General features: G+C 39.1%; 1 protein-coding gene across 2 annotated transcripts; it reads left to right on the top strand.

The window, feature by feature from the left end:
* Positions 1-34390: 34390 nt before the first annotated feature.
* LOC124121292 (cAMP-dependent protein kinase type II regulatory subunit-like) lies at positions 34391-70001 on the top strand. 2 transcript variants are annotated; one of them, XM_046484276.2, is made up of 14 exons: positions 34391-35225; positions 39612-39650; positions 40444-40496; positions 44406-44489; positions 50893-50934; positions 52308-52372; positions 54196-54349; positions 55620-55721; positions 57535-57609; positions 59351-59416; positions 63400-63432; positions 64365-64425; positions 66018-66086; positions 66968-70001. In XM_046484276.2, the coding sequence occupies exons 1-14, from the start codon at positions 34973-34975 to the stop codon at positions 67096-67098; spliced, it is 1227 nt and encodes a 408-aa protein (XP_046340232.1). In that variant the 5' UTR covers positions 34391-34972; the 3' UTR covers positions 67099-70001. The 2 variants fall into 2 exon arrangements, with proteins under 2 accessions (XP_046340232.1, XP_046340239.1); XM_046484283.2 differs by lacking the exon at positions 63400-63432 and having other exon boundaries at positions 34393-35225.
* The last annotated feature ends 2088 nt before the right edge of the window (positions 70002-72089 follow it).

Raw genomic sequence — 72089 nt, 5'->3', positions numbered from 1 at the left:
AGAAGATCCGGGTTAGAATAGGTCTTCAGCAACCAATGTTCGCCGTAAAAGGCGACTAATGGAATCGGGTGGTCAGGCTCGCTGGCTTGGTTGATGCACGTCATCGTATTCCAAATGCGTAGATCGATGTTCATGATTTCAATCACTGGATTGTCTGGTCCTGATTCGAGTTTGTACAGACCGCCGTCATATAGCTGGAATATTGCCTAGTAAGGCGTTAAAAAACAAACAAACAAACGTTAACAGACCAAACTGAAACCGGTTGCAAATCTGGTTGCGCATAATTATTGATATATGGCCAAATATTTCTATGCATACGCGTTAACAACATGTTCCTGCTGTTGTGGACCGCCTCCGTGGTCTAGTGGTAGAGCGTCCGCCCGGGGTCCGATCTCCGGCCGCGTCATACCAAAAGACGTTAAAAGATGGCACTCGTTGTTACCCTGTCTGGCGCTCGGCATGAAGGGGCTAAAACAAGGACTGGTCGGCTCGGAGTCAGTATACTGTGTCTGAGTGGGATATTCATGTGAAATTGCGGCATGGTATCTCAGTGAGCTAGCACTATAAATCGGCATCAGTCCAGACTTATACAAGCAGCCACACAAACACACACACGTACATGCACGTCGCTATATTCAATAATCTTTGACGCGACGTTAAACCCAATTTTCACCCCACCTCCTTCTCTTGTGTGTACAGACACGACAGTTCCAACGCTGAAGATCCTTTTTTTAGAATTTCTTGAACATATGGTAATTTTAAGCGCATCGTTGTTAGTACGCAGGACAACTGTAAGAAAACTTAAAAAGTCAATTGGCGCCGCGCTTTGAATCTCAGACCAACACTCGGTCACTCGCCCCGACGGTGTCCGGCTGTGGAATCAAAATTGTTGGGTTTCCTTGATCTATCAGCTGAATTTGTGTCTTCTCCGTACCATTTTGGAAGAGGGAAATCAGAATGCTCGCCAATGACGTTTATGTTATATGTACGACCCTTTACTGAAGATATGAAAATCGACTTCTGGATTGTTGTTGTAGAAATGAATGACGTCTCGTGATTTTTTATGAATGAAAAAAGTAGTTCCGGTGTGACAGGCCATGGTTATCTTATCAAAACGAATAAAACGAGGTCAATCTTGTACGACACATATGTGACGTACGGATTTAGAATATAATTTCCCTCTGCATCTTCACCACGTGGGTAATTATATAGCGTTCCCTCGCTATGTCCTATAGCGTTCTCCCGCAATACGATAGCATTCCCTGGTTAAACTATGGCGTTCACTCGACATAGTATGGCGTTTTTCACGCAATAACTTTTGCGTTCCCTCGCTATAATTCGCGTTCCTTTGCTGAACTGTAGCGTTCGCTCGGTGTATAGTTTCGTGTGTGGACCAAGTACAAGCTGTGTACCAAGATGTATCGGATACGATTATGCAACCTGTATCTGCACGCGAACAAGACGGACAGTAAGTGTTATATTGGTGATAATATCATATTGGTAGTGAGTGATGTCAATAAATATTGTTTTTACCATGACAGATAGGATCCCATTAAATTCAGTACTTTTACTTCGAATACGATACTTCTCTATGTGGAGATCTGACAACCCCTGAGATTGACAACAGATTAGTTCTAAATGTCAACTTCCTTGCGTTATTATTTTTATTGTACGTAAAGGCGTTCATGTATACAGTAATCGGCACATAGCTAAGGCATGTCTCTCTCTCTCTCTCTCTCTCTCTCTCTCTCTCTCTCTCTCTCTCTCTCTTGTTTAAAGGCGCGCTTAGCACAATGCAAGCTTTGTGACGGCGGACTGTTTATAACTAATCACACCAGTGATGGATATTATGAGCATTATTACACGCAGTGGAGGTACGGTTGCAAAACTATCAACCAAGCCCGACCCTCCAATCCATCTCTCGCCTCTTACGAGATGTACAGGTTGTTGGGGAGCAATTCTAATCCGGGTATATAAAGGTTCCCCTGATATAACTATCAAACTAAACACCCTGCATATTATCGATCCCAATTGCGTGGATCGATGCTTATGATGTCACTCACTGGATTGTCTGGTCCAGACTCGATTATTTACAGACCGCCGTCATAAAGCTGGAATATTGCAGAGTGCGGCGTTAAACAACAAACAAACAAACAAACAACCGTCCGCTCTCAGGGCAGACGCTGTATCACGGAGCCGGACATGTGCATACACCAGTGGCGGACGTCGAGAATATCAGCTTCAACTTCGACCGAATATGAAAGAAACCGGTTTGTTTATTATATCACTTTTGTTACAGCTCATTATCCCATACATCCCTTTAAAAAAACAGAAATGTCTCCTACCATATTGCCGAGAGCCCAAATCATAAGAAATATACCCTCAGGACTACTCCAACGTGACGTTACTGAGCGTTCCAGCCACAGTCACGCCAATATGTAATTAGGAACTTAGATTGTTCCACGAAATATTGATTACTTAAGTCGTTTGTACTGACAAGGTGACGTCACGATCCCTCTAATGATAATTCGGTGTTACTAAGTATGATACAATGTGCCTACCCTGTCAGTACCGACAAAGGGGTTTTGTCCGTATTACATGCCAGGAAGAGCTATTCTGCTGATTTCGATTATCATTCTGCTGCATGGCATGTAAGACTAAGTGGTGTTTTATGCAAAGGTCATTTGATCTCTGAACGATCAATACAAAGGAGAGATAATTCGCCTCGGTGCGTGATGAGGATGCATTTTAGAGGTGTGTGTGTGTTTGAAACAAGGGTTTATGTATTCTAAGTATTTTAACATAATGTTGATTTTTTTTATGAAACTTGGCTTGAGAAAAAGCGTTGACGATCTGGATTATCGATTGGTATAGTGATACCTCGTTAATCCGGACTGTACGTCTATCGCACAGAATAACAAATGTGCTGGACGGAGTAATGTCACTTAATTTACACCCATAAAACATAAGGGATCATGAATATAGATGTTAGGATTGGTCGTCAGAAGAAAGATCAGCTTTGAAAAAGGACTGCCTGAGAACGGTTTCGGCACAAAAACCTAACGCCTCAACACACCCGAAACATTGCACGTGGATCATGCAATTCCTCCGTGCACGTTGGCAGCTATAGGGTGTCATTCTTGACTTGACACTTCAGTGAAAGGTATAGGCTGGTTCCCTGGCTTGGCTAATCTTGGGCTACACTGAGCAAGCGCAGCTTACCCAGGAAACCAGGCTGTGAAAGGTTCTCAGAACTCTCCTAGCCATTAGTAGTAGTGTTTATTTTCATTGTCCACAGCTCTCTACTCTTGCTTTAAGTGCAGTATTCTTGATGAGATTGGGATTGCGTCGTCTAGATCTACAGTATCATGAGCGCCTAAGGGCTATTGGCATGCTTCAGACAGGTAGAACACAGCGATAGGTAGCCAATACGTTCAATGCGTCTCAACCTGAGATTTGCAGACGTTGGAACAAGTTTCTGCAGACACGGGTTGTCTTTCAAAACGATAACGCTTGTGCCCACCTAGTTTGTCATACCGACCCAGAAACAAAAAATACCCAATACAGCCCATGCAAGTCTATAATATTTGGCAAGTCTACATTAGTGTAGTACCTGAAAATGAAGAAAGTCTCTGGGATCCTTTTTTAATATCGTATAACTATACAGTCATGTAATTTAACAACTGTTTTTTTTCCGTAAAATATGGCCATTTCGGAGACAAGATGTTAGTCTAGTGCCCACCGTGCACATATCGTAACTGACTACCTCCAGCAAAGAGTCACCAGATTGCAAGGACCGGCCATGAGTCCTGGCTGGCCCTTGCCCCAAAGAATACGCTGACGTCAAAGGCCACCAGCTTCCGTAACGTTAACCGAACTTGACCAGTCGATGTGAGAGGGTGGACAATAATCCCTCAAATTGTCACGGGGAGATTGATTCGGACCATGCCAAGCCGTATAAACGAATGTTTGACCAATCTTGGGGGCATGACCCATTTTTGATCAAGTCATCTCAAACGTCCGTTTTTATTTTGGCACACATCCCTGTCGTCTTTCTTGATTGTTTACACCCTTTCATATACACCACCAACATGTTCTGTTGTTTTCAATCTCATTAAAATCAGAACCTAGTTCTCGCTATCGCATTACGGCCGGTCACATCAGAACGACTTTTCATCCGACCAATCAGAGCGTCGCTTACCAGATCGTGAAAGTGACAGTCGGAATGTGTTTTTTAATCATGCAACCTCCAAAACGGGGTATTCCTAACGACTGTTACGGCCCGTACGACTAATTCCGTCAAACGTATCGTCTATCTCTCGCTTCCGTGGGATAAATATTTGAACGGAGGAGGCGTTGCACAGTACGTGGTAAGCACTGCAATACAATCTAACCATATATTAGACATTCCGGAATGTTCGTTTGTTCAGTTTTCAAAATATTAATCGAGAACTGTGTCAAATTATTTTTCATGCGTAGTCTGAAATGAAAGTCGCCAGATTGAAACGAGTACCGTAAAACTCGAGAAAGCTGCTTTCTAATTAGCTGATGTCGACTTCTTGTTAGTCATTTCAGTGATCGGTCAAAGTTAGCAAAAGGTCGTTCTGACGTGACCCGTAATGGGATGTCCTCAGATCTTTGCTTAGCGGCAGCGAGATCCCAATTGCGTGGATCGATGCTCATGGTATTAATCACTGAATTGTCTGGTCCAGACTCGATTATTTACAGACTGCCATATAGCTTGAGTATTGCTGAGTGCTGCGTTAAACAACAAACCAACTCACCAACCAACCTAAAAGGCGACTATGTCGTAAGAGGCGACTAAAGGGATCGGGTTGTCAGGCTCGCTGACTTGATTGGTGCATGTCATCGATCCCAATTGCTTGGATCGATGGCCATGATGTCAATCACTGGATTGTCTGGTCCGGACTCGATTATTTACAGACCGCCGTCATATAGCCGGAATATTGCTGAGTGCGACGTTAAACAACAAACAAACAAACAAATCTTATCCATCGATTACCATTACTCGATACCTCTTTGTATTTCAGTAATCATCCGCTATTTTCAAATATTCCCTACTTTTGGGGCTAGAATATGATTATTGGGGTGTGGATAAAGTACTGGAATGACTGTCTCTTCCGCTAACCACCCGTACTAGTACTGTCACTAGTTCATTTCGTTGTTATTCGACCAAGCCAGAACACCTATAGACTCGAGGCGTGAATAAATCTTATAAGGCCCTGTTGAGCCTAGCCTTAATCACCAGCTGATCTTGCATGGCCACATACAACCTGACCCTAATCTCATATGTATTAGCTACTGTTGCAGTACTATCGGATCCCCCGTATCTGTCAGAGAATCTACATCAATGGCAAATCTTGCTTCCATTAGACAAAGTTAGTTACCGATGAGTAATCACATGTTTTGATCAGTTTCCGTAAACGATTTATGTACAATTGACAAGACTTATTGATAAGGATTTGATTTCATGCAGCAAATCTAAGGATGTGTGCGATCTGATACTGAAAGTACGAAACGAATGTGTGAAACCTCTGTCAATCTCTCCCTTTCTTTATCTCCCTTCCCTCTCTCTCTTTCTCTTCTTCCCTCTCTTTCTCTCTCCCTCTTTCTCTATCTCCCTTCCCTCTCTCTCTTCTTCCCTCTCTCCCTCCTTTCTCTATCCCCCTCTTTCTCCCTTTCTCGCTCTCCCTCTCCACTCTCTCTCCTACTCTCTTTCTCCCCCTCTTCCTCTCTCCCTCTCTTTTCTCTTTCACCCCTCTATCTCCTTTTCTCGCTCTACCTCTCCATTCTCTCCCACTCTCTCTTTCTAACCATCTTGTCTGGCTGCATGGCTTGAAACAAAGTTCGATCAATGGAACCCATAGAAGGAAATCACTGCTTGACAAGCCAGTCCCGCATGACAAGTTCAGCGATCGTCCAAGTAGGTTTGCCGTGCGTCCTGCGTCAGGCAGCTGTTGGGTTGAATAGACTAAGAGTGACAAAGATCTTGTAGATGTAAATCGCTATTGCAGCAGCAGGCCGTGCGTCACAACTATTCACACAACGCCAGCCTTGACGGAAAGTCACTTGTCGCGCATATCTCAACCCTTGCACGTCAATATACACGTATGGCAGGAATGTCGCGTTGTACTGCACGTGGTATCGAGTGCGCGTTATTTACGTGACATTTCAGTAAGCAGAGACGCCAACACTGCTTCTTCCACTGATTGTTATTGCCCGCCGGAACGCGTTGATGGGAACTGTAGGTTATAAGACATATTGCATATGCTGATATATATTACATCCATATATTCTCTTGTTTTCATTACAAATTAGATTATTCTTTCAATGATTGTGTTTGATACTGGGCGGATTATTTCATTTAATATTCTCTGAGTAAGTAAATGAGTGTGTGAATGAGGGGTAGAGTGAGTGAGTGAGTGAGTGAGTGAGTGGGTGGGTGGGTGAGTGGGTGAGTGAGTGAGTGAGTGAGTGAGTGAGTGAGTGAGTGAGTGAGTGAGTGAGTGAGTGAGTGAGTGAGTGAGTGAGTGAGTAAGGGAGTGGGTATCGTTTTACGCCTATTTTAAATATAACCCAGCCATATAACAACGAGGCTTCAGACCCGGCTTGTTGTGGTTTGTAGCCGCAGTCAGCACATTCAAGCTATGTCAAAGCGACTCGTGAAGATCCGGGTAAGAATAGGTCTTCAGCAACCCATGCTTCCGGTAAAAGGCGATGGTGATTGTCGTATGATGCGACTAACGGGATCGGATTTCCACGGGTCGCTGACTTGGTTGATGCATGCATCGTATCCCAATTGCGTAGATCGATGCTCATGATGTCAATCACAGGATTGTCTGGTCCAAACTCGGTTATTTACAGACCAAAGTCAGCTGGAATACTTCTGAGTGCGGCATTTAACAACAAACAAACAAACTCTATCAAAGCGACTTGTAAATAATCGAGCCAATGATTGATTATGAACGCCGATTCACTCCAATGCATAATGGCACGCCAAGTCACCGAGTCTGGCCACCTGATCAATTCGATTCTTACGACAAGCGGGGCGGTCGGGTTAAAGCGTTCGCTCGTCACGCCGAAGACCCGGGTTCGATTCCTGACATGGGTACGATGTGTGAAGCCTATTTCTGGTGTCCACCGCCGTGATATTGCTTGAATATTGCTAAAAGCGGCGTAAAACCATACTCACCCACTCACTCTTACGACAAGCAATGACTCCTTGGAACCTATTTTACCCCGGAATCCCCGCGTTGTCACCTTGCTGGGAATAACAGATTGGACCCTACATGTGTATCATAAAATTAATATCAGTGTCCCTTGTAACACCTTGTGAGCGTGTTAATAACAACATCACAAATACAGTATGGGAGATGAGACTATACATGATATAGACTTTGTCAGGCAGTTGTTTTAAGAACTTCTTTTTTTTAAACGTTTTTATTGTTCCCAGAGTTGTAGATTAATACAGTATTCCGTCAAAGACATATTTCGGATTGCATAGAATGGCGCAATACACTCTTTAAAAAATTAAAGGGTTGGAAACAAACATTGTCCTATTTCAAACCAAAACGGTTGCAACACACAATCAGACTCAAACATATCATGTATCAACAGCGATCTATGAATCAAATGCTGAGAATAAAGGTGACCATTTTTTGTTAAAGTTACTTTTGTCATCCTTTTTTACAGCAATACATTTCTCGATTGAAACTGTTTTAAGAACTTGATGTACGGATCTGTCAAGCAAAAACCATTATATTCTGGGAAAGGTCCTTTTTTAAAACTTATTCCTGCCGAGGCTCTTTACTTGTTGTAGTAATGGCAAAAACCTTCAGTTTTGATTAAGTTATTAAACAAAGTAAAACTGTTTCCGTTATTTTTGTATTTTATTCGATCAATTCTTCTTTTCGGGAATCACACGAAAAACGAGTTTAACATTTTGGTTTAACCATCGGCCCTAAAATAGTGGCGTAGGTATTTAGAAAATCCTTCTTAAGCGTTAAGCGTTATATGTACGTTTGGTACAGATGTGTTTGGCTTGTTTCACGCTAGGTATGGGCTCCAAATGTGCGAACACTGGCCCTGGTGACGCATAGACAATGACATACAGGTCAGCAAGGTCATAGGTGACACATCCTAAAAATTATGTTTCAACATTATATCTGTTTCCCAATACCGCCTAACCACACCCATGTCATCTTGAAACCATCATATTTCAGTAACGCCACACTCATGACATCTGTCATTGAGTCGTCCTATAAAGAGAGAGTTGGGTTTTACGCCGCTTTTAGCACATGTTAAGTACTATCCTGGCGACTGCACCCATGTAGGAAATCGAACCCGGGCCTTCGGAGTTACGAGCGAACGCTTTAACCACTAGCCTACCCATCGCTCCAGATAACCCTCTTAAGGTGACCAAATTCATGGTGACATCAGCGTATATGTCATTTCCTTGAATGATGATTCACCAACAAAACAAACCACAGCCGCTCATGAATTCTCTACCACCCTACATAGAATGTATGCCCAGAATTTGCTCCTGTTCGCGCCCCCGTCATGTTATATGTACGTCAATGCATTAGCATATACCTCGCGTGAACACTGAGCGTGTCCAGATCAGTCTATACACCACACGTACACCGCCTCACCATCGGATATATATCATACAATGTCGAAAAAGGCAAAATCATTAAATTATATTAATGTATAGATTTCTTGATATTTTGGGCGTCATTGAATAGAGATTTTCCCAAAATAGTCATAACTGCGCAGCATGTCGAAGCCCTACATTCCATTTTCTTTTTCGTTTTCTAAATTGTTGAAACAGATACTGAATCCAAACTATGTAATGACTATATTTTAATCATATATGTGGGGCATAGGCTAATACTGGGGCGGTGGGGGTAGGGCATGGATTGGGTGTGTGGCGGTAGGGGTGGGGCATAGGCTGGGTTTGTGGCGGTGATGATATTGTGGTGGGGATGGCGGTAGTGTTTACGGTGATGGTGATGGTGATGGGAGCTGAAGATGTAGAGGGGGTTAAAGTGTGGGGTGATGTGATGTGCCATGAAACCCTGTTGTTACGGACATCTAGATTATCACACAGGGGTATGATGTTATTCTCTTTGTAAATGAGTGAGTGAGTTGGGTTTAACGCCGCTTTTAACAGTATTCCAGTTATATCACGGCGTGTCAGCTTAATGTGGGAGGAACGCCCGAAGTGATGCAGGTCTCAGCCGTTTACCACTTCGGTGAAACCCACGAGCACGGGTATGGTGCTGACAAACCTAGAAACATAATCGGGTCGAACCGGGACTCGAACCCACAATCATAGGTTTCTGGCGTGCCCAAGGGACGCAACTCTGCACAGCGAGTCGCGGCGCCTTAGACGACTGGGCCACCCGTACTCCCTCTTTGTATATAATATATATAACAGCCATCGTATAGGAAGCCGAATGACGTTTCTTTGTGTTTTACAGAAGCAGACACACTTATTTAGACCTGTCAATCCCTCAGGGCGTTTAACACTTTTGTTCACACGAATACGCTCACAAACTCTCTACTTTTAAGAATCAAACACTTCTGTTCGTCACGATAAAGTATTTTTGACAGCGTAGTTCACGCCTTGATTACTTGAAAGAACCTTTTTCCCACTTTCCACAAATATAATCTGAAATACTTTATTACATAGTCATACATCAATATCTTGGCATCAGTCGCCTCGGAGTTATTTAGTGTGGCATTTCTCAGTTGGTTGCGTGACGTCATTGTCCAAAGAAAAGGCCGCAGAACGTCATTCATTCTTTGATGTGTCATGGCGGAATCAAGACGTACGGCGCTTTCACTGGCAATTAGTCATAGTTTGATGTCTGTACTCAGATGTATGTTCTCGAGAATCATAAAGTGCAGTACTCGCCGCGATTCCCGTCTCAAATACCCGTTGTCTGGGCAATAACGCTGTGTATTAACTGACAATGGGGCGCCGTAAGAATGCGGTCAAAGATTGGAAACAACTCAAAGTAGTACCGGTAAGCTAGACCCGTGCCTATCCGAAAGTGTTATCCTACAAACAAAGGGTACTTAACATACACGTAGTCTCACTGAGTGAATGTTCTTTAACGCCGCAGTCAGCAATATTCCTATATATCACGGCGGTCTGTAAATGATCCAGTTTGGACCACACAGTGAACGCACCATCTCGGTACGATGACACGCAAATCAGGCAACTGAGCAAGACTGACCACCTGATCCTCGGCTCCCACAAGAAGCATGGGATACAAGTGTGTGTGTGTGTGTGTGTGTGTGTGTGTGTGGTGAGCGGGCGGGGTGTGTGTGAGTGTGTTTGTGTGGTGAGGGGGCGGGGTGTGAGTGTGTTTGTGTGGTGAGCGGGCGGGGTGAGTGTGTGTGTGTGTGTGTGTGTGTGTGTGTGTGTGTGTGTGTGTGTGAGTGAGTGAGTGAGTGAGTGAGTAAGGTTTTACGCCGCTTTTAGCAATATTTCAGCAATATCACGGCGGGGGACACCAGAAATGGGCTTCACACATTGTACCCATGTCTGGAATTGAACCCGGGTCTTCGGGAACCCGGGAACGCTTTAACCACTGGGCTCTGTGAGTGTGTGTGTGTGGTGAGGGGGCGGGGTGAGTGTGTTTAAGTGTGTGTGTGTGTGGTGAGGGGGCGGGGTGAGTGTGTGTGTGTGTGGTGAGGGGGCGGTGTGTGTGTGTGTGTGTGTGTGTGGTGAGGGGGCGGTGTGTGTGTGTGTGTGTGTGTGTGTGTGGTGAGGGGGCGGGGTGTGTGTGTGTGTGTGTGGTGAGCGGGCGGGGTGTGTGTGAGTGTGTGTGTGTGGTGAGGGGGCGGGGTGTGTGTGTGGTGAGGGGGCGGGGTGTGTGTGTGTGTGTGTGTTTGTGTGGTGAGCGGGCGGGGTGTGTGTGAGTGTGTGTGTGTGGTGAGGGGGCGGGGTGTGTGTGGGTGTGTGTGTGTGGTGAGGGGGCGGGGTGTGTGTGGGTGTGTGTGTGTGGTGAGGGGGCGGGGTGTGTTGTGGGTGTGTGTGGTGAGGGGGCGGGGTGTGCGTGTGTGTGTGTGGTGAGGGGGCGGGGTGAGTGTGTGTGTGTGTGGTGAGGGGGCGGGGTGTGTGTGAGTGTGTGTGTGTGTGGTGAGGGGGCGGGGTGAGTGTGTTTGTGTGGTGAGCGGGCGGGGTGTGTGTGAGTGTGTGTGTGTGGTGAGGGGGCGGGGTGTGTGGGTGTGTGTGTGTGGTGAGAGGGCGGGGTGTGTTGTGTGTGTGTGGTGAGGGGGCGGGGTGTGCGTGTGTGTGTGTGCGGTGAGGGGGCGGGGTGAGTGTGTGTGTGTGTGGTGAGGGGGCGGGGTGAGTGTGTGTGTGTGTGGTGAGCGGGCGGGGTGTGTGTGTGTGTGTGTGGTGAGGGGGCGGGGTGAGTGTGTGTGTGTGTGGTGAGGGGGCGGGGTGAGTGTGTGGTGAGCGGGCGGGGTGTGCGTGTGTATGTGTGGTGAGGGGGCGGGATGAGTGTGTGTGTGTGTGGTGAGGGGACGGTGTGTGTGTGTGTGTGTGTGTGGTGAGCGGGCGGTGTGTGTGTGAGTGTGTGTGTGTGTGTGTGTGGTGAGGGGGCGAGGTGAGTGTGTATGAGTGTGTGTGTGTGTGGTGAGGGGGCGGGGTGTGTGTGAGTGTGTTGTGAGTGTGTGTGTGGTGAGGGGGCGGGATGTGTGTGTGGTGAGGGGGCGGGGTGTGTGTGAGTGTGTTGTGTGTGTGTGTGTGTGGTGAGGGGGCGGGGTGTGTGTGAGTGTGTTGTGAGTGTGTGTGTGGTGAGGGGGCGGGGTGTGTGTGTGGTGAGGGGGCGGGGTGTGTGTGAGTGTGTTGTGAGTGTGTGTGTGGTGAGGGGGCGGGGTGTGTGTGTGGTGAGGGGGCGGGGTGTGTGTGAGTGTGTTGTGTGTGCGTCGGGGAGAGGAAAGGAGGAGGGAGGGGTGATTCGATGGGATCTTTTCTTCCTTCCTCCGCGGAATCATCACGAAGTCTTGCTGTGTGAAAAAAAGGTAGACGGATTTACCAAATTCTCAATCTGATATGAATCACAGGAATCCATGGAGGAAAATAGACATATAGCAGATGGCGTTAGGGTATAATGAAGCGGTTGCCAGTACATGTACACATTTTGCTGGCACTCCTGACATTTATAACCATACAATTGCCGATTGCATTGAATTTTACATGCATATATAGAGAAAGAGGGGTGTTTATTTGATAGTAACAAGGCATGCAATCAGAACTTTCAATTCCGGTGATTAGACAGGCGGGCAAGGATGCAGGAGTCACAAAGAGCCTGCCACAAATATCGATTTCCATCTGTGAGTCTTTTATATATCATAAACAAGACGACAAATCACTTTTTTCTCATTTCTTTGCTATTGCAAAATATCTTTTCGCTGAAGTGTTTGCTGTTGTAGAACCTTACCCTTGATTTTTTGTTTTATTCATAAACAAATCTTGTAGTTCGGATTTTGAAAGTAACGTTCTTCTTGTAGAAATAACAAAGCGCCGTTATTCTGAAACCCCTTCACCGCGCGCCTTCTACTTGGTCAATGACAAGAGGTTTACAAACAACGATCACCCCTACCACACAGAAATGCACAGATCTGCTCAATCCTGCCAACACGTCCACAGATGGCTGTTCTCCTTGGTTTGAGGTTCTACAATAAATGGTCTTGAAAACGAATTACTAGGTAAAACTGGTCTTTAGAGCCAGGTGCAGGCAACACCGTTGCCAACGTTACTGTAAAAAATGTCGGGCCCCTACAAGGCCGTATCAGACGTTGGCACAACTAGTTTTGTTTGTTGTTTGTTTTTTTGTTTCAGTTCGCCCTTGTTCCCCACACTCTGTTCGTGATCTACAAAGTTTTTCCTACACGGCATTAAATGGATGAGTGGAAACGGTGGCTAGACTGCATGAACATATATGGCGATTTACATACATTTACAAAATAAATCCCCGCTTGTGAAAATATTAAACAAAAACATAATGATCCTATATCATTGAATGCATTGCCGAATGCAATGCTGAATACAGTGAGGGGTCGTCGGGTAGCCTAGTGGTTAAAGCGTTCGCTCATCACGCCGAAGACCCGGGTTCGATTCCCGACATGGGTACAATGTGTGAAGCCCATTTGTGGTGTCCCTCGCCGTTATATTGCTGGAATATTGCTAAGACCGGCGTAAAATCATACTCACTCACTCACTGAATACAGTGCTGAATGAGCTGCTGAATGCATCCTTGATATCCTAGGCCAGTTCCACAGATGCGGCTACGACTGACCACTCGGACATTTAAACACACAACTTACGATGATAATACTAAGGTAAGCTGGGTCGCGGTAAAAGGAGTCTACCTATAGTTAATACAATAACAATAACAATGTCTAATAAGAGAGATTATTTTCAATGTATTGTTTTGTTCTGTATTCCTTATGTTATTAATGAAAGCACAAAATATGAAGTTGCCTTTTGATTGTATGTTATCAACGTTTTGACCCGCTTTGAACGCTTTATCATATTTTAGAATAGAATTGCAACAAATAAGGATACCCCCAAATTAACCAACATTTTATACAAATTTATCACTCTTAATGGACCCGATATTGCTGATACCTACGTGGATTTGGTTTCTTAATTATTTTTTTTTGATTCAGGACGTACTAAATTGTTTGATTTTTTAGAATTATTCATTTATAGAAAGTTCAAAGGGTTTGTACTACAAATAAACTTGACCTTTTGAAAAGTAACTCTTCTCTGCATGTACATGATTGGTCAAATATATACAAAGTAAAACAATATTCTAATCCCAATAAATAAAGAATTTAAAGAACCTTTCTAAATTTGTTAATGCAATATTGCCACTAAAACATAATTTCATGTCCTGTTATCTTGCTTGTATTATTTATTGAATGTATATATGTATGCTCATGGGTTTTTCGAGTAAGGAATTGAACATTGAATGACATGTGTAACTTGAAGTTGATGAATTCATGAATTCATACATAAATATAAGAATAAATTCATTGAATACTACAAGAATTCTGTTTTGTCTTTTCCCCATTTTCACTACTCAAAATGAGACGACACCCCCACACAGAAGAATTACACCGTTTATTTCCTACAGCACAGTTTGCTTATTATTCAGCATAGATGTAATACTCAATCAACTGTGAACCAAACCAACAAAATGAAATAACATCATATAAACCAAACTAACAAAATGAAATAACATCATATAAACCAAACCAACAAAATGAAATAACATCATATAAACCAAACCAACAAAATGAAATAACATTATATAAAGTAAAACCAAACCAACAAAATGAAATAACATCATATAAACCAAACCAACAAAATGAAATAACATCATATAAACCAAACCAACAAAGTGAAAAAAATCATATAAACCAAACTAACAAAATGAAATAACATCATATAAACCAAACCAACAAAATGAAATAACATCATATAAACCAAACCAACAAAATGAAATAACATCATATAAACCAAACCAACAAAATGAAATAACATTATATAAAGTAAAACCAAACCAACAAAATGAAATAACATCATATAAACCAAACCAACAAAATGAAATAACATCATATAAACCAAACTAACAAAATGAAATAACACCATGTAAACCAAACCAACAAAATGAAATAATATCATATAAACCAAACTAACAAAATGAAATAACATCATATAAACCAAACCAACAAAATAAAATAACATTATATAAAGTAAAACCAAACCAACAAAATGAAATAACATCATATAAACCAAACTAACAAAATGAAATAACACCATGTAAACCAAACCAACAAAATGAAATAACATCATATAAACCAAACTAACAAAATGAAATAACATCATATAAACCAAACCAACAAAATGAAATAACATTATATAAAGTAAAACCAAACCAACAAAATGAAATAACATCATATAAACCAAACCAACAAAATGAAATAACATCATATAAACCAAACCAACAAAATGAAATAACACCATGTAAACCAAACCAACAAAATGAAATAACATTATATAAAGTAAAACCAAACCAACAAAATGAAATAACATCATATAAACCAAACCAACAAAATGAAATAACATCATATAAACCAAACCAACAAAATGAAATAACATTATATAAAGTAAAACCAAACCAACAAAATGAAATAACATCATATAAACCAAACCAACAAAATGAAATAACACCATGTAAACCAAACCAACAAAATGAAATAACATCATATAAACCAAACTAACAAAATGAAATAACATCATATAAACCAAACCAACAAAATGAAATAACATCATATAAACCAAACCAACAAAATGAAATAACATTATATAAAGTAAAACCAAACCAACAAAATGAAATAACATCATATAAACCAAACCAACAAAATGAAATAACATCATATAAACCAAACCAACAAAATGAAATAACATTATATAAAGTAAAACCAAACCAACAAAATGAAATAACATCATATAAACCAAACCAACAAAATGAAATAACATCATATAAACCAAACCAACAAAATGAAATAACATTATATAAAGTAAAACCAAACCAACAAAATGAAATAACATCATATAAACCAAACCAACAAAATGAAATAACACCATGTAAACCAAACCAACAAAATGAAATAACATCATATAAACCAAACTAACAAAATGAAATAACATCATATAAACCAAACCAACAAAATGAAATAACATCATATAAACCAAACCAACAAAATGAAATAACATTATATAAACCAAACCAACAAAATGAAATAACATTATATAAAGTAAAACCAAACCAACAAAATGAAATAACATCATATAAACCAAACCAACAAAATGAAATAACATCATATAAACCAAACCAACAAAATGAAATAACATCATATAAACCAAACCAACAAAATGAAATAACACCATGTAAACCAAACCAAACAACGTGAAATAACATCATATAAACCAAACCAACAAAATGAAACACCATCATATAAACATATGTACATTAATATGTATGAGATTATTTGTGACTTCCAGTATATGTGTTTTAATATTCTACTCTACCAAATATTATGGAATGGGTGAGTTGTGTATTTAGCCCCGCTTTGACCTTTGTTTTAGGTATATCCGGCGTGTCAGCTTACTGTGGGTAGAAAACCCACAGTGGTTCAGGTCTCAGACGTGTACTACTTTAGTGAAACCCACAAGCACGGGTATGGTGCTGACACCTTTAAACATAATCTGGGCAAATCTGAGATTCTGCATCTTCCCGAGGAAAGAGAGTTAACTGACTCTAAAAGTCCAGTTTCCACCCTTGCCGAACTTGGCTGGAATTCCTGGGCTCGATCGTAGCGCCACCAGTGGCTATTACGAGTTATGTCCTTTCTATGCCTCTCCTATTGACCAATCAGATTCAACCTCTCGTATCACTTGCATTTGCTTCAAACAAAACGGTGGCGCCCAGTCAAGACGATCTGATCGATAATCAAGATCTAAATTGTGATAAAACGAGTCTTACATCGCGAAGTGCATCAAATCACCTTGATTAAAAACATGAAAAGATTCAGAAAATATATGTTGACAACGAGTTAGCGGTGCACATGCTTTGCAAATCCTGCAGTCGACCGAAATCTGCATGACACTTTACGAACCGGATTTCGATTTCGGTGCGCGATTTTGATTGGACTAGGCAGAGACTCGTTAGTCCAGCCAAAATGTAACTCCATAATACCAGCCTAGTTCGGCAAGAGTGGAAACTGAACTTTTATAGTCAGTTAACTCACTTGCCTCGGGAAGATGGAGATTCTGATGATTAAAGGTTTCCTTCCTCCTCAAACCAACAGGCCGTGATATAATTCATATACTGTCCAGGTGGTGTAACTGACACTCTCTCACTCCATGTCTAGACACTAGGGCCAGTGACACTGACATAGTACTCTGTGTATTTAAGGTAACCATTACTGCTAGATTATATATATGACAAACTTGGAGTCAACAGACACGGAGAATGGTGTTTCAGACGTGTGTAGGGCTGGCAATTTGCCGTAGCTCCTGTTTAAGATCTTGACAAACTACCTGCTGCTTCGGGGACGTATGAGTGAGTGAGTGAGTTGGGTTTAACGCCGCTTTTAACAGTATTCCAGTTATATCACGGCGTGTCAGCTTAATGTGGGAGGAAAGCCCGAAGTGATGCAGGTCTCCGACGTTTACCAGTTTGGTGAAACCGACGAGCACGGGTATGGTGCTTACAAACCTAGAAACATAATCGGGGCGAACCGGGATTCGAACCCACAATCATAGGTTTCTGGCGTGCCCAAGGGACGCACAGCGAATCGCGGCGCCTTAGACGACTGGGCCCCGGGGACGTATGAGTGAGTGAGTGAGTGAGTTTAACACATTTCAGCATCACAACGTGCCAGCTGAATCTTAGACATTTGCCTGCTTGGTGAGACCAAGTTGCATACATGAGTGTGGTGCTGACAAACCTAGAACATAATCAGGGCGAATTATTATGAGTTCATTTTTCAGTTACACTTCGTGTGCTATTCATACTAGATAAGGCTACATCATGCTTATACGTATTCCTGAAACCCGCACGTACGTTAGTAGTGTCGATGTGGTCGTCGTTTTAATGCATATGGATTTATGACAATGTAAAAAAATCGTTTATTCCATTCTGAATCAATACCTCTACATATATAAATATCGACTATATGCAGACTGCTAGGATATGTTATTTAAATCAGTAAAAAAACGGTTAACTGTATTGTATTTTGTTTCAACCGTGTGTGTAGTACAGTCTAGGTGTTCGATCATCGTTACCCTGGAACTAAATCATTTGATCCCCCACACAGTTAACAAGCACGTTTGTCTCTCGGGCCTATATTAGGTCGAAGAGGAATTGGTCGTTTTTGACGTCATTGACCCCAGGGTGTTTCTATATATAATGTTGCATGTTTGTCGTAAAACTGAATAACTTTTGCATTCGTCACCACTCGGATCATTCCGTAGTGTACGTTCGCACTGTTCCGGCTTGCCACGACTTTGCACGAATGAAGATCGATAGGGAGACGATATACCTTTTCGCAGGTTGCGGAAAGGGCGGGAGGTCAAAGATTATTTTTACTGTGGAATGATCTGAAAAAAAGACTGAGCTGGTTATATATACGGAATTGTTCAGTTTCAGACCGGCTGCAACGAATGTTGTTAAAGCAGTTAGTTTAAGGATGTCTCGTTATACATGGTAGTTGTTACTAAGTTGTATTATAATATTATTTACATGCCATCGTCATATATTGGAATATTGCTGAGTGAGGCGTTAAACAAAAGGCATTGTTGGTGTCCTTGTATTGTCCGCCATTGTGGCAAATAGGCGACTAACGGGATCGGGTGGTGAGCCTCGCTGACTTGGGTGATCACGTCATCGAATCCCAATTGTATAAATCAGTGTTCATGATGTCAGTCACTGGATTGTCTAGTCCAGACTCGATTCTTTACAGACTGCCGTCATAGATCTGTAATATTGCTTGATGCGACTTTAAACATCAAACAAATAGACATGAAACTGAAAAATGAACATCATAGCAAAGCTTTACACGCCAAACGTGTCAAAGATTGAGGAGAAGTTGCAATAATTAACGGGACTTCCCTTAAGTATTGCTTGAAATGATTGTACAACCATATACTGACTGAACTACACATAATCGTTACACACAAGGTGGAAAGGTTTATACAAAGCATCCTTGTGTATTGCTACATAGATGACGACTCGTGAAGATCCGGGGCAGGATAGGTCTTCAGCTTGCCGTAAAAGGCGACTATGCTTGTCGTAAGGGGCGACTAACGGGATCGGGTGGTCAGGCTCGCTGACTTGGTTGATGTATGTCATCGTATCCCAATTGCGTGGATCGATGCTCATGATGTCAATCACTGGATCGTCTGGTCCAGACTCAATTATTTACAGACGGCCGTCATATAGCTGGAATATTGCTGACTGCGGCGTTAAACAACAACAATAAAAACAACAACCAAAACAAGCAAGCAAGCTTCGTGGATGTCAACGATGGTCAACGATGTTCAGCGATGTTCTGCTGTCTGGTCCTCTACTATTGCAAAATATCGATTGTTCGAAATCAATTAATCGTTACACCTCTAATCGGTGGGCAGGGTGTCAATCCCCATTCACCTCGTGTGTGTAATAGATACATAACATGTTTTGAGGTTAAGGGGGAAAATCCCCTTTGGTGAAAAGTGTATGTCTGGTAGGGTAACAGAAACATATTCTCTCTCTACCAATATACTCTGTCAGTGACAAGACATTGAAACAAACATTGTTATGTCTACACAGACATGCGCTCTACTGACTGCTGGCAACCCCTCGGCTGTTAACGTCTCTCTAGGTTATGAGGTGTGTATCATAAATGTGCGTGAAAACGAATTACCAGGTAAAACTGGCCAGGTGTAGACTTCCAGGCTCTCTGTGCCTGAAACACCGTTGCCAACGTTACTGGTAAACCATGTGCAATCCCCCCCCCCCCCCCCCCCCCCAACGGGTGTTTACAATGGGAGGTTTGGCTGTTTTTGTGTCAGTAGTGGTATAGATGTAATATTTCCTGATTGGCTTTAAAATGAATCAACACTGCTTCTGTCTGGCTTCTTTGGAATGGGTTAAATAAGATGAAAAGTTAGACCTTCTCACGTTCCCTGAACCATATTGTTTTCCTTTCCGCCCAGTCCTTACTGTAATGTTACAACCTTAAATGGAGCAAGTCTAGAATCTCCCATCACACTGGGGCTCCACTTCAATTTAAATGGAGTTGCTTGTTTCTATTAAAATTATATATTTTCAGAGACTAAGCGTTAGTCTAAAGAAAAGGGTGTTTGTACAGTGTTAAACAAAACCCTCTTGTCAATGCTTACATAAAACTCGATTGGTTGTATGCCATAAAGAATACAACGCCCACGTCTGTCATCACTCATAATTAAGATTGTACGTACTATTTAACGCTTGAGAGGGATATTCGTATTATTCCATGATAAACCAACTGTTCAGTAAGGGTAATTACGTTTATGAAATATGCATTAGAAAAGAACGATGGGCTACTTGTATTTCAAATTCCTGACATTATCAAAATCAATATGTTGATTTTTTATTTAGGTTGAACATGTTACAATTCCCTTAAATTTTTATTAGTGAATTTGTTTACACGATTGGAATCGTATGAACTTTGATGGCAATATCCGACTGGACCTACACGGGCCTGCGTATACCCTGCAGCGTGGCAGTTAAAAGCTGCTTCATTACGTCGATGGAGAACCAGTTCGGTTTGATAAAAGTCCTTTGGATATGCCGCCCAGACAATATGCTAAAACCAACACGCCCCATTTGAACCCAGGTGAGAATAGGTCAGGACGATTATTACGTCAGTACTATCATAAAGGTCAGGCCCAATACGACATTGTTAAGACAGTACTATCATAAATGTCCGGCCGAATGTAGGGTTGTTACGTCTGGGCTATCATAGTAGAATATCGCCCTTGGTATAAGCCCACTGAAATGGATAGTGTGACTGTCATTGTGCTCGAAAGGAAAGGATCGGTGTTCATGGTTTGCTTGGTTCAGACTCGACTATTTACAGACACCTGTGATAGAGATGGAATATGGCTGAATGCGATTTTAAACAACATTCTCTCACACACTCACTCCAAGTCGCAGACACCATTAACATTATCTGTTTTCACAGAAGGAGTGCAGCAAGCTCCTCACAGCGATATCCCGTTCGTGAAGGTGTCGCGCTGGGAAGGAGCTCGGGAATGTAGAGGGAGCGCTGTAAGGAGTATTGGTTAGCTTAGTGGTGAAAGGTTCTCTCAACGCTGAAGACTCAAGTTTGATTTCCATGGGTACTCTTTCCCTCGCTGAAATATGTCTAAGAGCGGCGTAAAACCTAACTCACACACTATGTAAGCGGTACAATGTATGGAAATATTTTCAACCATTGTTGCCAGTCGAATAAACCCCTGGTATTGAAACTGTAGAACCGGTTTTATGCTGCGATTACGCCAAAGCCCAGGCGCTGACTGCTTTCTATACACCGCTCACAATAACCAGATTTAGGAAGTAATGACAGCGCGAACCAACTTGAAGGGCTCCGTTACGGCATGTCGTAAAATATGACGATAATATCCCGTCGTATAATAAGCTTCAATAGATCCTATGTCAAGCGTGAAAATTGGCATTTGTAAACATGTAATAGCGCTGGGCATGTGTCTTTGTACCGTCGTCTCCCAGTTTGATCGTCAATTTATCAAGCAGGCGGTAAGGAATATGCATTTTTGCCAAGTACTAGTCTGTCTTACAGACCCTGATACAAATATATATCAAATACAGCCCATGCAAGTCTATAATGTTTGGCAAGTCTAGATCACTGCAGTATCTGAAAATGAAGAGAGTCACTGGGCTCCTTTTTATTTTATTTTTATTAAGATAACTGAACAACTGTTTTTTTATGTACGATATGTTCATTTCAGAGACTAGATGTTAGTCTAGCCAAGTACATGCCAATTGGAAAATGGATGTCTGTGATTATTCAAATGTGCTGCCAATGAAAACTCATGAACAGATGCTGCTTGCTGTGATGAGGATAATGGCTACGAGGTGGGGTGGGTGGGTGGGTGTTTGAGTGTCTCACCAACGTCTCATTCAAATCTTCTTCTAAGGGGACACCCCGACATTTGTACAGCCTATATGTGTTCCGGTGTAGGGAAGGAATCTTATACAAAGGATTATACAAACTTGCCGAGCGCACTCCCATTCACCTCTGAACATATAGTAACTCAACATACTACTTACATACAATGAATCGTACACTTCAACTAAGAGCCTTTGTTGCTCGTGTTGTATCCTGCTAGCCCTGTGAAGATCTGGGGTAGAATAGGACTTCAGCAACCCATGCTTGCCGTAAAACACGACTATGCTTGTCGTAAGAGGTGACTAACGGGATCGGGTGGTCAAACTCGCTGACTTGGTTGATGCATGTCATCGTATCCAAATTGCGTGGATCGATGCTCATGATGTCAGTCACCGGTCCAGACCCGATTATTGACAGACGGCCGTCATATAGCTGGACAAACAACAAATAAACAAAAAAATGTATCCTGCTCACATACCCAAATGCCTCACAAGGTTTCCAAGTAGATAATTTAATATGTTGCGCCAGGAGACGCAGAATTCGTGCCAGGATGGTACACTGCGTCTTCTGCTTTTGCTAAGCAATAAGCTGACAAAACGTCATTTATCTGAAAAACTGTTCACACCGGCATCAAACTCATTTACTCTCCTCACAAAGTACAGGCATTGTACAACCGCCGTTTTAAGGCTGCCCATATTTTATTCCGTTTCCCATTTCCCGTCCGCACTAAAAGTTCAATCCGACGTGAAGTAATACAAAGAGCTAAACTTTTCTTATCTCACCTTTCCCCACCGTTATGGAAATAAAAGATAACCATATCCCACCATTTCAAACTCATAAACAACCCCAGGTAAGCTTGATCTTTCTTCAGCTTTATTTATTAAAAAATAGTTTCCGAAGCAAAGCGACTCGATCTCATAAATTGATTAATAATTTCTAAACTTTAAAATGTCATAAAATAAGTTACACAATGAGTAAAGAATAGCTTTATTAAAATCCTCTCTTGCTGGTTACGGTTTGAGATGAGAAACACATAAACTATGTACGGATGGCCGTAACAAGCATGGATTAAGGCCATCCCTTCCCGACTCGACACCATACCCGTGCTCGTGGGTGTCACCGAAGTGGTAAACGTCTCAGACCTGCATCACTTCGGGCTTTCCTCCCACATTAAGCTGACACGCCGCGATATGACTGGAATACTGTTAAAAGCGGCGTTAAACCCAACTCACTTATTCACTCCCAAATCGGAATCCCAGCGGTCGTAAAAAAGGTCCATCACGAAGCTTCACCTCACCTTCTGTAATGAAAACGTATCTACAAGACTGCAACAAGTCAGGGCTGGCCCGGGATTCACTGTGCATTGTCATACGACCTTGTTGGCTATGCTGAATGGTATAGACCTACCATATAACTGGACCCCTAGCTTCTTAAACATGGATAGACGTGTACATAATTATAGGACGCGCTAGGATTGGGCCATAAATTGTTCACATCAAACTGTCTACATTCACGTTAACTATAAGTGGTACATCTTGTACAGGACAATAGGAGCAATGGTCCATACAGACTTCTGAAGAACCCACTTCGAGCACCCCACCCATTTTTGTGTGGGATTGAGTCGGTATATTTGAAGGACAAAAAATATCACAGGTACTTGTTCTAAAGAGAGTATGACTGAAAATCTTTTTTAGAAGTTTTCTTTTAGTTCTTCTTTATCAAAACTCCGCAGTAATCCATTGTTGTTAGAAGGATTTAGAGAAAGAGAGCCTCTCATAACTTGAAGATTTGGGTTAAATTTAGTTTGCCTCAACGCATGCTTGTCGTAAGAGCGATCGGGGATCGGGGAGTTAGGCTCGTTGACGTGGTTGATGCATATCATCGTATCCCAATTGCGCAGATCGATGTTCATGATGCCAGTCACTGGATTGTCTAGTTCAGACTCGATTATATACAGACAGCCATCATATTGCTTGAATATTGCTTAGTGCAAACAAACATACAAACACAACATGAACTCAAAACAACAGATTTTATGATGACGATAACCGAGAATCACTGGGATATATTATATATATTACATTTAGTATGTGTTACTACTCAGTATTGAGGGTGGTCAAATTGTGTTATGTCCCTTACCATGGTATAATTTAGATGAGTATAGAAATTGCATTGTACTCGGGGACACATACTCTTAGACGTATCTGTATAAATTCTATGGCCACTCTTAAGTGGTATTCGCTGTGAAAGGGTATATTATACCGAGTAAGTCGGCCTAAGTTTGGGTTGAAAAGAAGAAGAAAGGTGTTGTGAATAGGCGTTTCAGATGTGGTTATTCAACCGTGGCGGTAATATATCCTTGAATTCTAACTTTATGACACATCAAGGTTGTATACAATGCAACCTCGTTTACTCGAAGTCCTATACTCACCCATTCTCTCATCCATTTGTATACACTATAACCTCGTTTACTCGAAGCCCTATACTCACTCACTCTCTCATCCACTTGTAAACACTACAACCTCGTTTACTCGAAGTCCTATACTCACTCTCTCATTCACTTGTACCTAATGCAACCTCTTTTACTCGAAGTCATATACTCACCAATTCTCTCATCCATTTGTATACACTATTACCTCGTTTACTCGAAGTCCTATACTCACTCGCTCTCTCATCCACTTGTCAAACACTACAACCTCGTTTACTCGAAGTCCTATACTCAATCTCTCATCCACTTGTAAACACTACAAACTCGTTTACTCGAAGTCCTATACTCACTCGATCTCTCATTCACTTGTATACACTACAACCTCGTTTAGTCGAAGTCCTATACTCACCCATTCTCTAATCCATTTGTATACACAATAACCTCGTTTACTCGAAGTCCTATACTCACTCGCTCTCTCATACACTTGTAAACACTACAACCTCGTTTACTCGAAGTCCTATACTCAATCTCTCATTCACTTGTATACACTACAACCTCGTTTAATCGAAATCCTATACTTACTCACTCTCTCATTCACTTGTTTACAATGCAACCTCGTTTACTCGAAGTCCTATACTCACCCATTCTCTCATCCATTTGTATACACTATTACCTCGTTTACTCGAAGTCCTATACTCACTCGCTCTCTCATCCACTTGTAAACACTACAACCTCGTTTACTCGAAGTCCTATACTCACTCGCTCTCTCATTCACTTGTATACACTACAACCTCGTTTAATCGAAATCCTATACTTACTCACTCTCTCATCCATTGTATACAATGCAACCTCGTTTACTCGAAGTCATATACTCACCCATTCTCTCATCCATTTGTATACACTATTACCTCGTTTACTCGAAGTCCTATACTCACCCACTTTCTCATCCATCTGTACACAATATAAACTCGTTTACTCGAAGTCCTATACTCAATTTCTCATTCACTTGTATACACTACAACCTCGTTTAATCGAAATCCTATACTTACTCACTCTCTCATTCACTTGTATACAATGCAACCTCGTTTACTCGAAGTCCTTTACTCAATCTCAGATTCACTTGTATACACTACAACCTCGTTTAATCGAAATCCTATACTTACTCACTCTCTCATTCACTTGTATATAATGCAACCTCGTTTACTCGAAGTCCTATACTCACCCATTCTCTCATCCATATGTATACACTATTACCTCGTTTACTAGAAGTCCTATTCTCACCCATTCTCTCATCCATTTGTATACACTATTACCTCGTTTACTCGAAGTCCTATACTCACTCGCTCTCTCATCCACTTGTAAACACTACAACCTCGTTTACTTGAAGTCCTATACTCACCCACTTTCTCATCCATCTGTACACAATATAAACTCGTTTAGTCAAAGTCCTATACTCACCCACTCTCTTATTCATTTGTATACAATACAACATCGTTTAGTCGAAGAACCATAGAAAATGTATCGAGTGATCCGCAGTTCGTGACAAGCAGAGTACCAAGACTATTACCATAGTGCCGTTAACGATGTTTCTGGGGCCATGAACTTCGATTTCAAAAAGCTCGAGTTACGAAGGGAGCCTGTGTGAGGTGAAATGAAATTAGGTTTAATGTCGCGTTCCAAATCATTGCATTATATATTGCATGGGCGTGTGCGTGTGTGTGGTTGCTTGTACTAGTCCGGACTTATGCCGGTTTTTGTAGTGCTAGCCCACTGAGATACAATTCCACAGTTTAACATGAACACCCCACTCATAAACAGTATACTGACAAGTCCTTGTTTTATCCCCTTAATGTCGAGCACAAGGCAATATACGATGCGGCCAGGAGATCGAACCGCCGACCTGCCGCTGTCCAGGCAGAAGCTCTATCCACTTGACAACTGAGGCAGTCTGAGTTAAGAAGTGTCGTTATCCATAATTAATACAATATCATTACATGATGATAAATAACGTCACTCGGGGATTCCACGAAGGAGTTACCCATTCACTCCCACATTTCTTCCTAATGAATATACTTACACCAAAAAAAGTATAATGATGTGCTTCCAACCTTTGATTGGACAGCGCTTTCAGTGAGTGAATTGGGTGTAACGACGCTCTCAGTGAGTGAATTGGGTGTAACGACGCTCTCAGTGAGTGAATTGGGTGTAACGACGCTCTTAGTGAGCGAATTGAGTGTAACGACGCTCTCAGTGAGTGAATTGGGTGTAACGACGCTCTTAGTGAGCGAATTGGGTGTAACGACGCTCTCAGTGAGTGAATTGGGTGTAACGACGCTCTTAGTGAGCGAATTGGGTGTAAAGACGCTCTTAGTGAACGAATTGAGTGTAACGACGCTCTTACTGAGCGAATTGGGTGTAACGACGGTCTTAGTGAGTGAATAGGGTGTAACGACGCTCTTAGTGAGCGAATTGGGTGTAACGACGCTCTCGGTGAGTGAATTGGGTTTAACGGCGCTCTCAGTGGGTGAATTGGGTGTAACGACGCTCTTAGTGAGCGAATTGAGTGTAACGACGCTCTCAGTGAGTGAATTGGGTGTAACGACGCTCTTAGTGAGCGAATTGAGTGTAACGACGCTCTTAGAGAGCGAATTGGGTGTAACGACGCTCTTAGTGAGCGAATTGGGTTTAACGACGCTCTCAGTGAGTGAATTGGGTGTAACGACGCTCTTAGTGAGTGAATTGGGTGTAACGACGCTCTTAGTGAGCGAATTGGGTGTAACGACGCTCTTAGTGAGCGAATTCGGTGTAACGACGCTCTCAGTGAGTGAAATGGGTGTAACGACGCTCTTAGTGAGCGAATTCGGTGTAACGACGCTCTCAGTGAGCGAACTGGGTGTAACGACGCTCTCAGTGAGTGAAATGGGTTTAACGGCGCTCTCAGTGAGTGAATTGGCTTCAACGACGCTCTCGGTGAGTGAATTCGGTGTAACGGCGCTCTCAGTGAGTGAATTGGGTGTAACGACGCTCTTAGTGAGCGAATTGAGTGTAACGACGCTCTCAGTGAGTGAATTGGGTGTAACGACGCTCTCAGTGAGCGAATTGAGTGTAACGACGCTCTCAGTGAGTGAATTGGGTGTAACGACGCTCTTAGTGAGTGAATTGGGTTTAACGACGCTCTTAGTGAGTGAATTGGGTGTAACGACGCTCTTAGTGAGCGAATTGAGTGTAACGACGCTCTTAGTGAGTGAATTGGGTGTAACGACGCTCTTAGTGAGCGAATTAGGTTTAACGACGCTCTTAGTGAGTGAATTGGGTGTAACGACGCTCTCAGTGAGCGAATTGGGTGTAACGACGCTCTCAGTGAGTGAAATGGGTGTAACGACGCTCTTAGTGAGTGAATTGGGTGTAACGACGCTCTTAGTGAGCGAATTGGGTGTAACGACGCTCTTAGTGAGCGAATTCGGTGTAACGACGCTCTCAGTGAGCGAATTGGTAGTCACGACGCTCTCAGTGAGCGAATTGGGTGTAACGACGCTCTGAGTGAGCGAACTGGGTGTAACGACGCTCTTAGTGAGCGAACTGGGTGTAACGACGCTCTCAGTGAGTGAAATGGGTTTAACGGCGCTCTCAGTGAGTGAATTGGGTTTAACGGCGCTCTCAGTGAGTGAATTGGGTGTAACGACGCTCTTAGTGAGCGAATTGAGTGTAACGACGCTCTTAGTGGGCGAATTGGGTGTAACGACGCTCTTAGTGAGCGAATTAGGTTTAACGACGCTCTTAGTGAGTGAATTGGGTGTAACGACGCTCTTAGTGAGTGAAATGGGTGTAACGACGCTCTTAATGAGCGAATTGGGTGTAACGACGCTCTTAGTGAGCGAATTGGGTGTAACGACGCTCTTAGTGAGCGAATTGGGTGTAACGACGCTCTCAGTGAGTAAAATGGGTGTAACGACGCTCTTAGTGAGCGAATTGGGTGTAACGACGCTCTCAGTGAGCGAATTGGGTGTAACGACGCTCTGAGTGAGCGAATTGGGTGTAACGACGCTCTTAGTGAGCGAACTGGGTGTAACGACGCTCTCAGTGAGTGAAATGGGTTTAACGGCGCTCTCAGTGAGTGAATTCGCTTCAACGACGCTCTTAGTGATTGAACTGGGTTTAACGACGCTCTCAGTGAGTGAATCAAGTGTAACGACGCTCTCAGTGAGTGAATTGGCTTTAACGACGCTCTCAGTGAGTGAATTGGCTTTAACGACGCTTTCAGTGAGTGAATTGGGTTTAACTATGCACTCAGTGAGTGAATTTGGTTTAACGACGCACTCAGTGAGTGAACTGGTTTAACGACGCTCTCAGTGAGTGAATTGGGTTTAACGACGCTCTCAGGGAGTGACTTGGGTTTAACAACGCTCTCAGGGAGTGAATTGGCTGTAACGACGCTCTCAGTAACTGGGTTTAACGACGCTCTCAGTGAGTAAATTGGGTGTAACGATGCTCTTAGTGAGTGAAATGGGTTTAACAGCGCTCTCAGTGAGTGAATTGGGTTTAACGACGTTCTCAGTGAGTGAATTGGGTGTAACGACGATCTCAGTGAATAACTGGGTTCAACGACGCTCTCAGTGATTGAATTGTGTTTAACAACGATCTCAGTGAGTGAATTTGGTTTGACGCACGCAGTGGGTAAATTGGGTTTAACGACGCTATCAGTGATTGAATTGGGTGTAATGACGCTCTCAGTGAGTGAATTGGGTTTAACGGCGCTCTCAGTGAGTGAATTAGGTGTAATGACGCTCTCAGTGAGTAACTGGGTTTAACGACGCTCTCAGTGAGTGAATTGGGTTTAACGACGCACTCAGTGAGTGAATTAGGTGTAACGACGCTCTCAGTAACTGGGTTTAACGACACTCTCGGTGAGGGAATTGGGTTTAACGACGCTCTCAGTGAGTGAATTGGGTTAAACGACGTTCTCAGTGAGTGAATTGGGTGTAACGACGCTCTAAGTGAGCGAATTGGGTGTTACAACGCTCTTAGTGAGCGAATTGGGTGTAACGACGCTCTCAGTGAGTGAATTGGGTGTAACGACGCTCTTAGTGAGTGAAATGGGTTTAACAGCGCTCTCAGTGAGTGAATTGGGTTTAACGACGTTCTCAGTGAGTGAATTGGGGGTAACGACGATCTCAGTGAATAACTGGGTTCAACGACGCTCTCAGTGATTGAATTGTGTTTAACGACGATCTCAGTGAGTGAATTTGGTTTGACGCACTCAGTGGGTAAATTGGGTTTAACGACGCTCTCAGGGAGTGAATTGGGTTTAACGACGCTTTCGGTAGTATTTCAGTCATATCGGATCGGACTGTGATAGTAAAACCCCGAGTGACGCAGGTCTTGGACTTTTACCCCGACGATGAAACCAATGAGCATGGAACGGTACTGTCAGATGAGTCGATGCTACCAGCACAGGGACCACCATGGACCCCTCCGCGAAGGTCGAACTGCTCGAATGCAAAAATGTGCCCATGTAGAAGGATCTTGTTTTATATTATAGCTGTCAGAAGATAAGTAAGGTGTGGTCAGCAGAGACCCCAGACTTCTATTTGCACTTGACACAAGGCAGTATCATAGAGCTAGAAACAAAAAAATTGAACAGGAGAACAGCGTTTGCATCTGTTCACAAACATTTTGCATTCTCTTGAAAAAACTACAATCTACTTAAAATTAACCTGCTGTCAAGCGTATTGTGACATGCACCGGCTATAAACAGGATAGATGTATGAGATGTATGAGATGGAGAAGAATTTTGCAATTAAAACACTTACAATTCCTGAACTATTCTTGGTGTTGGTTGTTCTTTCATTATATGATATCATTTTCACCGATATGTTGCCTTAGAAAGTACTCTAAATGGAGACCCGTCATACTCTGGCGTTGACGTTTTTTTCAATGAATACATGGTTCGAATACATTCAAACTTGACTGCCAAGATATTCAGACCAAAACCGCTGAACAAATTTAATTAATCAATGGTCCTCTCAAACATTAACTTACATATACAAGTAGTATGGCACACGGTTCAATGGTCTGATGACCACTTCCAGTCTTGGTTATTCAGGTATGGCGATTAGAGCCCTTGTGTCCCAGCCAAATTAGGTTACCTTCCTATTATAGGGAAACTAGGTTTCATAGTCTCGAGTCCATTGTAGTATGGATCTGGACCAGTGGTGGGGTAAATATAGGTCATCTCTGTGAAATCAGGGCAAGCATTTAGGCTGAGCAGTAGCCAGACGAGTAGTGTCATTTGAATGACCCAAGTCCAACTTGCTACGATTGCCAATTGCGCGAAGACTCTCCCTTTAAGCCCATAATCCTATAAGGACAACTCTGACCCACCCGGGCACGTACACATAACATGAGAGCGCGAGAAACCTGACGACTGGAGAGTGAGTGAGTGAGTTGGGTTTAACGCCGCTTTTAACAGTATTCCAGTTATATCACGGCGTGTCAGCTTGATGTGGGAGGAAATCCCGAAGTGATGCAGGTCTCAGACGTTTACCACTTCGGTGAAACCCACGAGCACGGGTATGGTGCTGACAAACCTAGAAACAAAATTGGGGCGAACCGGGATTCGAACCAACAATCGTAGGTTTCTGGCGTGCTCAAGGGACGCAACTCTGCACAGCGAATCGCGGCGCCTTAGACGACTGGGCCATCCGTGCCCCCGATGACTGGAGAGGAACTATAGGCAAGTCTGAGTCAAGTCATTCACAACCGACTTGGCCCACTACCTCTACTTTCACTGCGTATGCCCAAAAATGGGAGGTAACTCTAGTTACACACAGACAATGTTAAACACAAGGCACAAACGTCTAAACCTGCAGTGGGCACTAGAACAGGGCCATGATGGCAGCCAGGCATGTTTTTTCATATTGCAAACACTGCCTGCAACCCGTGCTTGTAGTACGAGGAGACTTAATGGATCGGATGGTCAGGCTCGGTAACTTGGTTGATAGCTTGTCATCGTACCCCAATGGTGTGGATTGTTGCTCATAACATCAGTCACTGGTTTGTCTGGTACACTCTCGATTTATTGCAGGCCGCCGTCATATATGGAATATTGTCGAGTGCGGCGTTAAACAACAAACATAATACTCCCCCTTTGAAAACTTTACGACCTTTTGGAGCAGCGTCATGCAGCGCATTCAACTTCACAGCGGTTGGTCGATCACAAGGGGCGGTTGACGTCAATCCACGCGTAGCTAATCAACTATGCCCATGTAAAGGGTGTTGTTAGGTAACGATTTACCGATAACCCTGTAGAAGAATACACCGGCGCCGTGCACTTGCAACGGGGCCAATCGACAATAGTCATGGAATTGGTATAGTATACTTGACTGCCTGCCTGCGTCTAACATCCGATTCCAATCTCCCAAATTGAAGAATAGCTGGCCTTGTCTGACCACGCATCAGCAACAGTGGCACATAGCTTCTCATGGGCCTTTGTATATGTGTAAGACTTTAATCTGGTCGATGATCTGAAATACAATTACGCATACACTCTTTTCAATATAGTGACGTACGAAAACAACACATGCTGTTGCAGGTCTCTGGTTTCGTGCCTAACGGAGCTTTGTCTATAGCATGACTGTGTGCCATATCCGTAGAGCCATGCACGGGATATCGGGATATCTACATTTAAGGATATATTTTCCTGCATGTAACAATCTTAAATTTCTTCTTATACCATGTTTATTTATGTACACAGTAGGCACCGGTGTATGTTGAGGAGAATGTCGAGATTGTAATTTTTGTTGTCTGCACATAGTAATGAGGGTTAAGTGTCGCTTTGCTGCATGTTTATTTGTTTGTTTGTTGATAAACGCCGCATCCTGCTTTATGACGGCAGTCTGTAAATATTCGAGACTGAGCCAGACAATCCAGTGGTTACAATTATGAGCATCGATCAACGCAATTGGGAAACGATGACATGCATCAACCAAGTCAGCGAGCCTGACCACCCGATCCTTGGTTTTGCTGCATGTAATATAATAGTAAGGAAGAGTGAGTGAGTGAGTATGGAAATGGGCTGTACACATTGTACTGGGAATCGAACCCGGGTCTTCTGCGTGACGAGCGACCGGCCAATTTAAGGAAGAACTAAAGGGAGTTTATACATGCAGAATCAATTGGATAATATTCTAATTGAATTAATAATTTAAAAGAATCGCCGAATGACAGCATCGCTTGAATTATCTGGGAGGCGTAACTCATATGTATGGCAGTCATGCAATATATTAACATGTTCACCACTGATGCATGGACAGCTGCAATAACACACGTGACGCGGTGGTTGTAATGCTTTTAAGTGGATTCTGCGCAGGGTTCTATCAGGGAGATCGCCCAAACAAGTACAGTAGAGGCCGCAACCTTTCTTAATTGTTTTTTGTTTTGTTTCTTTGTTGTTCACCCCGCACACAGCGGCTGTATTCTGTACATAATCGAGTGTGGACTATCCAGACAAGACTGTGATTGACATCATGTGGGGGCACAGTTCCACGCTGTCGAGGTGGGCGACATGGAATCAAGCAAGTCACCGAGCCTGCTACGTGCATATGCTACTCAAAATAGTTAAGGACCAACCGATGATTTAATATTACTTTAGTTAATATGTTATGCCATGACAGATTAACTACAGTAATATGAAAGAATCACGTGGTCCTTAACTTATTTTGAGTAGTATATATACTACTCCACTTTTGATTGGGATAGTTTTATCTTACGCTACACACACAAAAGTGATTCTCATAATATGTCAAACCGGTATAATTAAATGTATCTGACATGTCTGATAATCCCTATAAAAAGTTAAGTAGTATATATTCGATCCAGTTGGTCGCCTCTTACAACAAGCAGGGTTTATATAACCCTGAATCCACACGGAGAACGTTTATTGATAATATATATTGGGTAAGTTGGCATATACATATGAATACATATATATATATGAAGCTGCCAGCCATAAAAAATATGCATGTCTAATTGTTTTAGTGACGTATACTATATAATATTGAAAGCGTTGAAAACTAAGCTGCACCAATGACACCAGCAAACGCTGACTTGTGAGAGGGAAAATAATACTGTATACGTTAATATATAACTATTTCATCAGAATCTGCACCTCCCCATATCAGTTATGTTAAAGTATTATATTATATGCTTATCCACCTGTGCTGAGTTGCGTCGCTTAGCTATACCGGGATCCGCCGGTTTGTTATTAAATTCACCCCAGTTGTTTCGCTAAATTAATAAACATCATTGACCATGCAGCGTTCCACATTAAACCCAAACTCACCTCAATCGGGCAGACTCAACAGCATGATATTTTTGGTTTGTTTGTTGTTTAACGGCGCACTCAGCAAAATTCCAGCTAGGCCTATATGATGGCGGTCTATAAAATAATCGAGTAAGGTAATCACGTGATCGATAGTTTAAGCGACGCTCCAAGCCGTCGGGGTAAAATGACACCCAATCAACCAAGTCACTGAGTCTGACCACCCGATCCATTTGGTCGCCTCTTATAAGCAGCTTATAGGTTGCTGGGCACCTTTGAATCTACCAGATTACATGTAAATAAATTCTCGTTTTGATCACAACAAAATTTTATTTTTTTTCATCTTAACATTATCAACATTCCCAAGTGTAAAAGTCAATTTTGGGGTTACATTATCGTGAATCCGCTTTTTCGCTTAGCGATATTTTCATGAAAACTAGATTCTATGGATCCTACTGCCGCAGGATACGTGACACTTTTTATGGATAACTACTTTTATTCTTTGTTACATTTCAGATCTACTTCTTGTCCCTTTATCAGGTGAATGGTGAAGAGACAAGAAGTAGCTCTGAAACGTTCTTACAAAGAATAAGAGAAGCTGCTGTCCATTAAAAGTGTCATGAATTCATGCTCTTCCAACTTCTAAATGCCTTTCAAAAACTTCTAGTGGAGCAAGTATATGAATACATCCACCCTCATTAATAGGTAACCCATACACAGTATTACACGATTACATCATATCCCCAAATCCAACGAATATCAATCCCAAGCGCTTAGCCGATTGACTTGGTTTAATATCCTCCACGCTAAATCCTCTCCACCAGGGGTGTTCGCCCTCCTTAAGCAGTCGCCTCGCAACAACTCGAGCAGACGACACATCACTGTCGATAGGCAATAAGCTGCCAGTTGGACCGGCTTCCGTCAGATTGGAGTATCTCTTTCACCCAATATTTACGGAATAACTCTGTTCACATCTAGAATCCGTGATTTACAAGGAAATATACAGAAAAGACAATTCACATCAGTGGAGCAAAGCACTACCGTACCTAATACATTTCGACTTGCTTTGTGGTATGGATGACTTCCTGTTTGCGCACACAACCAAATGTTGCCTCCGCGGAAAGAAGTAACACCCTGGTGAAAAATGCTACGCTGTGATCTTTCTTGGATGGAAAGTGTTTTCTAGATCGGCAATGTTTGCGTAACGAGTGCAGATTCTGCTTATTTATTACTGAAGGTGCAAAGAGTCCATATGCACCCACCTTAACGGCGTATGAATATATTGTGGTTTATTGACGTCAAAAAGTTAGCGTAACCTTGGTGTGATTATGCTTAGAGTATGGCATGGAAATTACTGTTATCTTCCAACATCTGTCCCGATAATGTGGAATAGGTGAATATTGTGATTTTTCATTCTTTCCGGATTATATACTGCTGGAATATATTGTGCTGACTTCATGATGAATTTCGAAATTCCCGTTGGATTGACAGACTTACTGCAGGAATTTACTGTGGCCGTTCTGCGAGAAAAGCCATCCCCCGCAGACCTTGTGCAGTTTGCCGCTGATTACTTCAATAAATTGAATGACTGCAAAAATGTAGATAAAATAAATGAGAAGCGTGGAGTGCGGTTTGTTCAGTCGCCAGTGCCAAACCAGTCTGACGAGCGCATGCAAACCGATGAAGAGGACGAAGACGATGAACCCATGGGTAGGTCATTTTACAAATGGGGCTCTTTTGAGGCTGCTTAAGATATGGAGTCGTATTATATGTTATTTTTTATACCTTGTAAAGGAACTACGTAAACTAATCAGGGTCCAGTTAAACGGCGACAACGGATAAAACAGTATTGTTTCATAGTGGCTTGCATATAATTATTTGTGATGTGACAGTTCATGTTCAATGTGTTTATGAACCGAAGAGGCCCTATATGGGTTGGAATACGACATCGTATTGATAATTGAAATATGCAATGTATTTTTATATTTTAATTATTTGTTAAAACTGCTATTCTTATCATTTCAAGTGAAACCTTTTGAATAAAAATATGCATTTAGTCGTTGGTTCATGATGTTACCGTAATACTATTGTAACGTGTAATTTTTGCAATTCCATTAATTAATCCAGCTCCGTCCAGGGCTCTTTGTTCATGCAAAAACTGTTTTCATATTGATAGCATGTAATCCAGTAATTACAAACCATCAACTTAATATTTCAACATTGTAATTGTATAATAAGTGGAATTTTATCATTCACTTTGGGTATTGATTTATTTTGGGTGTGTGTGTGTGTGTGTGTGGGGAGGGGGGTGCAATTTTTTACTCCCTTGGTGCTAGTCTATTTGGTATATTTAGTACCTGTGAGGTAAACAAACATAATTCTAGTTAAGATGCACCTTCAGTTGACTTCAAATTTGAATCTGTTCATGTGCTGTCCCAAGTTTGTCACATATTGTTTGTCACACGACAGCAATACAAGTCTTAAGTTACAAAAAAGCGAGATATAGACATCTGTTCCATTATTCCCTGCTGTAGAGTTTATAAATACATGTTGCCTACAGTAAAGAAAGATCTGTAACGACATACGGGTGATCAAGCTGAAAAAGCCGTGTTGGGAAGTGTCATTATACTGTTGTTTTTTGTTTTTATCAATCATATTTGGTTGTATTCAAGCAACTCAAACAACTTGGGTTATAACTTGGGTATCTAGAGTGTTACACTACAATCATACACTGGGTAATATAAAATCCTATGTTTGACTATGTATAATCTCGGGACCTCTTAAATTGTTAGGGTTATGAGTAACTTATGATAAGGCCTTGACTTTCATATAATTTCGAATGTTGATCAATGTTGTTCCATTTAAATCATTTTCATTGATGATTGATTTCTGAATGGATCATGAAGTCTGTGCTTGTACATTTTCAAATTACCACCCTTATTCACCAATCAACTGTTAGAACAATCTGCTCATAATCTTTATGTATAAGCATCGAGTACAGTGAAACACAGATAAATATTCTTTAGTTGCACTTGTAGAGTGTCTCTAACCCACCCCTGATCATGCTCATAGCAATATGTATGATATGGCTGACCTGATGTGACCATGATTGTTTCTGATGCCTGATCCATTAGTTTCATATGTAACACTTACATTCATGTTCACATCAATCTGAATAGATCTCTACATTCTGAGAACTAACTGTCACAATCTACATCATGTACATGTCTGCAATGGTCTACTTGTCTGAAGTCGCTGTTCTGTTTGTCCTTATCATGCTAATGTTTATGATTTATTTTGTACTAAAAAAGGATCAAGAACTCATGAATGACAAAAATTAGATACTATTAGGTAGGGGTTACGGTAGTAGCCAACACTATTGCAATAGTATTGCTTGATGATTATGTTAATCATTCATTGTAATAGAAATGAATAAAGTATTGCTGACAATCTCCAAGTTGGCCATTTTCCTCCCAGTCACTACTCAGACCAAAGGGAAAGAACTCTAATCTGAAGTTGTCGTAATAATCCTTGCTAACCAACACACATACAGGTTTGAAATTTGCATAATTTATGTTTTATTTATAACTAATTACAAGTATTAAATCTATCGATTGTTATGTACTGTACACTATTGACCATACCATTTTAGAATCTTATTGATAAAACAATTGCAAGTTCCAGGGTTAGAAACTAACAGTTTTCGTCCACTAGTCCTTATAATGATAACATATAGCAAACCCCCTTAAAAGGGAAAATTTCTAGTAGTCCTTATGATACCTTTACCATTGGGCAGTTTGGCAAGGACTACAGGACTAGTGCCAATTTCTAACGCTGGCAACATATGTATAGGTCATTAGTATAGTCAAGATCTGGTCAAAAGTAGGGAAGATAACGATACGATACATATCTCGATACATTCTCTGACATGATACGATATGTATTGAGAATGAGATAGGCATATTTACATCAATTCACGTGGAAACTTCATGAGTATATACATGATATACCGGTACATTTCAGAGCAGGTTCAATAGGAAAAGCCAGCTGTTGGCACATGTTGTAGCAGCTATTCTCAGTAGTGAACTTAAACAGGCTGTTAAAAGGCTGATTACAACACATTTTGCAATATTTTACTGACATAAAAGATTTGGGGATCATTGAACGAGTAGTATATTTTATATAGGAAGTAATTTATTTTAGCAAGGGTATTGTCTTGTATCGATACTATTGTTGGCATTAGTGGCATAATGAACATAAGTTTTGTAATGATGCTATATACTTAAAACTATAATAACTGTTAGAAAACCTTTAATCATGGTTAATGGTAGTAATCATAAAATAAATTTATAATGTATACATAAAGACACTTAAAGTATTAAAATAAAATATTGCAAATTTCTACATGTTGATTGTTCTAAATCATCTAAATATTTAAACATGAATACCTTCTCACACATGCTCACATGAACCAAAACATTTAAATAATTATCTCTTATGAAACAATGTTTAATCTTTAATCTAAACATGCTAAAGGCCATGTAATATGACTTATTTGGGGTGTCTAAATATCAATGTAAACAAACCAAAATCCCTATAATCATGATAATCCAAGTATAAAAACATTCCCCCAAAATAACATTGTCAGCACCACTTATTATTTATAACTTCTGTATTCGATAAGTCTAGATAGACAGCAACCTAATTACTTAGTGCTAGTCATCTAAAACAGTAGATGCCACCTGCCAGCGAGTTAGTGTCAAAGGAAACTAGGGTTGGCAAAACATACTGATAATCGGAATTATCGTCAATGGGAAAGAATATTAAAGATTATCGATATAAAAATTGTGTCATCGATAATATCTTACAAAAACTTTTGTGATGAAATAAAGTTTAAATTTACCAAAACAGACTTGTTATTGTCAATAATGTCCACTACTAAAGATGGAAAGTAAAATTTATTGTTATAGTTTGAATGTCCACAAAGTAATCCCTACATAAATGTGATTTCTTTAGGACTTTTTTTGTGTATTTGCTCAAAGCTACTTCTCCTATATTTATCTTGTTTATCGATAATTGATCGATATTTAGTTAGCGATTACCAATCTCTATGATCTGTATCGATAGCCCGCCCCAAAAGGATACACATTTTAAGGTTCCAAATAGTTCAAAACCTTATGATAATATTCGTATTAATGTTAATCCCTCATATGGTTGGTCCACACAGCCTAACCTTGTTGTGAATGGTCAACTTACCCTTATCCATGGTATACCGTATACATGGTGTATACATACATGTAAGTTAATATAAATATCGGTCCAGAAACTTGCTCTCACCTTTCTCATGTTTCTAGGAACATGCTCGCTTTTCACCTTTATATGTTTGTTAGCTACCTATATGTATGAAGTTCATGTAAATAAATCTGTGTATATTGTACTAGTCATCTTTTGTTCTGTTGCTAATTGGCTAAGCTACCCCCTTTAGCATGTTTAGTCAAAACATAATACAGTATAAAATGTATCGTGTATCAATACTATCATATAATCATGATAATACTCGCATAAAACCTCACTATGCACAAGATATATACATGATATAATTTCATCCCTCGTCATAAGGTGTAGTTCAGTCGTGAAATTCGTTTTTTCGTGCTACTTAATAGCCCATATATTTTAAAAGTGTCGGAAATATGGCATGAAAGAATGTGATCCTTGTCAGTGCACAACCTTCAGTAAATGCTGCAAATTAATTTAGGCGCCCAAATGTCAAAGAATAAAATTTGTTGAAAAATGATACTTAACATGCTGAACATGTTGAAGGATAAGTTTTGGGCTCGGACTGGGATGAACACACAATCATGAACATGATGATGTCACAGCAGATCTTAGCAGTTTCCCAGTCTGCAATGGTCTGTACTAACTTAACAATAACCAAGTAACATGTCAAGTAATTGAAACGCCCTTCTTAGTGTTCAGGACTTGCCATGGTCTGCTTAGTGTATGTTACAGAACCATAGTTACTGTGATAAGGTCTGTTTCCTGATGGAAACTGTATCTGTGCTTATCTTTGTAACACTGTCATAATTATTTTTTCAGAACCGCCTCCTATGTCCCGGTTCCAAAGGAGGAAATCAGGTTAGTAGTTTGAGAGAGGCACACCATGTGACCCCAGTAACCAGTGCCAAGGCCAGTGCTAAAAGTGTGGATTCCACCAATGACCCAAAACCAATGCTCCAGATAAAAGAATTTCTTTGCGTATTCATTACTAGGGTCCATCCTGTTGATGTTATGAAATAATTCTGCTTAATATGCTGTTTCAGGCTGTGTCTAATTTGTATTTGCATCAATGTGCTGCCCCACATGTGTCAACTAAGTTCGCAACAGCAATTAGTTTTAGTTCATTGCAGTTGACTTCATATAAATGATGCCTGCATTCGAACAGAAATAGTCCCTGTGCACATGGTGCAGCCATCTTAAGCCCTGCTAGTTTATTATATACTGTTGAAACAAAAAGATTTTGATGGGTTGCCATATATTAATGTGACATGTATAATACCAAATGATATGTTTATCATCCTTCTTTAGGATGTTTAGTATATTTTCAAATTTCTAAATAGATTCTTTTCTGAATCATGTTAATATGACAGGGATAGACATCATTGGTCACATCCAAAATGTCCACAGCTCATCTTCACTCTTGGACCAGTTAGTCCCTATAGAATTTCTACATTTTCTACATGTATTTACTTACCCTAGTCTCTTGGGATTTTCACAAATCTTGGACTCACAGACTAGAGACCATGTCTATCTCTGAACTGAAATACTGTTCAAAGCGGTGTGTAGCCCATCTCACCCACTCACTCATAAATGCTACACTATCATGACAGAAAGAGTCATAGTTTGAATTGAATTCTTCTTTTTTTTCCAGTGTCAGCAGAAGGTTACGATCCTGAAGCAGATGACGACAACTCAGAAGAAAAAGTAAGATTTGATGAGAACTTGATAGAGTTCACAGATTCAGCTGAAAATAAGTCTGCTTCAACCAGACTCCTTCCATTACCTACCACTTTGAAAATTGATCTTAGTAATACTAAAAGCAACTCGATCCTTGTCATCATGATTCTTGCTCCAATACTTTCTCCCCGGTTGCTGTAATCAGGAAATATTCCATCCTTCTGTCAGGGCTATACAGACAGCCATCAATTTCCAATGTTTCCTGTGTCATTTATTCAGTACCAGACGGTTGTTGCAAAGTCGTTAAGTAAAGATTTGAGGGAAAGTCATATAATGGGATAATAATCATTGTTGTCAGGATAGATCAGTATTTCTTAAGTCAACCATCTTCTTTACTGATAACATTAACACAGCGGTAGAAACTAACATGTTTAGTCCACTAGTCCTTACAATGATAACATATAGCAAAACCCTTCAAAATGGCAAATTTCTACTGGTCCTTAGGATACCTTAACTATTGGTCAGTTTGGCAAGGACTACAGGACTAGTGCCAATTTCTAGGGCTGTTAACATTAAATCAAATTTAATAGAATTAAAAAGTAATCCTCATATTCAAGGTTAGACAGGAATTTGGAAAGTCTAAGCGTCTGAAATAGTTAAATAGTTATTACATCAGTCTCTCCCTTAACCATGTGTACAATGTATTTAACCAAGAACACGAACACAAGTCATGAGAACAGGCCATTTATATTTTCAACATTCATTTATAAAATCATGCATTACTTGTAATCAGGCAGTTTGTTACCTATGCAATTGGATCAGCTATATGTTATAATAATTTTAAATTGTAAAAGGTAGTCATGCAGTGTTAGAAATTGGCACTTGTCCTATAATCCTTGCCAAACTGCCCAATAGTTAAGGTATCATAAGGACTAGTAAACATTTGCCATTTTTAAGGGTTTTGCTATATGTTATCATTATTAGCAGTGGATTAAAAATATTAGTGTTAACTGCTGTAAGCATGGTAAGGACTAGTGGACTAAAACTGTTAGTTTCTACCACTGCGATGGTGTGATTGATCAATTAATCTGTGAATGTTTAGCGAATGTTTTTGGTATTGAAAACTATTATTGATTGCCAATATATCTAATTGATAAAGCAGGTCCATAAATTTGCTGTGTGAAGCCTGCCCCACAAATTCAAAAACAATTCGTGTTCAGCCAGCCTATCAAGCAGAGTAAAAGTTGTCGTCAATAATACGTTGCATTAGCATTAGCATTGGCCCTATAGTCCTTGCCATACTGAGCCCTTTTATAAAACAGTTAGTTTCTATCGCTGCATCAGTCATCATCTTATGTATTGCATGTTATTATTTTTCATTTTATGTTACCAACCAGGGATTTTTCTGGAGACAAATGGCAATATTTCAGACATTTGTAGGATTTTATCAACTTTTGATAGGACATTCTTCCACATATATCTATAAAATTTGAAAAATATCTTAAGGCCATTTGGGATGACATGTTTTACATGTTTTATTCAAGGTAAATCTAAATGTTCATGAAATGGTAAGCCTGGTCCTGGATTCTGTCTCTTACTGGCTGTAAAAAGTGACTTGTTGACGACTTCATTCGTCACTTCAACATGTTCAAGTGAATTATGTGTTTGATATTTTCACTAGGAAGCAAACTTGGTCGATTAGTTATAGATTGGAGATCGCTGATTATCTATATGAATATTCAGGGCCATAACCAGCTCTAGTAATTGATGTAATTACTCCCCTGTTTTTAATCATGTCGGCCCATCGGTGGCCCAATGGGGAATACTGTCTAGGATTGGGTGCTTATTGGGACATATGTGTTGTATAATTACCATATTGGTAGCCTTCGTTCAAGACAGGTAAACAAACCTGTGAAATTTCAATCTTACCAACTTTATGTCCATAATTAAGGCATGTTACTGATGAAACTTAAATCACATGTACCGTATTTGACACACATTTTAGATTCTGTTTCAGCAGTTATCCCTGAAAACTGACACATATTCTATGAAGTAGAGACAGGGGAGGGTGGGTGCTGTTAATTTCTGATAGTATTATGCTCATTACATCAGCTGTTACATTAATCATAGTACTATAGTGTAGTACTGGTAGTGTATGTGCTATAGTAGACATGGTAGACATCAGTAAGGTAACATTAGTAGATTAATACAGTGTTCGAAATTTGGCAAGAATGTGAAGAGATCCTTGTCATAACCTAAATGTTTAAAAAAATAAAGATTTAGGTTGTCTCCAGTAGAAAGCCTTAAGTTAAGGCCCTCACCCAGGTCCCCTTAATTTTGATCATTGCAAACATATGTCAGTCAACATGGTCAAAGTTGTACAGATCACCAAGTGACTACTGGACTATGGCCATCAATGCTACTAATTCTGAAGTAGTAGGTACTTTATAATGCAGAGACTGATAAGGGAATGTGTATTGACAGGTGCCTAGTGACCAGTACACATTACTAAATTTCCTTGTGTCACACCGAGGTCAGGTAGATATCCATTGCCTGCAGAAAGTCCTGTCAGTGTTGAATGTGACCAAACTAGGGTTAAAGCGATTAACCATGCCGCTTATCAATCTGTTTATTCAGTATAGATTTCTGTTTATTGTGGTATAGAACGTTGTCCCACTGGAAGTTCCATTACTTGATCTGTTATGCTTCCTGAAGCAAAGTTGAGTATCAAAAGACTCCACTGACATGAAAGCCATGAGTAAACTCTTTTACAGTACATAGGGCATAATTTGCTGGCCTTGTCCTTGAATAAATGCTGCCAAAACAAGCAAGCCTGCAAAATCTGCAATGTTTTTGTATGACTTGATTTATCGATCTATTATGACTATTAGATTATCATGATTACGAACAAAGAAACTAACCTTTTTAGTCCACTAGTCCTTATAATGATAACACAATTTCTATTAGTCCTTTATGATACTTTAACTATTGGACAGTTTGGCAAGGACAATAGGACTAGTGTCAATTTCTAACACTGGAATATGAGTATCGATTAAGATAATCATACTGGAAACCCCTCACAAAGTTATTAGACTTAAAGTCAAGTTTTTCATATATAACGTAGACACAAATTTCAAAAGAGTAGCTTAAAACTACTAATCCTCACAATTTTTATTCCTCCATTCGGTACATGCTTTAAACCAAAGGCTGAAGTGGTGCCTTTTGCATTGTGTTTGTTTGTTTGTTGTTTAACACCGCACTCAGCAATATTCCAGCTATATGATGGCGGTCTATAAATAATTCAAGTCTGGACCAGACAATCCAGTGATTGACATCATGAGCATCGATGATATGCATCAACCAATTCAGCGAGCCTGACCAACCGAACCCGTCAGTCTCCTCTTACGACAAGCATAGTCGCCTTTTACTGCAAGTATGGGTTGCTGAAGACCTATTCTACCTGGGATCTTTTTTGCATTGTGGGAGCTGGGGGGGATTTGTCATCTTCTCATAACTCTTGTTGTAATGAGGCTTACCCGGTAGTCTCTTTCACAAGCTTCCCAAATTAGCTTCAATGCTGGTTCTTTCATGATCATGATGATTGACTTATTCCACACCAGGGGTCTGTTCCACAAAGTGATCTTAGTGCTTATGTGATCGTAACTGCCATACTTTAACATAGACTTTTGACTATCGTAGTGCTATGATTGCATTGTGAAACAGGGCCTTGGAGAAATGTACAGACAAATATTTTGTTCAGCATAATTACCCCCTTAGATCTTGATATTGACCTGGTAGAATTCATTAATGCTTTTGATTGAATTCTACTTTCTAGCTGATCAGATCTTGCCTTCATGGACATGGTAACATGGGTAAAACAGACAAAATATGAGGACACTTCTTCATTCATTGTACATGTCTTGTCCTTTTTTTCAGATTGTTTATCCTAAATCAGATGAACAGAGACAGAGGTTGAGCAAAGCAGTAGAGCATATACTTTTATTCAGATCATTAGAACAAGTAAGTAATACACAACCCTATTATATGTAAACCTTGTAAAGTTGTCTGAGGTATGTGTGTTTTAAACAATGTTAAAACAATGATGAATACTGATATTGTAGGTTAGCAAATTCTCTGTTTTTTAATTGTATGATGTTGAATATTACTGTTTATACTTTTCATGTTACATTGTTGCAGAAGGCAAGGTTTTGCCTTAGACATGTTAGATCATGTCCCTGTCAATGACAGTTTTGATAAACAGAGTCCACGATCCCATTAGAACAGCTATTTTCTGTATCCGTCTGAAAAATATTTTATTCAAAACTGAAACTGCAAGGTAATACATTGTTTGCATACACCATGTACACCTTAGTAGAATAGATATATAATCCTGAGAATCAGTTTGCACTATTAAAATTAACAAGTTCTACCTATCATTACTTTATACATTTATATACTTATATATTGTGAACATGACAGAATCTTGAGAACTGAGTCTTTGTTGATTTACAGTATTGATAATTTTGATAGCCTAAATTTAATCAACCATGTCAACTAGGCATCTTGAAAACTAATTAAATAATGTATTTTTTGTTGATATTTTTATTAATTTCATGCATCAGGGTGCTGCAATCTTACTTTAGTCACTGTACCATGCTTTATTATATCATCTAGTAAATCATAGATGTCATGTAATGATAGATTAATCTTAACAGCACTTATGTTCCTTTGTACATTTTGGCACTTTTCCCTCTGTGATGTTCTACCATCTTAGCATTTTAAACAGATGTTTCTGATTTGCATACCGGTTTGAGCTGTTATCCAGCTAGGGGGCTTGGTTGGATTAAGGGTGCAGGCTGCTTTTGAGAAGATGTTTTACAAGGAACTTCACCAAAAATAGCTACAAACTCTGCTGATGCGGCATAAATCAATAATCACTCACAAATGGACAGATTTCCATTTGCAACAACAGCTTACTGTAACATTCTGAGTGAGCAGAGATTGTTCATCATTAATGTGCAAAAAGAGAGAAACGACTTAGTTTCCATCATCTCTCTCTCCTTGTAATACTGGAGAATACTTGTTTTCCTCTAGAATGAGAATATTGATATTAGCTTGTCTAAAATAAAAGAGGCTATTGTGAAAGGAAAATCAGTGTTGTTGCATCAGTTTAAGCCAAACCAAAAGGCAGAAACATAGTACTTTTCTTTTGCCTTATTGAGACTGTAATGAGACAGTAATTGGAAATAAAAAAACAAGGAAATAAAAAACCCAACAAGGATTGACTGTTGTATTACATTAATACAACATTCATTATTTGTGTTTTGGGGGTATTTCCTTCTTTTTCCAGTTAGAACAGTTGAATGTTTCTTTGGCCTTCATCATGTTCACCTTTGTCATTGATATTCAGACCAATGTTTGTTTCAGTTAATCCAAACATAATCCTGACTACTCTGCAAACCTATTATGGTTGTCTTATCACAGTTTAACTTCGGAATTCAAATTCTGTCCATCAAGCAAGTTTTTTGCATTTTTTGCAACTAAGCAATTTCACATCTTTGTCAAATACATTCTGAAACATGTAAAACACTTAATATGTACTGCACTTTCAAAATCATTATCAAGAGCTTTGGAAGATATTTAAAAGCTAACCTTTGGGGAGAAAATCATTACCAGACTGTAGGCTCTAATATTATTGTATCTGCATTGATCTGCACTGTCAATATTGCAACATGTGGTGGAGTATCAAATAGCGACCATATGATCATGATGATATTGAGCACATTGATATGTTGTGTGTCAGTTTATTTGACAATGAAGCTTACTGTTTTCAATGAGAAGGAAAAAGTGGTCTGAGGTTACAATGAAGTGTGGTTTGAAATCATGAATGCACACAGACCTTTAGGGTAATCAGTTCCCAAAGTTTCTCAGATGGATCTGTTGTAACCACATATAGCCACAAATTGAAATACCGTCTGAATGTAGGGTAGCTCTGGAGAATCACTTACTATCCGGTACAGAACATCTTATTGTTTTGAGTGATACTTAGACAAGTACATGTTTCCACAGCTATGACTGCTTAGAATATTGTTTAGCCGTGTTCTTGATGATAGCAATATTTTTCATCAAACTTTAGTCAAAGTTTGTTTTTTGCACAACTTTCGTTAGATTTTTTGAACATCTGGTCTGTTATTACTTGTATTTGTTGAGCTTACCTTTACTAGATATACCAAAATATATATTTCCTAGTGTGACATCATATACAAGGAAGGACTTGATCCAAGTTTCAGTTTCTAGCCAAGGAATTGATCTTGAAATTTGTGATTATATATGTTGTGCTAAATTTGTAGAGCTGCACAGAGTCACCTTACTGAGGTTAATTTGAAAGACCTTAGTGATTGGTTAATATTGTTTATATGATATATATTCGTTGTTGGCTACATGCTGATTGATTGGCCTAAAAATTATACCAACACTTGGGACAGTATTGAGAAAAAACGTAAAGATGACTGTCAAACCAAAGAAAACTTTATTACAATTCTTTATGACATGACAAATCAGAAATGACGCAGATACAATTACGGCTGATCACAGTGAACTCAATGTTAATAGTCATGAAGGAATCAATTAGAATTTTTCCCACAGTTGTGTCTGATAGTGAGATCGTGGGCGCAGAGTAATATAATTTAGTTTGCAAAACGAAGTGATAAGTTTATTGAACAAAATGGGAACAAACCTATCATGGCCTTATTTGCATGGTATTGTGTATAAAACACAAAAAAAACGAACATGGTGACTGAAGTTTCAAGTAGTTTTTGAAATCATCAACCTAGTAAACTTTGTTTGCTATTTTTGTGTAGGACCCCTTTTTTCATAGAAAGATGCATGTTTTAAGATGTTAGGGGCCAATAGGGTACTGTGAATGATATTCTGGAATGACAGTTACTACATTGATATAATCGCTGATAATGTAGTTTCATGAATCTGATATTCAGAGTCATACACATGATCAATGAGGAAAAAGGAAGGATTTCAAGCAGACACTGCTGAACCAGTATTGATTCAAGAATATTTTCAAGTTGTCAGCTGTTCAAACTGTTTTATTTTGAATATTGTTTTGTTTAATAACAATATTGACATCAAACAGGTTCAGAACACCTGGACATCTGGTTCCATAAAGCTGTCCATTAGCTTGCCTAAAATAATAACCTACATATGTACATGATGTACATGGACCAGCTTTGTCAGTGTTGTCCCATCTTTTCACATACACTAGCCGGGACTTGTCTTCTCATGCTTCTGGCATTATTTGAAGTTAATTTTTAATGTTACGTAATATATATCTTTCAGGTTTCAGCATGTTTAGTGCTAATGCCTTACTTATATTTTATCATAGAGAATATAATAATCGTAAATGCTAATTATAAATAAGACTTAAGATATCCTTTATCATCAGTGATTATCATGGTTATGTCAAGTAACTGTTTTCTCAAATACAAGTTTATGACCCAGGGATAATTCTAGGTTGGATAATCATGAAATTTGAATAAATATTCTAAATCCGTTCATAGTGGTGGATTGGCCTCTTCAGTAGGTTTCTTCCATGGAACTACATAATACATATATAGGAAGAACAGTTGCCATTCTTTTCTGGTAATGGCCTATGGTTTTGGTCAGTTACACCCTCAAGGGCCTGGCAGTGTCCAAACTTGAATTATCCCTGCCAATGAAAAGTTCCTGCGACTAGACTTGTTATTTTGTGTATTTATCATTCATGCTCCTGCAGCAACTTTGGGGTGTTTCGTTGACATTTTTCTCCATAAATCAATGTTTTTCACTACAGAAACTTGTAGTTCTACATAAACATGTATAACATTGTTTTCATATTTTAGCATGGTCAGCTGTTTTAGTTTCATCACTGTTGCCAGGCTGGTTATCAATATCATACAAAAATGTCAATCCATCATAATTGACCATCTGTCAGTCTTTTTAATAATTGATTTGACATCAAGATCACAGCTGCATTATTGTTTTTTTTAACAGAAATTTATATTTTCAATTCTTTATTTGTACATTCTTGGATCAGCCAAGGCGAGAGGTGAATAGATGTATAATTTGTATATCATGTATTGTTGTGAACAGAGTTCACACGTGTAATATGATGGTTGTACACTGAAAGAGTTCCAGTGTGCAGTGTGCACCGTTTGTTATTCTTCTCTATCTTTCATCATTCTCTTCTTGTGCATGTTCTTGGTACAGTAATTCAACTGATTGTTGGTCATTTTCATGTCAATGGAATGCAGAGTGTGGTGGACTTGCGTATCTGTACCACAGCTAAGTCATTGTGTTACCACTTGCAGGTACTTTAAGCCTGCGCCAGACTTGGCCACATCACAGACCTCAATTACAGAATCTGTGGTTATTGAATAAGACATTTTGAGAGAAATTTCTTCTGTAGAAGTTTCTGAATACCCATGAACAAAGCATGTATCCATGATGTTTAGCTCAAACTGCAAGTCTGAGATAATGTGTATTTATGACTAGTCCACCTAAACATGTCAAACATGCTGGCACATCAACTATATGACCTCTCACCTCAATCTACAGGACAATGAATCATAAAAAGTAACACATGCACAAATAATTAGAGCATATAGGCAAACTATTTAAGTTAAGACATATCGGGTCACCTGAAGGATATTAGTAACGTTTGTTAAATTGCTACCATGGCTACAGGACATGTGCTGCCTAGTTTCTCAGGATCTAGTTTCCACACACAATATAAGCATAAACGTGATAAAGGGTCAATATATGCATGTCATACTGACTAAACCAGCAGCTGTATTAACTAACTCCTAAATGTTAACTCACTAGACATTATAATGGTGGTCACACCATACAGAATCTAATGAAAATAGAGTCAAACCAGCAACTACCGATACAATGTACTTATCTCAATGCATAGTTGTACTGAAGCTATGTGAAGGAGGCATCCACAATGATTTCACCAGTTACTCCCAAGAAACAATGTGCTGCTTTCCAGTGGGTGCACCCTTTCTGGTAGATGCCGTGCTATATTGAGCAGAACATTGTCAGATACATATCATTATGGTAATTCCAAATTTCACTGTGTCTGTATCCATGTTATCCTCAAACCTCAAGGACCCCCCTTAATTTCGAACATTGATGAATAGTAACCATGATAAATTAAATTTTGGATACTTTTAGTATGTTTAATATATAGAAAGTTTGTTCAACCTTATGAATAGATATAGCTTTTAATACTGCCCATGCTAATAGTTAAGTGTTCCAACATGCAGAGCACCTAAAATATATCCAACAACTAACTGTGCCTGTGACAACTAACTAGAACAGATACAAGGGCACTTCTGATGAAGAATATACAGGGCATGTGTGTGTTTTGAAAACTCATATTTAAAGAAATGACCATGGTGTCCATGCCTGCTGCTGATCCACACCCTTGACAGAGAACAGAACAGATTGACTATGAGTTCTTGGATTATTGAAAGTCCTACTGCAAGCTTGTGAAGTGGTGGTGATGTTTGAATGTCCAAACTCTCTCTCAGTACATGCAATTTGTTTCAACAGTACATATAGTACAGCTAGATGTTGTCCATATGTTCTATCAAGCTTAGATGTTTTCAAAAGTGATGTTGTACCTATGTGGTTTAATAACTATTATTTGGATGATAGATGAACATGTGGAATAATTTTGCCATGACGGCAATATGTTGCACCATCAACTTGTATGTCTGTGTATGCTCTTGTGAATGTGTTTTGGTGTTTGGATGATGGGTTAGGGTGCTGTATCAGTCTGATATGAACATAATGATGTAAATTGTAATGGTTCTCAATTCCATACAATAAAGCATAGCTATGAGAATGTTAGTAGTAGATCTGTGTTTATGTTATTATTTGCCTACATTGGCCATGCTGTGATACAGATGTATAATTCAATAAAATGTTTTATGTTATTGTTAAAGCATCACAAAGTTTTGTCACAGATATTCATAACCATTGTGAACATGGGGAAAAGAGTTCTATATTGTCATGACTGACATGATTGAAGCTAGGTAAAGCGTACGTTAATATCAATCAGGAATTGTAATGTTACCATGATTACGTGAGAGCTTAGTCATTGCATGTACACAGATAACATGTATGATGCACTGCATGTTGGGGCATTCATTGTATTTTTGCGCTTTTATTCAGGTGAAAATTATTCTAATTATGTTGACCCAAATTTAGCAATGTTTTTGCAAGTACATACCTACATTTCATCTGGATTTTATTAAAAATTCATGTACAAATTGTACCATTCCCTTCGCATCTCACATATTATAATTCTCTAATAATTTCACTGATCTCAACAACAACTCCAATATCTATTATTCTTTTTCAGGAGCAAATGCAAGAAGTATTAGATGCCATGTTTGAAAAAAAGGTGAGCGAGTCGAGTCTGTTTCCTACTTTGACGCATGCACAGAGGTGAACATTGATCTGATTGCTAGTGTTATTTGCCGAGGAAGTGACAGACAGTTTTTCTGACATAATGGTCTGTAATTTGATGAACATCCAGGGCTGGGATTTTAACCTGCTTTAAGTCCCCACGATAGCAAGTTCCCCAATACAAAATCAAACACGATTTCACACAGCTTTACTCTCGCCTTCAGTTTGTTGGCTGCACAGTCTGAATATAGGCCAGCAAATGACAATAGCTTAGTAATTACAATATTTTTTATTATAATTGTATTATAAGTGTTCCTGCTGGGTTTTTAAACTGCCAGTTCCAGTGGACTAACAAATCTAAAATATACTATTACCCCCCCCCCCCCCCCTCCCCCAATTATTGTCAGTCCCAACTTTGAGCAAGCAAATAAACAGTATGAAAATTGCTTGCTTTTAATTCTTTCAACATCATGTTCAGTGCAGTGAAAGTTCATTGCGGTCAAATTCAATGACGTCATCTCTGAAGTAAATTAGATGACATGTCATTCACACAAAGTTCAATCACAGTTTTCTCTCTTTTTTAAATATTTCACATTCACTAAAGTTTAGTTCTAGACAAAGTCACTACAAATATATCCTTAACCTCAAAGCACAGCAAAATGTTATTTCCTTGGACAAAAAATAGACAATGGGAAACCCTAATGATAACAGACAAGCTGACTTCATTAAAAAAATATACTTTACTGATTATCGATTATCGCCGATGTTTTGTCAACATCAATGATTTATAAGGTACTTTATTTGCCGGTCCACAGGGACTGGCAGCAACATGACTACAGGTCCAAGCCTATTTTTGCCGGTCAAGAACTGGTAATGACCGATAAATCGGAACACTGAATTATGAGATGTGTATTTTGAACAAGTTGAAGAAAAGTACCATACTAATAAAAGTATGTATCAAAAGTTTGCAATGATAAATTCTGAGTATCAATGCCTGATTGATGCTATGTGTAGTTTGAACAACTTGATATTACAGGGATATTCAGTAAAGTAAAATAACATTAGTTCATTATCATGATTAAAGTAAAAGTTTCTTATGATCATGATGATAATTGTTACAGGAATAAAATAACTTAATTCACAGCTGGCTGTGTTGACAGCAGTGGTAGAAATTAACCTGAATCATTTACTATCATATAACCACACAAACTGAAACTCCTTTTACATGTTTAACACTGCTAAAAGTAAAAGCCTGATATTTTACTTGCTCTCAGGAGATCTTTTTAGCAGTAGACAGACTCTGGATAGTGCAGACCCTGTCTCTGGTGATAATGTGTCTGTAAGTGACTGTTCTTTCTTATGTTACAGGTGGTCCCGGACGAACATGTAATAGATCAGCATGATGACGGTGACAATTTTTATGTTATAGACAGGTAATACCAACAACAGAGCAAAGATGTGAATAACATGTGTATTGCCCAGTAGGATTTATTCTGTTGGGCGTTGTTTTGTGACTTTGTTCATATTATTAATATGTGTCATCATGGTCATAGTTCTGACTGTCTGACTGAACAGTTTAGGTATGTAAGTGTCCTTCAATCTACATATTTTCCCATCACAGTGGAGTCAGCCGAGCATGATTGGGCCCTTTGCATAGAACATTTCATTGTACTGTAGCCTGTTATTATTCAACAGACAACCAGAGGCTCATGTTATCAGTGATTTTTTTTTTTTCGCAGCCGGAGATTTCTGAGTCATAGCATAATCTTATTGTAGGCAAACATCTGATTCTTACATCTGACAGCTTATTCATTTATTTTATTGTGGCAAGTTATCATGGTTATTACCTTTGTAAAGAAATGAAGTTTGCCCAAATTACAGACTGTTCTTGCAGTGAAATATATTCAAAAGCTGAGAAATGGAGCCTGTCTGTGTTAAAGGAAGAATGGCATTGCACAGATTCATGCAATGGCTGACACCATGTTGGCTTTTTGATTGATGAATGGATGTTTGTTTTGCAATACACATAATACATATTTTATTATCATGATAATGATAGTTTATGTTGCCACATGGGTCATATATTATGGTAGTAATGTCTCTTTTAAGTCCCTATACCATAGTGTTATTTGCCTTTAGAGTACTTTATTGTAAGAGACATTTGGCACTTCACAATTTATAAGACTTTGAGTCGAAAAGTTGAAAAATGTTTTCTTTAGTAACTGAAAAGGTTTTTTACATTGTCGAGATGTAGGGTCACTTCAGGCAGTGTAAGTCTTGTAGGGGTGACGGTGTGGGGGCAGCTTTGTGATATTAGTGCGATAGTGGGTGGTATAACTATTTCAATAGTATAGAGAGTACCTTTCCATCATTTGAAATGGCAATGGGACACTTTCAGATTTTATCTACTCTTGATGGGACATTCTTGTTTAATTACCAAATTTGAAAAATATCTCTATAACATTGTGATGATGTCCTACAAAATGAATTGATCTGAAACTCTGCCTTTACCTTTCATAATGTAGACCCCTGTATTATTCAATATGGTGATAACACCTAATACGCCTCTTTGTCCCAGCCTCATCAGATGTTAGGGAGGTACTTCTGATATAACTATACATGCTATAAGCATGTTCTGAGTGAATGAGTGTCTGAGTTGGGTTTAACGCTGCTTTTCTGAATGAATATTCACACATATGTCACATATCTCTTCAATTAAGGTGTAGTTTGAATAAAACAGGAAACGTTAATGATGATGCTATTTGTATCGTATTATTTGAATATGTGTTACACAGGGACTTATTTAGGCATTCAAAGAGCCTTCAGTCCCATGTCTGCATCAAATGTTGCTAAAAATTTCCATGAAAGATATCTCAGTTCAGGTTATCATTAATGATAACTTAATATTTTATAGCTTTGTGTATGTGATCTGGTTTGACCATACTACATTGGATGCATTGTAAGAAAATCTAAATGAACGACTATATGAAACTGATGATAAACCTTACAAATTCCAAATTTGATTTAAAAATGGTTAGTTTTAGAGCCTAGATAAATCCCTGTATTATGTCTTTCAATTCTCAAAATAGTTTAGTGTGTCATCAATGTTATTTGTTGGATGTTTAACTTTCTATTAATATATTCAATGTCATGGGGCCATGGATAATTGTGATACCATAGATTGTTGCATCAATAATCAACATGATTATACCACTAGTATGTTGTGCAATAATGATCTTTTTTTCTTTTTTTGCAGTGGATTGTATGATATTTATGTAGAAATAGATGGTAAACCAAAAAAAGTAGGAGCTTACGATAATAAGGGAAGCTTTGGAGAGCTTGCACTCATGTACAACATGCCACGGGCAGCCACAATCATTGCCACAACACCAGGAACACTATGGGCAATGGTAAGATCTATATGATATACACTTCTGTAGCAGGCTTGTTCTTTCCTAAAATGTCATTAATAAATTATTAATCATTACTTAGATTGAGATAGGAAAGGTCATATGACATCTCCATGATAAAAATATATGAAAATATGTTATGCTTTGATTCAGTATGAAACAAGTGGTTGTTTGTTTGTTTTTGTAACGCCACACTCAGCAGTATTCGAACTGTATGGCGGTGGTCTGTAAATAATCAAGTATGGACCAGACAATCCAGTGATTGACATAATGAGAATCAATCTACGCAGTTGGGATTCAATGATATGCATCAACCAAGTCAGTGAGCCTGACCACCCGTTCCTGTTAGTCGCCTCTTGCAACAAGTATAGTCTCCTTTTACGGCAAGCATGGGTTACTGAAGACCAGTTCTAACCTGGATCTTCACGGGTGGAAAGTAGTGGTACTTCAGGGTACACGTATGTTGTTAGTGTTCTAAATATTTACATGAGTTGTCATGTACAGTCAAGTCCCGTTTATCCGACATGGATTGTTGCATATGATTATGTCAGATGAACGAGTATGTCGGATAAACAAAATTAAGTAGTATCAACGTTTGTGATCGAAAATTGGACAACTACATGATAGATAACGATTCAAACACGTTGTAATGAAAAAAAAAAAGGAAAAAGAAATATTCATATTGTCATGTTACATTGTTAGCGGAATGTGTTTTCTAATCATGCAACGTCTAAAGCTTTACACAAAACTACTGTTATGGACTGTATGACTGAAGTCTGGAAGTCAGCAGTTTGAAACTTGACTTGTGCTTAAGAAAGCTGCTCTCGTAGTGGCTAATGTCGACTTCCTGTCAGTCATTTCATTGGTCGGTCAAAGATCGTGAAAGGTCGTTCTGCTTGACCTGTAATAGGATATCCTCAGCGGTAGCGAGAACTTGTATCATTCGTTGCAAATTAGGTGTGTCGGAGTGCAAGACTGTCAGATTTATGGGTCTAAATAGCACTGATTTCATCGGTTCTCATCATTAGTGTCGGATAAAGCCGATTGTCAGATTAGTGAGTGTCGGATTAATGAGACTTGACTGTATTGATGCACCATTATGTGATATTTGTGTATGTATTTATTATGTTACTAGAATCAGGGATGTAATTTGTGCATTTTGTAGTGAAGTGCCCCTGTAGTAACAGGTCCTGGTGTGCTTGATAACATTGTTATACCTGTATTGTATACTGAACTGTTTTTCTGATGAAATATTTACCCTCTATTACAGGATCGGGTAACGTTCCGAAGGATAGTATTGAAAAATGCATACAACAAGAGGAAAATGTATGAATCTCTTTTAGAGACTGTACCACTGCTCAAATCACTAGAGGTAGGTGGGACCTTTTATCCTCCTCATCAATACAATTGGACTCAAAATAATATTTTGGTATTCGTAGAATTATGAGGCTAGTGAACCCAAAGAATTCATGAAATTTTACCTTCAATGAGAACACAAAGTCATTGTTTTTCTGGTGCACCAATGGCTCAGTGGTTTAAATTGTGTCCCTTAGTCATGCCAGGATTTATTTGTTCCAATCAAAAATTGACTTGATTATGATACTATGATTTGTTTGTTGGCACAATACCCATGCATAGCTATGATCTGAAGTTCTGTTCAAAGAGGCATTGCGTCCAACTCACCCACCCACTCATGGTATATCCTGTGTTATGGTACATGTTTTTTTGAGTTGATAAATAACTTGCTCTGTTGTTCCTACGTATTTGGTGAACATTAAAGTAGAAGTTCTTTATGACAGACTTTGAATTCTCACCAGGATATCTACATGAGCAGACATTGATATTAGAGAAAATTTCATCAGCTGGATAAGTTTATCATGTTTATTGAACAAATTCAATTTGTACCCATGCTCCATTTTCAACCTTTCACTTTCTAATCGTGCTGTTTATTGTAATGTTCAATCCTAAAATGTTTTGTCAAGAAGACTTTATATGCATACCATACATAGTCTTCTTGACAAAACATTCAGTCATTTTACACATTGACTGTTTACATGGACACAGTACAGTTCATTATGTTACAGTCAGTGTGTAAAAGGACTGAACGTTTCACATAGGCAATTTATAAAACGCCTACATATTTCAGTAATTTTACAATTATTCTTAGATTTATGTTATTATGATTCTGATTCTGAATTTCATCACAATAGACTACTTGTGCTAGTATATGAAGCCACAGAATAAACAAAATAAACATTGACTTTCGTTTTCCTCTAATTCTATCACTAGGTGATCAATATCAAAATGTTTGGAATTTTTTATCATAATAACATAAATGGAAAAATAATTGTAAAATTACTGAAATATGTAGGCATTTTGTAAATTGCCTAAGTGAAAATTTCAATCATTTTACACATTGACTGAATTTTTACATTGACTGTAACATATACATGTACTTCAGAAGTTAACATGCTACTTTGGTTGGACGTAGACAGGTTTCATATTATGAAAGTGTTTTTTTTTCAGTGTGATATTTTGTCGCGAGTCAAATTACTTTTTGATGCCAGATTGAACATTATCAGTAGCCTTTTGTCTCATATTTGCACAACCAGTCTGAAAGCAATCAAAGCATATATATCAAAGTACACAGGGAAGTAAATGAGAGCTAACAGAAATTATAACTGGTCTGCAATCACAATTTATGTTTGATTACAGCTGTTCCAACTGCTCAACTAGGAAACACACTGTTTGACACTTATTGGAGTTTGTTAGTAGTCCTTATGACCAACAGAAATAAATATCTACTGGTTTCAACCAATAAATGAAAACAATATTTACATTCTGTGAAAGGATCAGTAGATTTCAATGATAATTAATGTAAAGAAAATTAGATATATAATGTACCAGAGTTGTATAGGTTGCTGATTGTCAGTTTGCACAAGATTTTCATTTGGAGAAATAATCATTCATTCCACTGATTCTTTAGAAGATTTACTAGATTGGGATTAATGGACCAGTGGTTATGTCAGATACTGAAAAGTATTCATTTTACAAATGTATTTCTTTTATCATGTTCTTGTGGGATCATTGCCGAATAAAGGGGTTGATTTATCACCTTGTATTCCCGGTCAGAGGCAACAGGAATACTTCTTGATAAATAAGTCAGAAAATATATTTATTTGCAGTCCTACGAGAGGATGAATGTTGCTGATGCTCTTCATTCCAAAACCTTCGAAAACGGAAGCCTAATCATCAAACAGGTAGGTGTTCAAATTATTGAGCTTGCTACAGACAATGGGGTACAACCTGGTGCTGTAAGAATGTACTGGTATCATGACTGAATATATCATTATTCACTTCTAGATATGATTTTGTTTTCACAGAGTGCTTAAGAACTACAAGTATTCCATACAGTTATGTCTCATTTGATGCTGTTACTCAGTGTGTCATATGACGGTTCAACATTTCATCATATCCTGATGTCAATTTGCTTAGGGCCAGGTTTTGCAATACATCTACGGAAAAGTTGCAGTAGTGAGATGTATATATAACATTGACATTCTTCTGGTTGTCAAGGATACAGATTATTTTGTAATTGCAGACTACCTCCGACTTATCCATTTAATGCCTTCAGAGAGCTTAGGACATGGAGAATTCCTGGCACTTTGACAGACTGACCGTTAATCATTCAACATGTTCAAGAATTACTACTTTATGGTTACTATGGTTACTTACTGTATATGATCATTGCTCCTGGTTTGCTTGTAGAAATGTCTACATTGCCCTGAAATACCAGTGAAATTTTATCATGATAAATCTATGCATAGATTAACACTTAGATCATTACTTACATGTGTGAATGTTCATTTCTATTTCATTAATCATCAGCAGTTGCAATAAAAATCAAAGTCATTATCTACAATTGAAAGTGAAGTTTCTAAATTGTAACATCCACAGTAATGAGTTTTCTTCCAGATGTCATGTTTTTATGCAGAGTTAATTCATATTCAAAGTGAATAAGAAAAAGATATAATTTGAATATCTAAAAATGTCCCTATTCTGTCAATGCCACAGTATTTGGGAAGCTGTTGCATTGCACAACATTACATTGCATATTGATCAAGTTGACAACTCTGTGTGTTGTGTGGGCTCCTTCATCTTGATTAGAGAGTAGGGGCCCAGTAAGAACATACAGATTGATTTCCCGACCTGCGTCATGTCACATGCAGCCATTGGATGTGAGGCAATGTCTCTGCTGTCTAAACCCTGCTTTCAAATACTTGCCACTTCTTATGAGGCTGTGCTGTTGTTCGATTGCAGATTTATTGATCAAAGCAGTCATAACGTGACATTTTGGTGGTGTGAATAGTGAGGACGTTAGCAGGGAGCTGTGTGCTTGCTGACTTAGTTTGCTTGATGCGGTGTTAATATAACTTATGAATTTGTATGATATTGAGTGTTTTTTGAGTATTGCCTGAGCTCTAACTTCTAAATATTCAGTTTGGTTGAGATGGCATTTAGGAGATAATTTGTTAGTTGATCTGTTGGGCAGGAATGAAATTATTTTCCATTTGTTGTGTAAAAAATGATTTCCTATGGTTGATCAGCATATTTACAGTGAATGATTTAGTATTCAATAAGAGGAATCAATACTGATTTTATTCATGCATTCAAATATCACGATACATCTGTCAAATACTGCCAGTATTACTTCACTGTGATATTAGTATTAGAGAAATTTTTCTTATGTTCAGACAAAAAACAGTTATTACTTCATGTGGAAATGGGAGTGAGATATGGTAATTTTTCAGGAACTTGAACCTTTTCCATAACTTTAGCACCTGTTTTTCTTGTTTTACTGGTGCATTATTATGCAATGTTGTGAGCACCATCAAATCAAAACTATCAAATGAAAATTGGTCAATAGATCCCCTGAATCTTGAATATTTTAACTTTTTAAGTTTGATTACTGTTATCAAACCAAACTCGTTTTTGTTTCAGGGAGATGATGCAGACTGCATGTACTTCATCGAGGAGGGGGAAGTCCGAATAGCAGCACTGAACAAGGTGAACTTCCTGTCCCTTTCACCACCTCTCCTTTTCATTAGCTTTGTCCTATTCAGCAGATTCCGTAGCCAGATCTCACTCCGAAATAGTTCATACCAGCTTCAGTTCCTTCATTTATCAGATGTTTTAGAAAACAGACTTTGGTTTTGCTGCGCATTTGCACACAATTCTTTTAGTTTTTTTCTGATAGTTACAGAAATTTGTAGTTATTATTGTGGTTATTTCTAGTGGTGTTGAAAAGTTCACTAATCCTGTCAACTTTTCTTTGTATTGTTTTGCCACCACTGTTCCAACCAGTACATCATGCATACATTGTACCAACTAGACTAGTTATATACTCCCCACTGTAGACATGTTGTAGTTGGAATAGAAAACTAGGATGTTGTGTACTCACTTGGGTATCCGTGTCTATGGGTTTACAAAGATCCATATGATGCAAATGTTCAAACTGGACTTTTTTGTAATATGGTGAGGCATTTGGTAGAAACATTCAAAACAATATTGTTGGCTCTCAGTTTAGTTTGTCTTCTTAATGATCGTTTGAAATGACATAATGAATTTCAGAAAATTTGCATCTTGTGTGTGTGGTTCAGATGATTAGTTGCATGACAAATTAGTGATGCTCATGTGATTGACACTCAATAAGACAATGACAAACTCGAAACATCATAGATAATAAGTGCCCATGATCAATGATTGAAAAATATGTTAAAATGTACAGGATGATTTGAAATAGCTTGTTAGCTCACCTGGCCCCAAAACATATTACGATCTAACATGTTTTAAGGTTTCATATTGTTCAAGTTCAAGGAAGCCATTTTTGATTTTCTAAATAACTTTACTTTTTAAAAGGCCTAAATATTGAACTTCTCAAAAGACACTGTTGATGGGAAGATAAACAAATGTAGTTCAGTGATAATTTGTTCAAGAAACCTTGGGAACACAAATCCAGGCCTCTCTTGTAAAAATTGAGACTGCCACTACATTTGTGTGACAACTGTTACACATGTTGAGATCATAAAGGGAAGAGGCGGTGTACAACAAATGACACATGAAGACAGAAGAAAGGTCAAGGCCAAAGAATGTCAGTAACGGTTATGACCAGCATTAGCATTAATGATTGTCTGGCATCGTCTTCCCATAGACTGAATCAGATTCCGGATAACAGGTCTTGGAATGTTCTGATATTCATCAAACAAAGCCAAAAATAAAGCTGGTAAGGTCTGCATCTGGGGATGGCGTCGTTGCACACATTGATCCAGTTTATCCCATTAGTGTTCAATCGGGTTGAGATCTGGTGATCTTGATGGCCAAAGAAGAACCTGGATGTTGTTCTGTGCCAGGAAACCTGTGGTTAATCTTGTGGTAAGGGGTCTAGCATTGTTATGTTGGTAAATGACGTTTTGACAGTTCATGAATGGAGTGACGTGAGGTATGATGATTTCATCACAGTAATGTCATGCTGCGAGATTGCCTTGAACCTGGATGAGATCTGTTCTCCTGCTGTACGAGAAGCCCGCCCATACCATAACACTCCCACTACCAAATCTGTCCACTTCATGCTCGCTGTTTGGAGTATACCATTCATGGCAGTGTCTGTAAACACATGATCTTCCGTCAGGACGTCTGAGCAGAAACTGTGATTCATCACTGAAAACGACAGTTCTCCTTCTCTGTAATGGCCAGTTGAGTTGGTTTAAACACCACTGTCTGCTTAATTGGTGATGACGTTCTGTAAGGATGGGTCCTGGCGCTGGTCTCCTTGAACATATACCAGCATCACGCAGGTGGTTCCTGATGGTTTTATCAGAGATTCTCTGGAGTCAAGGTACTGCAGGTGTGGTAGAAGTTGCTGTAACAAACCTGTTCCGTAAATATCTGTCCTGTGCGGGTGTGGTGACATGTGGTCTTCCAGAACAAGGCCGATCATGTGTTGCTCCATGTTGTAGAAATCACTGTTGTGCTCTGGGACACATTTAAGTGCCAAACAGCCGCCAATTGTGACACGCCATGATTGTTAAATGCCCAATTGCATTATTTTGCTGCGTCTCCGTATGTCAAGCCATAAATTCACATCAGAATTCACATCTTTAAACTGTCACTAAAGCAGGCAGACCCCATAGCTTTAATATTGGTAATGGTGAACATGGTGCACTTGCAAAAAAATACGAATGAAATTCTTTACCGATTGTCCCTCATGCCCTTATTGATAAAACAGACGTGGTTGCCTTTTGGCGATTGGTAAACGTGGCAATGGATTCAAACTCGGAAATGAGAAATGATTCATGTTAACATTAAGCAAGGACAAATCAGATGAGAAAATAGGGTCTATGTTTTCTTTTTTTTAGTAGTATATATATATATGTACACACACACACACACACACACACACACACACACACACACACAGTTTGGCAAGGACTACAGGACTAGTGCCAATTTCTAACGCTGTTGGGTGATAGCAATATTTTTCATGTGTTTATGTTATGCACTTGATTCAAAAACGCAACTTCCCAAAGATAGAGGTTAATTCTCAGTTACCTCCCTTATGTGCATGCGCATTCGAACACATACGTCATCAACATCCGGGGCACCAAGATGGTGGTGTGGTCAGTTGATTAAAATGTGAAAGGCAAAGCCGAAGTGTGGAAGCACTACGGTCTAAAACAAATGAATGGCAAAATTGTTGCACCAAATATTGCAGTTTATCTGGAGTGCGCTAATTCAATATTTAAAATTATACAATATATTGTGATATGTGTCACAATACGACCTTGTGCATTGCAAAATATTGTACTTATTGTAAACCTCTGACACACTCATCCCTAGTAGATGTGAATATTGGTACATCTAAATTGAGAGCAACTGTTACCTGATAGTTAGAATTTCAAATGGCTGCAATTTCTATGAATAGTATTTGAATTTGTTCGAAGCTTTACCAAAACATTCCAATATTCGAGTCAAAGTGTTAATGTAGTGAGTTGAGTAGATATCAATTAGCCAGGTGAGATACATAGCTTTTTTCATTTATTGAAATAATAACAATTATAACTTTGACATCTTATTTGAAAATGCTTCAGATGGTGATCATGTTTATTGAGTGGTTTCGAGTGGTGAACCGATTATTCTCATGTTTAATGAGTTTAAGGATGTGATGTATACCGATGAATCTCCCAAATAGCCATGTTTTCCTTTAGCTTGTAGATACTTTTGTAGAATATGTAATCATAATGTTTTGATACAGTACAGGCATGCTGTCAACTTATTTTGATTGTTTTAATCTGATATGTTCAATGAAACCAGTCTGTGACTTTAGCCACTAGTCTGAAGCCTGAGTCTAGTAAAATTCTGTTTGGTCTAGTAAACCCAGGTAATAATAGTCCATATGGTTGCACGTGGTCCTGTGTACAGCACACATCTCACAGTAAGGTGAAGTTAAGCAGCGTCGGTTTCGCTGTTCTGCAGCTTGACTCCTTAGAGTTTCTAGGGCTTAGTCCTGCCCAACACTGAAGCACATGTAGCTGTAAGCACATGAAGTGTCTCCACAGGCAAGTGACTCTGTTCAAAATATGCATCTGTTGGTACCTGGATGGGTACCTGGTAGGAAAAGATGGTAATGTGACTGGTTACCGCATCACAGGCTGCTTGGGTTGTATACTCCCAAGAGAGCTGAGAATGAAAATTGAGTGCACATTGATCCAGTGACTGGAGTCATAATAAGATCCATCATGTTCTAAGAGTGATTAATTGGAAAGTGTGTTATACAAATCCTTAAGAATATTCAGCTGATAATGATACCTGGATACTAAGAGCATTATTTAGGCTAGTAGACTCAAAAGTTTTTGGCACAGACTGAAATGGCGTGCAAACCATATTAATGATGTTTCTTTCCCAGTAATTACATAACATACATGCATCTATGAATGTTGACTTACATTGTTTAACATGTTTACTAAAAGACTAAACTCATTTTGTTCATGTAGGATGATAGCATTGAGATCGCCACACCCCTTGAGGTACAATCCACATTAACATCAGTCGATCTCTGTGTTGTTATTAAACCCCCGTTTGAGTCTTATCACCGTAGCTCTTCAGCTGTGTCTTTTAGCATCTTACCATTAAACCTTAGTCTTATCGCCGTAGCTCTTCAGCTGTGTCTTTTAGCATCTTACCATTAAACCTTAGTCTTTCTTAATATCTCAGCATAGTTCATGTAGTTAAGATCAGTAAAATATTTATCTCTTTTTCTATGAGTTGGTAATATAGTTGTATACTTTAGTTGAATTTGATTGAAATTTAATACTCCCTCTATGTTTGCTAAGATTACACTGATTAGGATGTGCCTGTCTCTCCATGCTGGAAGGATGTTTCTGTAGTTTAAATATTTTCATTTCCTTCACACATCACAACCACTATTTCGATTAAGTTGTTATTTCTGTTATTGGTTTTGGAATGAGCAGGAATGTTTGTGTGGTAAAGAATGCACCCAACTTGTGTGATTTGTGTCTTTCTAACTAAGTTTTGCTTTATGCACGTTTTCATGCTGTTTTTCACAATAATTTCATTCTCTGTACATATTATGCTTTTATGTAGTTATTGACGACCTGCATTCCTAAATAACTATTTGTAGTACCGTCTGCAATGGTTTGCTTCTGCCTATACACTGTATAGTATACAGTATTAATAAAGTAGTTACTTTCTGGTTTTATGAACTATTCATAAGATTACCTTTGAATTGTCAGTAAGGATAAAATTTAATCATTTATTCAAATTTGAAAACATGTTTAATGAATGACTACTCTTCAATATTTCGTTTACATGGAAACGTAACTTAATATCTTATGTTTTAATTATATGATCAGTGTTATGTGTTCAATTTCCAAAGGTATGAAGGTTTCATCAGGAAGTTTCTTTGTCATGCCATCATTTTGTAAGTATCTGTTTATAGAGTGACGAAAATGGAAAAGAAATTGAGCTAACCCGATGCCGAAAAGGAGACTACTTTGGAGGTAATTACTAAAGCAATTATTACTCTTTAGTTGAGTGTGGTGTTTGTCTGTTTGTTCAATCATTAACTTTTGCTTTTTTTAATCACCTTTGGAACTACAAGTAGAAGTCTTGTAGAGGTGAAACTTTGTATGAATGGCCCCAGCTATGGTGTCTCTAAACAGTGGTCAGAGAATTTAGATCAGATTTTAAACTTGGTCGCCATGGCAGCCTTGTTGAAAATATCATTTTGGGCCATTACTCAGCCATTTGTATCAGTCTGAATTTGATAGGCAGCAAGTATGTGGTTTTCAGAATAACATATAACCTACTTTTTAGGCATATTTTGATATTTAATCCAACTACCACCTTTGGCATTCGTGTACCGTCGTTTTTCTGGTGTCACTACATTTCCGACATCTCTGAAACTAAAAGACTTGTGGAGATGAAACCTTGTATGAATGATCCCAGCTATGGTAACTCAGGTAACTGCACACAGCATTCCTATATGATTTTAAACATGGCCACCACATTGGACATATTGAAACTGATATTTTTTACCATAACACAGCCATTTTTATATGTATCATTGTCAAATTTTATCATTGTTGGTCAATTATTATAAAATTATTTCTTCACAAGTCAGTGAGTTATTTTTACCTGGGTCCACAAACACAAGTTCTGATCCCAGCCACAAATAAATGCATTGAACTTATGAATGTTCGTAGGTATGAGCTGGTCACGATATATGCTAAGCAATATGGCTGTTGCAAAAACATTTCATTTTAATATTGAAAGTGAGGTTATGACAGTGACAGAATATGGTACATGCAAAGGTGTTGAATTATGTCATCAGTGACAATATGACGTTTTTGACCTGTGTCACTTCCAGGTTTACCTCCAAATTAAGCTGACAAACAATGACAATAACTAAAATACAGTTCAAGTAGTGTTAACCCCTGTCTCAACTACTTCTACGTATACACGACCACCTCTGTGGCCTAGTGGAAAGAGCGTCTGTCCTGGAGAGTTGAAAGTCGGTGGTTCGTTCCTCAGCTGCATCATAGCGAAAGATGTAAAAAGATGGTACTTCTTGTTACCCTACCTGGCACTTGTCATTAAGAGGATAAAACAAGGACTGGACAGTGGTCAGTGCAATGTCACTGTCAGTATACTGAGTGGGGTATCAATGTTAAACTGCAGCATGGTATCTCAGTTTGCTAGCGCTTTGAAATTAGTCCGGACTCGTACAAGCGCCCTCTCCACACACACATACATTCACACAAAAAAAACATGTGCATGCGCATAGTAATATAAGTGCAATAATCTTGAACTCGATGTTAGACCTTATTTTACCTTTCACCTTTCTACTTATACACATTGAGGTGAAATAAGAAACAGGACTGTCAAAGGAATTTTGTTTGAAAGAACAAGTAGACACAGTGTTTGAATGACATAGTTTGCATTTAAGCATGTATCAAGTCAAGGGGTCAAGTTAGGTTAGTCAACAGACCTGTATACTTGTTTTGAACCCCTTGTTAAGAGATGCATCTACAACATGATAATGTATACTGTTTTGTAAATGTATTCTGTATCCTAACACTATATGTTTCAGAGCTTGCCCTCGTCACACACAAGCCACGAGCAGCGTCAGCGTACTCTATGGGTAAAACCAAGTGTGCAGGTTAGTCTTTGGTACAGTCGTCCTGATGTAGTGTAGAATAAATTGTTATCAGGAAATTATGTTCAGAGCACTGCTGGAAGAACGTTCTTGAAGTTGTGATGCAAATATTACTGGTAACCTGTCATGTTGCATAAGAGAAACTATTGCTAGCTTGCAGTATTGTAGATGAAGGGAGGTAACTCTGTTTGCCTTTATCTTGATATAGCATTACACTAGGAATAAGAAAATATATACAATGTGTAAGCATCCTGTTCATAGAAACATACGACAACAAACCCATATATTTGTCTTGATCTATTGCCTTTCCTTGTGTAAACAAGAACATTTTTTATTTTTTTTAAACTGCAGGAAAAACATTTCATTGCATATTTTCAAATTTTAGCCCATGTTCTTCATTTCATGCAGCTACCTGTGAAGATCTAGGATAAATTAGGTCTTCAGCGACCCATGCTTGCCATAAAAGGCGACTATGCTTGTCTAAAGTGGTGACTGACAGGGTTGGGTGGTCCGGCTTGCTGATTTGATTGATGCATGTCATTGTATGCTAATTGCAGGGATCGATGCTCATGATGTCAATCACTGGATTGTCTGGTCCGAAATCGATTATATACAGACCACTGTCATATAGCTGGAATATTTCTGAGTCTGGCGTTAATTAAACAACAAACAAACAAACAAATCATGAATGAAAAACTGTAGTTTGTCATTTGCAGGAAACCTTAATTTGTTGAGTATATAACATGTTTAAGAGTTTTGGAATTGTAAGTTGACTCAATATGTGTTTTTCTTAAATCTTGTCGTCCATGATGTGCTTGGTAGATAAGTGGTGGTTGCTCAGTGATCCATGTTCATTAGATAAAATAAAACTTCATTTATTTCAGTGCTGGATGTTGGAGCCTTTGAGCGCCTGTTGGGTCCATGTATGGATGTGATGAAACGCAACATTGACAACTACGATGATCAGCTGGTGACTGTGTTTGGCTCAAAGACAAACATCTCGGATCTACGCTGACCTGTCCGCTTCTCTTGCTAAAGCCGCCATGTGCTGAGAACCATGATGCCAGCTTGATGGACTTCGCTCTATGCGTTGACTGTAATGTTCAGTGATTTGAGTTGTTCCAAATTTTAAGACAAATGTTCAGGACACTGTTGTGTATACTCTTATTTTTATATTTCTAACTGTTTTATTAGAGTATTCATGTTTTATAGATGTTCAGATAGTCGAGTTTTTTTTAAATCTATTGCAATACCATTATTGAAATAATAATTTGCCTAAGTAAGCAATGATTCTCTTACTGGACGTATACAGTTGTCACAACATGACTAAACACCTGCTTAACATTAAAAAAAAAGACATAGCATAGGTTTATCAACTTTAGACTGCCAAAGATCTGTTCCTTTTTTTTGGTCCCGTATGTTTATTAACATTGGGCATTATATCTAGATCTGAACATAAGTAGCAGCTGATATCTGGCGAGTGACATGTTCTGTACACTGACCTTTGAGCAGTTAAATATTTCCTCATATTTGTACTACCTGTTTGGCTCCTATTCTAGTGTAAATGTGTTCTTGGTCTGTGCTTGCGACCATCGGTGGTCAGCGTGAAACAGTGTCCTCTTATGATTGCTTGGAATTGGTGTTGATAAGATAATTGTTTGTTTCATCTGTTTCCCTGCCTTTGGCTACCCAAGTGTCAAGTTTGCACATGTTCATTGTAAATAGAACAGATGTGCGTGACCCTTCTCTGTCTAATGATTTTGTATCATTACATCCAGATTCACCAGTTGTAACTAGCTAGACCTCTTTGTGATACATATCTACTCCTGAAGAAACTGACCTTACCACAATTTTGTATTTTAACATTGACGTTAAGTATGGAACTTTAAGTTTCAGTGTATTTGTCAGTTTGAAGCATAACACTTGTTGAGTTAGTATTGTAATGGTGAGATTGCTAACTTTTAACTTATGTGCTTTGTAATATTTTATCATCTTTCTACCTGTCATTATTTTGTATGAATTGAGTTTTGTTCGTGAAAACATCAAGTTTTTGTGAGAAAGTTAGCTTTGTAGAACACATCTATATTACATATCACTAGCATTGACAGATCTGTAGGTTCAGTTCACTTTAGAAATATAAGACAGAACAAATAAGGAATAGCTCCACCATATTATGTCACATCTCTCTTAATGGATCTCATAACATTAAAATAAGTATGTCCTAAGATGTATGAGATCTTAAAAGAAGTAATTGTAAGGATTGAAGCAACCAAGCCTCAAGTCATCTGAGATTTTCAAATAATTTGGAAAATCCTGGTAAAGGGACTTCAGACTGAAAAACAAAGTCTTGTAGAAATCAAATGTTTCTGTACATATACCATCACGTTTAATTGTCCCAGACCTTTGGTCCCATTTCATCACACATTTATTGATTTAAAATAAGCAGTTGCTATGTTTATTCCAGTTAAGTTTTCTGCCAAATAAGATGCTTTACGTATTGTACCAAAGCTTTACTCCAAGTCTGTGGTAATATTTAAGTTACGTGTTACCAAATGTTTTACATGTAGTGAAATATGTCCACCACAGACTCTTTATTTCCTGAATAACAGCAGTGTGATTGCATACAGAATTGACTATATCAGGAACATTTATTTGCTCAAGGAACTTGTTATCCCTTTTTGTTGGTGATATTGTACAACCAAGACATTAATTGTGTTGAGCACAAAGAGCTTGCCAACTGAATCTCTCATTCAGGGTTGTTATTGCTGTTGGGCATTCCAAATTTTATCAGACTCGCCCATGGAAACATTACAATTGGTTTGGTGCAAGAGTTGGGATGTATTAAGGTAAAGTTTGTAAATAATGCTTCAGTGTTTTATTGAACTGACTTAGGCTACTGGTCTGTTATTTGCCGGCAGTAGAAAACAGCCCTGATGATTTGTTCATATCTGCCAGGATGATGTTTTATCCAGATTTTGTTTTGACCGTCATAGAAATGAGCATGTATATATGTCTAGTCTATTTAACTGTTGATACACCCAAATCTGCTTTGTTTATATAGAATGTCAAAACCTTTCCAACTGACCGATAAACCATTCTAACCACTGTAACCACTCAGGTTGTTAATTTTGAAACCTAAGAAATGCTATGCTGTTCTCTACTGATTATGTGTGGCATTCCGTGTTTAAACCAAACTAAAACTACCGAAATGTTGCAATTATTCCCTTGTTCTTATTGTAACCATTAAGGTTTCTCATTAACATTGTGTTAAGTTTGTAGATGTTGACATGCGGTGTAGCAGGGTGTTTGATCAGCAGCTTGAGATGACCTCTGCCTGCCTGCCTGCCTGTCTCTCCACCACATCCCAGCACGCTCACAGCAGCACCTAGCTGCCACTTGGGAAGGTAGTCATAGCATCATTTTTGGAGTAGACCTCGACTCTATAATCCACTTTCCAGAATTACCTCTCCGCTAAAATGTAGACTGGCCTATTTGTTACTTGTAACACCAAGTTTTCAAGTCTTGGGCAAATGTTAATTTCCAGCTTCACTGATTACCTTTGGAACAGAAAGCCAATGTATAGAGCCAGCACATTTTTCCTGAACTTACATATCCGACTGTTCGTTCAATGCTATGAGATGCTTATAGAGATCTATCTTGTGGATAAATGCAATGCTAGGTATTATTTTTGTGGTGGGTATACATGAACTTGAACCAATTGAAGCACTGGTTATAGATGCTCTTTCCATCCCAAGTGTCATCTATTGTGGAAGCTGCCATGAAGATTGTTCGTTGATCTGTTGTAACCCTGGAATCCTAGTCCCGATTGGCTTTCAGTGGAGAGCTTCATGTATGCTGGAGAGTGGTAGATCAGGAATATCATCATTATATTTGAGAAATAAAGACTTCCCAGTTTAATCAAAGTTTGTCTTTTCTTACACAACCATTATCACAGCTTACTCTGTCCTTGGCATCAAGATGGATCGAGGATTTACTATGGATATGAATGTTTCAGCAATGTTTCAGGTTACCTTGGGATATTATTGTGATGTATGTCACTGGATGCTAATGTTGTAGGCCTGTTGAATCCCTCCCAAACCCCATCAGGTTCAAAGTAAAAACAAAAATGTAAAACATCACATTAGACTCAGTTACATGATCTTCACAATACTAATGACCGCCAGTTATATCTACCCTCATGGGGATTCCGGGTTAGAATAGGTTCCCAGCATCCTATGATGGTCTTTAGAGGTGACGGAATAGATGGGTGGTCAGACATGGTGACTTGTTGATTGCGTGTCAACATACCCCTGAGGTGTGGATCGTAGCTCATGGTATCATCATAGGATTGCCTGATGCAGACCCAATTATTTACAGACCGCCATTATATAGCTGAAACAGACGACAGAGTCCAGGGATTCCAGTTTGGTAATGGTCCCAATCATCGAATGATTGTTGTGTACGTTTGACTTAAATCAGAATAAGGTTGCAACAAAGGGCATAAATTAAGCCAAAGGAAACAGGCAGGTTTTACTCTGCATTGAACAGTGTCAGCTTATTGTGGAAGGAAAGCCAAAGGGATGCAGGTCGTAGAAGTTAACCCCTGTGGAGAAATGTATCGGGCACAGTATTGGGGCTGACCAACTAAGGGTAACATTCAGGGCAAAGTTTAGATTAGGAACCATGACCAGCTGATACTGGCATCACTAAGGGAAGCAACCTGCAAAGTTACTTTGGGTGCCTTGGATAAATAGACCACGCTTACACCTGCTTCAAAGTAATGATAAGAGAAAACCTTATCAGATCACTCTGTCCAAGAGACTCGATATATCTTGAAAACTGGTCTGAAAGATGGACTAACTCCATACAGGTATTATGTAGTGATAAGGATCTAATAATTATCTGAACAGATAAGAACACAAATTTGTTACAAATGCCTGTTTATTGGTGCATCTTAATCATTCTTAAAGAAATTGTAGTACATATTCCGTGTTGACAAAAGTACATTGTAGAACATACCACTTGCACAATACACTGCAACCACTATCTTGTAGTGCTGTTTTGCATTGGTGCAGTCTACCACAAGATTCAGTATCGCAATATATATTATCTTAACATGCTGTTATCTTTAAAATCCGATAGATGTAGCACAGGAATAAAAGCATTATTATCTGGTGGTAAAAAAATAGACCTGATCTCATAAGTAGCACTTAATATGAATAAGCGAGTGAGTTGGGAGTTTAAACCCAAATTGAACAGTTGTAATATTTTGTTGCGCACATCACGTCAGCTTTGCTTTTACAATACTGCAGCAAGATAAACATAAGCTTGTGATACTATAGAATATGTGAATTACAGAATTGTACATGAGAGCACGGCTCCTGGACCAGTGGGTGTTAGTTGTCTAGGCCCTGTGTTGTACAACTACACTATATACTTTACTGAAACCCATCCGAGCAGAACCAGCTGCATGTCCCTAAAGATTTACACAGGTGCATGGACCATACGCCTTTTGTGGATAGTGTGGTGTTTGCACAGACTGTTCACCTATGTGCAAGTACAAATTGCTATTCATGGATTCCAGTGTTTGGCAGTGAAGGGTTGCAAGAACAATAGGACTCGTTGCTTCACCCTTTTTTCTTGCAACCTTTACATCCAGACAAAGCACTGTCACACATTCTCTAGCATTTACATTTTTAGTACAGTGATCAACACTACCTTTTGAGTCCAAATACTTGATGAGCGTTATAGATGATAGGCAGTTTAATGGAGGTGGAGTCGTTGGGGATAGATGACCAACAAAACAGTACATGCTCTGCCTACCTAACACGATCTACGCTGCACGTTTCAGAGTCTAGAATTAGATTAGAATAGTAGTTGTTTATGATTCATGTGTAAAAAAAGATTTATCGAGTGTTATGCATTCGAAAAAAACCCATAAATCTGTATCCCTTAAGTGAATTCAGGTGAATGAACAGGTATAATAAACTTGGTCAATAAACTTGA

Source organism: Haliotis rufescens, unplaced genomic scaffold, assembly GCF_023055435.1.
Source record: "Haliotis rufescens isolate VD_foot unplaced genomic scaffold, xgHalRufe1.0.p SCAF_16, whole genome shotgun sequence".
NCBI lineage: Eukaryota > Metazoa > Mollusca > Gastropoda > Lepetellida > Haliotidae > Haliotis > Haliotis rufescens.
The sequence above is the reverse complement of the archived record's forward strand: the minus strand, read 5'-3'. Positions and strand labels throughout refer to the sequence as shown.

Excerpts from the sequence above, each read along its gene's own strand:
- LOC124121292 (XM_046484276.2), top strand. The coding sequence starts at position 34,973 with ATGATGAATTTCGAAATTCCCGTTGGATTGACAGACTTACTGCAGGAA. Across the intron at positions 54,350-55,619 it reads CAGGAACACTATGGGCAATG|GATCGGGTAACGTTCCGAAG; the intron begins GTAAGATCTATA and ends CCTCTATTACAG. Across the intron at positions 66,087-66,967 it reads GGGTAAAACCAAGTGTGCAG|TGCTGGATGTTGGAGCCTTT; the intron begins GTTAGTCTTTGG and ends CATTTATTTCAG.